This window comes from Lontra canadensis, unplaced genomic scaffold (genome assembly GCF_010015895.1).
Source record: "Lontra canadensis isolate GAN:19392208 unplaced genomic scaffold, GSC_riverotter_1.0 scaffold90, whole genome shotgun sequence".
NCBI lineage: Eukaryota > Metazoa > Chordata > Mammalia > Carnivora > Mustelidae > Lontra > Lontra canadensis.
This window is the reverse complement of record NW_022631084.1, coordinates 530108-602196: the sequence shown is the minus strand read 5'-3', so window position 1 is coordinate 602196 and position 72089 is coordinate 530108. Positions and strand designations below refer to the sequence as shown.

The 72089-nt window shown below is 40.4% G+C and overlaps 1 protein-coding gene and 1 pseudogene across 2 annotated transcripts; both read left to right on the top strand.

Moving 5' to 3' along the window:
- Window positions 1-27492: 27492 nt before the first annotated feature.
- Window positions 27493-28975, top strand: LOC116854298 (annotated as a pseudogene).
- Window positions 28976-34294: 5319 nt separating this feature from the next.
- On the top strand, window positions 34295-66170 carry SPTSSB (serine palmitoyltransferase small subunit B). Of its 2 annotated transcripts, XM_032836074.1 has the most exons (3): window positions 34295-35139; window positions 45377-45473; window positions 64809-66170. In XM_032836074.1, the coding sequence occupies exon 3, from the start codon at window positions 64841-64843 to the stop codon at window positions 65069-65071; it is 231 nt and encodes a 76-aa protein (XP_032691965.1). In that variant the 5' UTR covers window positions 34295-35139; window positions 45377-45473; window positions 64809-64840; the 3' UTR covers window positions 65072-66170. The 2 variants fall into 2 exon arrangements, with proteins under 2 accessions (XP_032691965.1, XP_032691966.1); XM_032836075.1 differs by lacking the exons at window positions 34295-35139; window positions 45377-45473 and adding an exon at window positions 55167-55269.
- Window positions 66171-72089: the final 5919 nt, after the last annotated feature.

Genomic DNA, 72089 nt, shown 5'->3' with positions numbered 1-72089 from the left:
CTCAAAAAAAATTAACTTAATTAAAAATAAAAGACTAAGTCTCTGCTTTGGTGCCACTGTCATTTTAAAGGGGAAAAACAGAAAGAGTTGTGGAAAAGTGATGAGAGGTGTTGAAAAGTGTAGCTATGAAAAAACTCTTGGAAAAACAGTATACATAGGGTGATAAGCTGAGAATGTCAAGTCTACTTAAGCTCCCTAAACTTCCCTGAAATGTAATATAATCGTTAACCAGAATATAAAATGTCACAGAATCACAGCTTTTTAGGAACGGGAGCCTCTTCAGTTCTTTTGCTTTGTTTTTTCCCAATTTCAAAATCCACTTTTCTATAACAACAAAGAAATGAATATTTATTAACTCTGCAGCTCTTTATGGTACACATATTAATATGTGTATTATATGTACACATGTATATATATTAATATACTGATCATCAACAAGCTACTGTTTATGCTTGTCCACTTCTTCACACACACACACACACACACACACCCCAGATTATAAACTAGAGCAAAGATTATGTCCTAATCTTCTTTAATCTTCCACAATTCTTATCCTAGTTCTTGAAGACAGTAGGGACTTAGTAAACGTTTATCAAACTGAACTGGAGTTTGCGTTAATGGTTTAACCAATAAATGGTGAACCTGCCATAGTCAAAAGCTTTAAAAAAAGAGAGAAAATTTCTAAATAAGATATTTTTAAAACTCCATCATTTTACAATACACTGGCATGGTGTGCAGACTAACATATTTTTTCATCAGTTCTATTATACTTGGGTTCAGCAGAAATTTTACAGGCAAGTCAATATGGTAAATTTCCAGGGTTTTAGGTTGTGGGTTCAAAACTGAAAGCTGTGTTGACAAAAGATATGTCGTAGAGACTGAGTGCCCTGGCTTCTGATTAAATTAGTGCTGGATGAACTTTACTGCCTGCCTTGTTACTATCTCACCACTACAGACTCAGTGCAGAAGAGTTGAATTTAATTATATCAGGTTTCAGAAAGTATGGCTGTCCTTCCAGATTCTACCCACTTTTCCCTCTAGGACGATTTCCTTTAATTAAAGAGATAAGTGTCTGCTTTTTCAGCATGTGTATCAAGAGTGGTTCCAGATTAAAGTCCTAGGACAAGCAATGCACACACGTGGATAAAGACAAATACAGCTTTGATGAAACAGAATAACTAGGAGAGAAGGAAGGAGGGGAGGGAGAGAGGGAGGAAGGGAGAGAGGGAAAGGAAGCAAAGAAGTGAAAGATACTTCAGGGAAAATGAAAAACAAATATAGAGCAGTGAGATGTTGTGGATTTAAAGACACTACCTAGGCAGGGCCACGATGCTGTGTCTTCTTGACTTGGTAACCCCAAGTCCTTAAATCACACTGCCATGCCCTCTGTAGTTTTCAGAGAATGTTAGTCCTGCTTTTCAAAATAGATGCAGATTCTAAATTCATGTGTCTGGAGTTGGTTCTGAGAGTCTGTATTTCTTACAAATGTCCAAGTGATGCTGATGTCACCTGGGGACCAGCCCTTGACTAGTAAGCTGTCAGCTGACGTGCTAAGCAAGAAACTGGTTTCCTTGGCTTAAAATTTAGAGTGCAGTTTCTCAGCTTCAGCCTTTTTGCCATTTGGGTCTGGATGACTCCTTGTTGTGGGGTGCCGTCCTGTCAGCTGTCCAATGTCCCCACTGCAGGATGTTTACCAGCATCCCTGTCCCCTACCGACCAGATGCCAGCAGCATATCTCACAAAAATACCACGGAATACCACCAAAAGTCCCCTGCCAGGCAAATCACCCTCACAGAGATCCATGGAAATCAATGACGTGTAGGCAGTCAGAGAGAAAAGGCCACTAGGTAAAATGCATGCATTTTTTGCAAAAGGAGCCTCGTCTTTCAGTTCTTCAGCGCTGACCCTTAGCCAACCTTGGCCTTCCTTTAGAAATGACAGGGGAGGAAACAGCAGTAGAAGCTATCATGCCAACACCTCTGATGAAAACATTACAACTCGGCCAGCTGCAGCCTGGCCTCCCTCCAGGGAGCTCTGCCATCCAAGAACCACCCCCTCCATTTGCTGCAGAGCTGGCAAGATCTGAGAATATTCCTAACATTTAGAAGAAATAAAATCCTTTGGACCTATTTTTAGGGTTTAGATAAATGTTAAACTAGTAGCAATGTTCACTATCTCAGACACATTAAAAAATGTAATTTTAATATCATCTACACAATGTATCTCAGAGAGTCATTCCTTCTTTGCATTTAAGGAAGCAAATGGCAAATATTTTCTAGACTGTTTGAGGAGAAGTTAGCACAGCCTTTCAGGTGAATTTTAGTTTTTCCTCCTGTGAAAACGCCAATAAATTAAATAACCTCTCTCATCATTTCAGTGTGGTCATTTTCTTCTCCACTTAACTCCCAAATCACTCAAATTCTACTTCAAAGTCTTTTCCTTTACCTTCTTTATTTATTCTGTGTTGTTCAACTATATTGAATACATTCAATAGAATATTTATTGGGCTCTACTAAATTATAAAATGTGTGGATGGCAAAAAATAAAATAAGACAGTGTTTCTAAACTCAAAGTTAACTAGCAACTTAGTTAAGGTAGCACTAACACAAAGAAACAGACTACAAATACAAACAATTCTAAGACTCCCTGCCTCCTGAACTATGCCCAGCACACAGGAGACTTCCAACTAATCTTTGTGGAGGGAGTGAATGAACCACTAATGTTTTAGTTTCCAAAAATGCCATCAAAGTTGACAGACGAATTATATTGGTCAGAGAAGGCTTCATGGTGAGAAATGCAGAACTCTACCCACACCTCTGCACTAAGAAGAGACCAAACTCTAGAATGGCTTTTAGCAGTGTAAGGCTGTGTACCTAGGATGACCGCAGTCCTCCCCACCCCGTATAAAAACACCTACCTGAGAGAGCTCACCTACCAGAAAAGTCGGCTGCTTTTCTAACCACCACCTGAGGACAAGCCCAACCTCCCTTTCTTAGAACATCTGCTAAGAAGAACATCAGCTGTGAATCCTCCTTCTGTCCCTTTGAGGAGTATATGTAGCCCCTACAGCTCTGGAGTGTCCTTCTCAAGGTACCGAGGGCCTTGGAAATGTAACCACCTGAAGTACAGAGCCTCTGCCTCCCCACCAGTGCGAGAGGCTAGAACCCTCACTTCGGTCACCACCAGCAAGCACACGCGGCTGCCCTCATGTAGCTCTTCTGACCAGCTCTCTGTCCTCCACGTGAGCCCTGCTCTCTTCCTCCATACTTCCCCCTGCTAAAACGCCCTGTCACCCCCATCCAAATCAGGATGTCGCTCAGCTCTTTGCCCGACAGTCAATAGTGACTGAACACAATCTGTTTTCACTGCTTTAACTCTTGTTCCCCTTTGTTTGTCTTTGAAACTGGTGAAGCTGAGACTAGGACGATGGGCAGAATTCCCCCGCCGTTGGCCTCTTCTGGGACCTTCTTCCAGCCCACTTCACAGACACTCACTGTGCCCCCACAAGCCCACCTCCCTTTACCACTGTTGCTGCCCACCGCCAGCTCCCATTTACCTGTCCAGTCTTACCGCAACTGGTGACAGCATCTGGGGAGTGTGGTCCTGGGGCAGACAGACTGTATACCTCTGGAGGGGTCTAGTAGCTGAAGTAGCCTCCACAGCCTGTAATGCCACAAAGTCCTCCGAAACTGGCCCACACCAGGAGCTCCTCCTGGCACATTAACTGAAACTCCTACTCCTCCTACGTGTGTGGTGGGGGGACTCTCCCAGGTGGGCAGAAATGAAAACTGCTCCTCACACTGCCTCCTTTCCCTTTTATCCTGCATGTCTAGATAGGATCAGAGATGTTAAAATTCTACAGAGCTCCTTTACTACAATCTCCTCATGTAATAATAGAGAACCCAGGCACCACTATTTGACTTTTGCATGCATACTCTGCAGCAGGAATTATGTTGAAATCTTCACAAATTGCACCCTTCTCCCCACTTTGGAAGACGAAGACAGTGACGCTTGAGAAAATGAAGTCTTAACCTGATTTTCTGCAGCTAACAAAAGGGGCAGGGCAAGATTTCAAACCCTCTTTTAAAAAAAAAAAAAAAAAGTTTCACAAATATGAAACTTAAAAGTTAGCCACTCTCTTATCCTCCAGATTTAGTAAAATAGTAAGACCACCACCCCATTTCGTTAGATGCATTTTTAAAGAAGAGATGTGTACAAAACAATCAGCCCTCAGGGTACAGGTGAAGGGGGTTGTGACATATGGTTACAAATTTGTACAAAGTCTTCTGTACTTACCCCAATCACATTTTCCTTAAATTGGGCAAAGTTTCAGTAGCAATTGATTTACATATGAAAATGATAAGATAACATGTTATCCTGTGAGAAGATCATGCTTATCAATGTTTTATTTGTCTCCGTTTAATAAAAGACTAGTCAGTAAAGAATTTTGCAAATATTGAAAGTTCCATTAGGGGGCAACATGGGGCCATCACATAGGTGAAACACTATTTCACACACACACACACACACACACACACACACACACACACAAACTTGATTCCTCTCTTTAACCTCAAACATTTCCAGAGCCCAAGCTTACTCCGAAAATAATATTCTAGGAACTGATTTTAAGAATTACTACCAGGAATTCAAAGCTCTGTGACGCCCTCCCAATGGCAATGAGAGTTAAATATCAGAATTCAGGCGTATAAGAACTGACGTTAGACCTTGGGTGAGTTCCTTGCTCACTCTGGATCTCCAAGTTCACCTTTGTTAAGCAGGGCTAAAATCGCCTCCACTGCCTCCTGCAGAGGGCAGATGCTAATTTGCAGGGAGACGTTATGCCTGCACGGGTAAGATTTGATTAAAAACATGGTTAATTCAAATACAGGGCTTTGTTACCTGCCAGGATCCCGAAGACAACATATGCCTGGAAGCATAAAGCTGGAGAAAACCTCTTGCCACCCGAATCCCTAAAACCCTGATGTAGAAGGAAATCAAGGCCTCGGGTAAAAACCCTTCCTCGACTGCAGCCTTTCACCAGCAACGATTAGGCACCACATGGAGACGTCACTCAAAACCAGTGGGGCCTGGGTGGGCAAGCTCCATCAGGGATGGGAAAGTTTCCAGTGGGTCTCAAGAAACTGGCAGTCTGGTGCCATACCTGCGGCCCATGACTGTAGATACATCAGTTAAGTATCAGCCTTTTTAAATATCTCTGCCATAATTAACTTCTGCAAAAATGATTGTACGGGCTTTTATGAAAATGATGTGCCAATAGGGTTGCCTCATGACTTCTTTGATCTTTCCTTTAAAGAAATTTTAGGTATTTTTAAATCCTTGCCCTCCCTGATGATACCAATTTTAAAGTTAATGATTCAACTATGTGTACCTAGTTCTGCTTTGTTCACATTTAGGAACAACTATATATACTGCCTTACAGTTTAACTATTTACAGCTCAGGATTTTATGTACATGTTTATCTCCAGAACTAATCCTGAACATTTAGAAATTCTATCATTCAAGGTTCTTTGTTTATAAGCAGGTAGATTTTTCACCAGTCTCAAAATGAGAATACTAAAAATCTAATAAATAGAACAACTCTGCAATGCCCATCCAATTCCCTAGTGACCTGATGTCAGTCACAAGCAGGGGTCAGTAAAGAAGTGGCAGGGAAGACCAGGTATTCAGCCTAAACCATAAAATGAATTTTCAGTAGGAGACCCTGGGAGGTAAAAATCCATTTAGCATGTTCCATAGATGTTGTATAGTCTGGGTGGAAAACAATCCTGTTGTAGAAAATTCATCAGTTGGGGAGGAAAAACATAATCCCTAGTCACAGTCATAATAGGCCCAACCCTTGAGAGAAAAAAAAAAATAGAACATGTCCAACCATGGGCTCCTCCATCTATGGAGTCAATATTTGCACATTCAAAACTTGTAGGTATCAAATATACATATTTGTTTGGAAAAGAAATTTTGGAGCCAGAGAATAGTCTACCCTTAGTGACTTCTGTTCTACCATATATGACCATGTCTCAAGAGAAACTTCAGTTCTTACCACCTTAAGGGTTCTTCAATTGTGCTGAAAAACCCATAGCTAGAGACAAAAGTACGGTCTCTGGGTTCCACACTCCTCCACAAAGTTCCAGTGCAGACTGGATTCCGAAGCCTAAGCCTCTTGCAAAGTGCAAAAATGTCTATAAGAAACAATGGAAGAAGGCAAAGCGGAAGAGGGAAAATAAGGGAAGGCAGTGGGAAAATGTTTTATTTGTATTCAAAGAGAATTCCATGACCGTGGCATTGAGATAGAAAAGAGCTGTGTTTGGATACCAGAAATAAAGGCATAGAGTATGATAAATTTGCTGCTCTTTAGGAAGAGTTAACAGAATGTGTGAAATCAGAGCTGTCCCAGACCCAGGTTCTGTTAACGCAGGAGTGAACAGACCTTTCACAAGCTTCTTTGGTACAGAGCTCCAGGAAGACCTAGTGTCGTCATCCACAGTCTTCTTTGCTTTGCCTACACACACACACACACACACACACACACACACACACACGAAAAAAATAGCCAACTTACCCCAAACACTTGAGCATCTGAACTTCATGCATATCAAAATTTTCAGACCAGATTTGACACACAGACAAGGCTTAGCTGTCTGCAATCCCCACTAAGCCTATCTTTGCCCTACAGAGGCATACTTGTCCCCAATCTGGGAAAGCTGGTCACCAGCCTGCTTCATACCTCCCAGCTCCCAACCTAGAGACCTGTGTGCTAGTTTCCACAGGGGTTTCTACCCACCGGATCCCTCTCCCTGACATTAGTGTGAGTCCTTTTCTGTGTATTTCTTTCTCATCCCACGCCAAGAACGCCGCTTCCCCATACCAGTGAACATCAGGATTGCCCACAACGATCCAACACTTCCAGGAAGTTTAAGAAGATAAACCACGCCTCCAGGACCAGCTCTCCCATCTTACCCACCACTTTCAGTCCTTCACTCACTCTTTAATGTGCCCTCACCTGTGCCCCCGCATCAGGGACAGCCCTCCGTGTGCTAGGCCCGCACACTGCACCACTCCTGTCATAGGACTCCATGGAGAAGCGGAAATTGTGGTCTCTTAGGGGCACTGCCATGTTGGACCACTGTGTTAGAAGGTGAAATCAAAGATGTACATAACCCCATCCTCAGACTGATTACCATCAAGGGTCAGAGGTCACCTCACAATTCAACTGAATGTTCTCAGGTCTGAGGAAATGTTGTAAACCTTTGTAAAATAACTGAGTGGTCAAGAATGTAGGTTTTATGTCAGTAGCTTTGTAGATAAGTCCCAGAAGTTAGGTTAGGTGAGAGCAAGAAGGTTTTCAAAGCCCAAGAAAGAAGTTCCACTGGATTTGATGCATTACAGGCCCTTGATAAAGGTTTGGGGGCAGGGATAAACACAGAGGATGCATGAGTTGTAATACTCCCCTATGGACAGCCTACCAGGATATCTGGAGGGCAAGTGTCTAAAAGCAGAAAACCCAGCTGGAAACCTACTAAAATTCTTCAGCAGGGAAAACACCAGGGCCTGAGCCAGGGAAGGGCAGAGGGCATCAAGAAATATGAACGACCTTGAAAAGGAAGAAGCCCCAGGAACCTAGCACAGAGCAGTCAAATGCAGTAAAAACAAGACTTCCACTCCTGGTTCCAGGGAAAGGAGTGGTACCAGGAGCAGAAATCTTTTTTGAGTTAATATAAATCTCTTCCTAAGGCGCTGAGACCCTCTGGTATAAGAAATCACTGTGGCCAGAGATGTGAACCTACTTTCTCCAGTTGTTCATTCAACAAGCCTAGATTTAGTACCTTTGTGCTAGGCATTAAAAAGTCAGAAATCATTAAATGAGGTCCAGAACCCCAAGGAATTCACAGACCAGTTCTTTGACTTACAGGTAATGATTTTGGTTTCCTCATCTCTCAAATAGAGAATGGCCACTGCTTTTTTCCATTCAGGATTTCCCCCATAACCAATTATTAAGACACAGTGATCATCATTTAAATGCACATTCCCTTGGAGGTGCCCTGAGCCACTGCGAAGGTGTGAATAATTTATTATGCTCCCCTTTCCAGTTGCATTATCAAGGAGAACACAGAGCTTAAAGAACAGCAATCCAAATGGAATTTCAAGCATCACAGAGGACCAGAGGCAATGGTCCTTCACAGATTTTAGCAAAAAACCTTCTTCTCTGTTATTTCCCTGACGGAATTTTGTGCTCCACTAGGAATATGGGCAGTACCCTAGGCTGTACTCAGAGACAAGGCTAGCAGGAAACATTACTTTGGAGCATCGACTTTACTAGAAAATTCGGGGTAATTTTATGGATTTGAAGTAGCTTATATCAGAACACACCAAAACATGATGCAGTTCAATATAAGTTTGGTACAGATTTTTCATTTTTTACATTTTTTTAAATGTTTTATTTATTTATTTATTTCAGAGAGAGAGAGAGAGAGAGAGAGAAAGCAGAAGACAGAGAGAGAATCAGGCTCCCTGCTGAGCAAGGTGCAGACCTGGGCCGGGATCCCAGGACCCTGGGATCATGACCTGAGCTGAAGGCAGACGCTTAACCAGTTGAGCCACCCAGGCATCCCCAGATTTTTCATTTTAAATAGGAGATTTAAAATAAGTTCAATTCTGGGCCCTGGGAGGCATGTAAAGGAGACCTAGGGGAAGGGAGAAAAAGGTAAATAAATCGACTTTTGGATGCACTCCAGGGTAAAGTTTGGGGACCCTGGCTCATATGCTGTGGGATGAAAAAAGCAATCCAGGACCACTCAGTGAGACCCAAAACTCAGTACTAAAATATCCTTCCTTTTTTCCTTACTTTCAATGGAAAGTAAATATATATATATTACTTACTAGTAATATATATTACTAGTATATACTTACTAATATACTATCACTTATTAGTATATATATTACTTACATGTTCTTTATAATTCTGAGCCTCCTGGCTGTAAGTTAAAAACTCAGTAACTGAAATGAGAGAGCAAGCTGTGAAGAGAAAGACCTTTGGAGCCAACACTGGCATGTCTGAGGTTAAAGCAATTGTGAAGGTGGACACCATTACCTGCAAAACATACCAGCTCCCTCACAAACCAGTGACCGTTCACTGCATGTCTCAACCAAAATGTCAAATTCAAGGTTTGTACACACACGGCCTGCTTTGGTCTCCCCCACCTCACAAGGCCTTTAAAGAACTCAGGAGCCCAAATTCTTTGCCCATCTAGATTGTCTGTATAAATCTTGACACAAAGACAGCCATCTCCATGGTAACCATAGATAAATCTAGACATGAGAGTGGCTTTGTATCACTTAAACGGAAATGAGAAAATCGGGTTCAAACTGTCTGACTTTTGATGCTAAAGATGTTGGATTCAAAAGAGAAAGTTATTTTAAATCTGTCCTCCATGCCATTTAAATCAAGCGGACATATGATTTTCCCAGAGTTGAGTAGCTCTTGCGACTGATTGCGGGGACTTTCTGCGGCTGGTGGTGCTCGGGTACAGCAGGAGGATTGTGTTCAGCGGGCAACAGCTAAAACACCACACAGCTTAGGAAGGCCTCCTAGTGAGGTCCAGAGCAGAGTAAGCCTCAGTGCCCCATTTAGAAATATTTGCAGGGTAGAGAAGAGAGCAGAGCATTGGCAAAAGTAAGGGTCTAGGCCGACTGGTTTTCCCAGACAGCTGTGCTCCCTCCCACCCCTCTGCTAGAAGGCCAAATTTTCGGAGCTGTTTTAACTGCCTGGAAATCACAAGTTAGAGATGCAAGGAGAACAGCAGGTCAAGCCCAGCCCTTGGCTCCCTGGGGAGCTCAATCTAGGCAGCCCTGGTCTGAGATAGATGATACATGGCCTGCTTTCATACTGCTCAACCTGATCCAGTGTCAATAATCAATTTCTGAGAAACACCAAGTCAGGGAAACAAGTTCACCAAAGTCCAGTGACTTTGAAATTTTTGCAATTTTCGCAAATTTTTGCAATTTTTGCAAGCAGCAAAAATTCAGAATACAGAAACTCTACTGGACAAATAACAAACAAATTGCTGGGGGCGGGGAGGAAGGGGGGAAGGCAGTACAAACAATAGATTAAAAGAGGCTTGAGAACCTCTTCAACCAACCATAGGGTTCAGCCCTTACGTGGAATGGAGCGAGCTAGTGACTAGGACAGTCATTCATGAAACATTCCGGTGATTTTAATACTGATTGGATATTTGGCAGATCTAAGGAATTATTGTTAATTTCTTTAAATATGTGGTAACGATATTAAGGTTACATTTTAAAAATTGTCTTTTAGAAATATATACTGAAATATGAATGTATGACATGATATGATGTGTGGGATTTGCTTCAAATCCTCTGGCAGCAGGGAGAGGAGCGGGGGGATGGAGACGAACTAAAAATGGCCGGAATTGACCCCTGGTGTAGCTGGAACATGAGATATGAGGGCTCCTGATACCACTCTTTCCAGTCTTACATAGATTTCTCTTCTTCCCTCCTTCCTTCCTGCCTGTCCTCCCTCCACACTAGACCAAAAGAAAAACTGGAGTAAGTTCCTGCAAATAAATGCAATGTGTTCAGATATTTGAGGAACTTAATCTTTTGGGTCAGATGCTTTCCCCATGTTAAATAGAGGTATTACCTATTTCAAAACATTTACTATATCAAGACAGTGTCTGAGAGAAAGCAACTCTGAATCCAGAATGTGCTTTAATTTAAATTTCACCTTACCAGCTGGGCGACCTTGAGCTAATCATTAAACCTTGTAGCACCTCCCTGGCAGTTTTCTCACTTGTCAACCTGTAATAAAACCACTTGGTGTGCTTTATTGTGAAGATCAGCAAGAATGTTTGAATGTGATAGGCTCTTAGCACATAGAATTTACAACAATTGGTTAGGCACTGTTATTCCAATTATTTTGGCAAAGATTTAAATTCTTTGCCACAGAAGACCTAATTCTTGATTTTCAAACTTTCACATTTCACCATTTTATTAAAGGTTTTGTTGCATTTATTTTGACAGTTAAATCCTCCTTTTAGTCTGAGGTAGCGGCTACAGAAAATAGTAAACAGTTTAAAGTTCAATGTTAAATGTTGGTCCGATAATGAAATCGCCTTTGACTCTTAAATTTTGCTTTATTCTTATGCCAACCTGTGACTGAATATTTCCTTCATATACATTTGTCCATAAGAGTAAACTTACATCAGTTGCCATAAGAAAAATCAGTCAGCTCCGGGAGTTTAAAGAATGAATGTAAAGGAGGAATATTTATCATCAACACCCCACACCCTGCCTCCCCTGCAGAAAAGTGGGAGAAGTGTCTCTGCTCTGTGGAAGCCCCACCCCTCTATTGGCTCCTGGCTTCCCTCTCCTCTTTACCTCCTCAAGGACACCACTCAACCATTCTCCCAGGCCTCTTCAACACCTTTATTCCCTTGAGTATAAAATACAAATACTATTTTCTACTTGAAAAACCCAGCTCTTCCTTGACCTCATGACTCCGTTCAGGCCCTGCCTCATTGCTCAGCATTCTTTGCACCAAAACTCTAAAGTCCTCCCTTTCTACTCTCTCACCCACCCCTCCAATCATCTTTCATCCCCACCACACCCGAGAATCAAGTCTTGTCAAGGATCTTCAGCCACACCAAACCCCCAAAAGCCTTAATGGTCTCCATCCAACCTGACCTCTCAGTGCATTTTGACCCGGCTATCCACACTCATCTTCCCAATTTTTTCTCTTCTTTCCCACTGTTTTCTCTTAGCATCTGAGGCTCCTCACTCCTTGTTTTCTTATTTCAACTCCCTTTTCCTTCTTCTAAACCCAGTTGCCAACCATGGAAGCCCAGGTCTAGGTCTTCAGCCCTCTTTTCTTCCAGTCCTTCTGTTCCCACCTGTCCCCACACCCACCATAGATCTCTTCTAGGCCCATGAATTTAAATGCTACCATTCACTCATGACAACCTTATTTTTAACTCCAGCCCTGCCTTCTCCTCCAAGCTCTGGTGGCATAAATACATTTTTTTTAAATGCAAGTATAATTGACATAGTGTTGTATTAGTTTCAGGTGTATAATATAATGATTTAACAAGTCTATAAGTTTCTCAGTGCTCCTCACAATCAGTACTCTTAATCCCCTTCACCTGTTTCATGCATTCCACCCCCCCCCCCCACACACACACACACACCACCTCCCCTCAGGCAACCACCACTTGTCTGTATTTAAGAGTTTAGTTTTTTTAAGTCAGGAAACTACAGGTTGGCAAGGATGTGGAGAAAGGGGAACCCTCCTACAATGTTGGTGGGAATGCAAGCTGGTGCGGCTACTCTGGAAAACAGTATGGAGGTTCCTCAAAAAATTGAAAATAGAGCTAACCTATGACCTAGCAGTTGCACTACTGGGTATTTATCCCAAAGATACAAATGTAGTGATCCAAAGGGGCACAAATGTTTATAGCAGCAACGTCCACAATAGCCAAACTATGGAAAGAACCTAGATGTCCATCAACAGATGAATGCATGAAGATGTGGTGTGTGTGTGTGTATATATATATATATCACACATGATGGAATACTATGCAGCCATCAAAAAAAACGAAATTTGTCATTTACAATGACGTGGATGGAACTAGAGGGTATTATGCTAAATGAAATAAGTCAATCAGAGAAAGACAATTATCATATGATTTCACTGACATGAAGAATTTGAGAAACAAGACAGAGGATCATAGGGGAAGGGAGGAAAAAATGAAACAAGACAAAACCAGATAGGGAAACTTAATTTCGGGAAACAAATTGAGGGTTGCTGGAGTGGAGGAGCGAGGGAGGGATGGGGTGGCTGGGTGTTGGACATTGGGGAGGGTATGTGCTATCTATGGTGAGAGCTGTGATTGTGTAAGACTGATGATTCACAGACCTGTACCCCTGAAACAAATAATACATGTTAAAAAAAAAAAGCCTAGGTTTTTTTTCTCTTTTTTCCTTTGTTCGTTCATAAATACAACTATTTCATTAACATCCACATTTGGGTATCCAATTGGCATCTCAAAGCTAACATTTCCAAGAGATTCCACATTTTTCCTCAATAAACCCCACCTCTTGATTATGTGCATGAAGGGGAAAAGGATCTAAGGACACCAATAGTTTTGCAAAAATCACTTTAAAATATTTGGGTTCTGTAAATCATTCAACAAATAGTATGTTACAGATGCTGAGTTAAGTGCGGAAGATCCACGAGAGATGAGACACGATCACCACTGTCAAAAAACTCAGTAATGGTATATAGCCATTACTACTTACAGTTGTCCAAACTTGGCATCTTGTTGCTTTGCGTTTCCTCATTTGAAACATAATAAAAATAATTATACTTTTCTCATACGATCGTTATGTGAATCAAAGTACTATATATAAAACTATTCCAGTGCCTGGCACATAGAACCCACTGAATAACTTTTAATTTTTTTTAAGATTTTATTTATTCATTGGTCAGAGAGAGAGAGCTCACACAACAGGGGGAGTGGCAGACTGAGGGAGAAGCAGGCTCCCTGCCAAGCAAGATGCCTGATGAGGGGCTCAATTCCAGGACCCTGGGATCATGACCTGAGCTGAAGGCAGACGCTTAACCTACTGACCACCCAGGCATCCCAATAAGTGGCTAAAATCGTTATGTCCTGTTGTCTCCTGAAATTCCAAGTGTCATTTTCTTTATACCTCAAAGGGAGACAGGAATATAAATAAATATGGAAATTATGCAAGACACTTGAGAGTCATACATAAATTAGTGTAAGTTCTGAAAGAAAATGTTCTCCAACAAAAAGCCCAAACCAAACAATTGCTACATAAACATCCGCTGCAGAGGACATCTTTTTCGCCAGTCTATGCTTATTGCCTTTATCTTATTCATCTTTGTCTTCTGGTCCTCTCTTCCCTCTCGAGTATCCTTCATGAAAAAAGGCACTCCACGTCGAGAGGCATCCTCATTCTTTCTTCCTCCTACACACGAAGGATCTGCTACCTTAAAAAGCTGAGCCAGGGGGCACCTGGGTGGCTCAGTGGGTTAAAACCCCTGCCTTCGGCTCAGGTCATGATTCCAGGGTCCTGGGATCAAGCCCCACATCAGGCTCTCTGCTCAGCAAGGAGCCTGCTTCCTCCCTCTCTCTCTGCCTGCCTCTCTGCCTACTTGTGATCTCTGTCTGTCAGATGAATAAATAAAATTAAAAAAAAAAAAAAAAGCTGAGCCAGCAGAGTGATGGTGTCTAAATGCCAATTATGGAAAGTCATAAAGGAAGCCTATCATTTTGTTTCCTGTGTAAATACTTGGCAGGCACTCTGATTTCCAGACAGTAGGATTGTCTTGCCTCCCCGGCCACAATCGAGGAGTCCTTAGAAGTCTGTCCTTCCCCTGGGAAGGCTGAGGGACCCGGGAAAGGCAATTGCCTTGAAGCAGGGCTGTTCTGCAGGGTTCCAGGTACCTGTGGAGCTCAGCTGTTTTCAATCGTGGTTCAGAAAAGCTCAGTCATGTCATGAGCTGTTTGAAAATTCCCTTAGAAGCTCTTACTGACCAAGCTAATCGTCCACCTGTAGTTTCTTCTAAGACTCATCCCCCTTTTTGCTAATTTTAATGTATCCTACTATGAAGTCATCCACATAGCAATCTTATAGATTGTTTAAGGGTTTTTGGAACCACACTGAACCTTATATTACAGAGTACTGACATAAGTACTTTTTTTTTTTTTACCAAAATCTTTGCATGCCTGTAAATTATTAGAAAACTGAACTCAAATTTCACATCAAATCCCAAAGTGTGTGACCAAGAGTGCTATTCTTCTTTCACAGGTAGAAAAACTGAAACCCTGAGACATTACTAAATCCGTGACATGGCAGGAATGGGGTGATGGAAGCCTGATATAAAACGCTTTCTCCTTTTGTTTTTCCTGTGGGCCTTCTTTAAGCATGAGGTCTCATCAGCATCCTGAACAAGAGGCAGTCTCTTGAAGAGATTTGCATTTTTCCTGACAAGAGATGACAAGGACACATTTAGCTTCATGCCTTCTCCCAGCCCTCTTAAAGCAAGTGAGTCCCTCTGATTTATTTTTGTGAGGACCTCACTGACAAGTAAACTTTCTTGCCTCTGTTCACAGTCTATAAATAATGAATTACTGTCTCCCAAGATAAAAGGGAGGATTAGCTCTTCCACAGAGTGCAAATCCCACAGAAGGTCAACAGCACATTGTAATGCTCCCTTCAGCCCACCCAGAGCACACAAAGGGCAGGTCTTGTTCCAGGAACTTCTTCATCAGGACCCAAGAGAAAAGCCTTAAACTGACTCCTTACAGACAGAAACAGACTCAGGGAGACAGAGTTGTGTGAGCTCCCAAAGCGAATGCCTGGCAGAGCTGGAAGAAAACAGAAGTCTGTTCCATTCTGTGTCCATCCTACTTCCCTTTTGTACCATGGAAGACAAGGCTGCTCAAGCATCTCCAGGACGTCTGAAGATCTGTAATCTAACCCATCTAGACCCCCTGCTCTGGTTCAACCCTTGGGCCAGCCTCAGAAATCCATTTACCACCCCTGAGAAACTAGGGCTTTGCCAATGGCTACCCCAGACTGGGCTGAATTCCTGAATTAGGATGTGTGAGTCTTTCTCCACCAAATATGAGTCAGGGGCAAATCAAGGCTGACTGGTCTTAGAAAATGGGAGGGAAGTAGAGGCTCTGGGACCAGACCAGGTTGTCTGCCTGGAATCATCATTTGCTGGCAGTGAAAGTGAAAAGACATTGCCCCTACTTCTCTGAGCCCCAGCTTCCTAACCCAGAAAATGGAGACAGTAGAAACTTCTGTTGATCCAACCACATTACGCTGGGAATCAAAACAAGTAATGGAAATAGCCCAGGTGTCCCTCACCAAGAAATCAGATAAACAAACTGTGGGTACCCACACAATAGAGTATTACTCATTAACAAAAGGGAACAAATCACTGATACAGGCAACAACACAGATGACTCTCAAAGGCATTACATGAAGGGAAAAGAGACACAAAAGACTGCAAAGATCCAATTTACATGAAGTTTCCTAGCAAGAAAAGCTAAGCATTGATGATAGATATCAGGATAGTGGTTGCATGGGGTTGGGGTGGGAGGAATTGACTGAGAAGGGTAATGAGGAGACTTCCTGGGGTGATAGAAATGTTCTGTGCCTTGATAGAAGTGCATGCATTTGTTAAGACTGATAGAAACACACATTTAAGACCTATGCCTTTCACCATAAGTACACTGTGCCTCAATAAAAAGGGCGATAAGATTTAAAACCTTTGTAAATAGAAGAGCTGTGTACAAATGTAAAAGGCCACAGTCCTCCTTCCGTCACTTCTTGGTCATACAAGTGTCTTCTGGTGGCTCCCACCAAAAATCCACTTAACCGAAATTGCCTTCTTTTAATAGCCAACATTTATGATTGGATCCGAACATAGGGAGTTCTGAGAAAAGCAAATAGCAGACAAGTAGAGGAACACTAAGTTTAGAGATAATGATTCATATTCTAATAGCAAAGTGGCATATGGGCCATTCCACAGCGTCTGCGCATTTCCTCTAAATCAGACTCCTAGATTTCCATAAGAAAGGGAAGTTGCTGTTTAAGATATAGCCAAGATAGCAAGCAGCAATAAAAAGAATAATAGCCACTTGTATTGAATATACCAGCCTCTTTCAAAATGTTTCTGCTCACAACAGCCCTGCAAAGCAAACAGCATTATCTCCATTTCACAGCTAAGAAAACAGAGGCTCAGGAGTGGCTGAGTTACTTGCCCTATGATATCAAACAAGAAGTCAAACTTAGCATGTCTAACTCCATTGCTTCTTCACTCTACCCTGGTCTCTACGGAGAGATCCAGTCTCACCTTCTAATTAGTTATCTTCACAGTTGTAGGTAATTTTATATCATTACAGAACACCATAACAGTGATAGCTAATATTTACCAAACATTTATTATGTCTCGGGAATTCACCATGTATTAACTCACTAAATGCTTAAAATTCACTAAGAGGTAGATATTATTAGTAGCTTGATTTTACAAATGAAAAAACTGAAAAAAAAAAAAAATGAAAAAACTGGCCATGAGAAATAAAAGAACTTTTCCAAGGTCACATATGTAGCAGGCAGCAGAGCCAGGATTTGTGCCCAGGCTGGCGGGCAGAAGCCACACGAGCATTCCAGTCCTTGCATTATCTCTTATCAATGCTGGGTAAGGGGTGGCTCACCTCTGAGAAACCCAAAGTGCGAGGCATAACAGAGTAAGGTTAAATCTCTCATTTTGGAAAAGAGTAGAAAACTTTTCAAGTTTCCTAGGAACAATCTGCAACCAGAGGTTAGTCCTAGATTGCAAAACAATTGCATATCTCCTCCAATTTCTGTCCAACTCATAAGACTAGGTGGGGCGATCAGTACTTCTGCAGCAGACACAACAACAACAGAATTTAACAAATCTTCAATAACAAGTATCCTAAAAAGCTCATCAAAACTGACCATTTTGTAGAATTTCATTTACCTACCAAATGGATCATCGCAACACCTCCAAAAGATGTGTTCAGACTCTCAGAGGAATGGCTCACTGTGCCATAAGGGAGAAGGAAGCATGTCAGAAAAGGAAGCAAGACAAGAAACCCAGGTGTTTCTGCTACTTTCCTTCTTCTTCCTCCTTCTAGAGAATTACTGAGCTCAGGCTCCAACTCCTTTCACAGGGCTCCCAGATGTTAGCGGGCATCACAACCACCCGGAGGAAGGACAAGTTCTAACAAGTCCCCAGGTGAGGTGAGTGCTGCTGGCCTGAAGACCACACACGGAGAACCACTGCCCTATAATATTTATTTCTAAGAAGCCTCTGTTTAAATATCTCCAACCACAGGGGGCAAGGAGGTGAAATTAACACTACCCACTCACAGCACCTCAGTGGCTCAGTTGGTTGGGCGGCTGCCTAGGCTCAGATCATGATCCTGGAATCGCGGGATAGAGTTCCCCATCCATCTCCTTGCTTGGCAGGGAGTCTGCTTCTCCCTCTGACCCTCCCCCTTCTCCTGCTCTCTCTCTCTCTCTCTCTCTCTCTCTCTCTCTCAAATAAATAAATAAAATCTTAAAAAAAAAAAAAACAAACACTACCCACTCCTTCAAAGCAAGAAGTTACAATTTCACTTACAAGCAATAAGAAGGCACATTTTAATTTTGTTCAAAAAGAGCAAAAAAAGCCCAGCTCCAAACTGTCTATGAACAATGTTTGCACCTAGTCAGAAAAACAAAACAAAACAAAACAAAACAAAACACCCTGAAGACCCAGCAGCTGATGTGCAGGTTCTGCATAAACATGGGCGGCCCGAGTCTCAGCTGAGCTCATTTAGCTTAACAAGTCTCTAGCTCCAGTTCACAGTCAGCAGCAGAGATCAATAAAGCTCCATAATGCTTTTCCGTTTGTCTCTGGACTTTCTTTGCACAAAATAATAAAAGATGAGCAAGGGTCAAGAGTGCAATAGACATAACCCATACCTGCCGGCTCATTAGATCTCACTACAGTTATATAGAGTCAAGCAGCATTTTTTAAGGTTTCTGTGTTTTTCTGTGGTCATTTTGAAGAGACCCCACCCCCCCATGCACACACACCTCAGTTTGTTACAATTCACCAAATCCTAGATATGAAAGGGGCCTTAGAAATCTTTTGGCTTCTCTTCCCATTGTTAGGGTATGGAGTCCACCACCCCTCAATTAGACAGAGAACACTCTTGATAATGCAAGTCACACAGCGAGGTTTATTTGACAAGCTTAAGCTTGGACCCAAGTATACCCGACAAGCAGAGTAGGTACTTGGACCCCGAGGCTAGTTAAGGCAGGGGTTTTTATGGGTCATTACAAGAGGCTTGGGGGTGGGGGAGGAGGAGAAGTTTCAGACTTTTCTGCAGTAGGCTGATTAGCTGTTGCTGGCTACAGGTTAGGTACTTTCTTGGAAGTGTTTATAGGGTTAGGTTTTCCTGTTACTAAAGCAGGGTGGGGGTCTCTGGAACTAAAGCAGGGTGGGGGTCCCTGGAACTAAAGTAAAGTAGGGGAAAGTTCAGCCCTTGAGCCTGAGATGGCTGCCCAAGCTAAGATGGCTGTACTTATGCTAACCCAAGAAACTTTCCTACAATATTTTTAGGAGATGTAAATATGACAGTCTTCAAAAAGAAGAAGGCAGACCTACCAGAGTAATTTGCAGAGTAACTTTACCTGGATCCCTGACCTATTCACATGATATGATTGCTTTTTATAAAATAAATCCTTCAGGGTGCCTGGGTGGCTCAGTCTGTTAAGTATCTGTCTTTGGTTCAGGTCATGATCCTGGGGTCCTGGGATCAAGTTCTGCATTGGGCTCCCTGCTGGCAGGGAGTTTGCTTCTCCTTCTCCCTCTCCCTCTGCCCTTCCCCCTACTCATGCTTTCACTCTCTCTCTCTCAAATAAATAAATAAAATCTTTAAAAAAAAATTTCATAAACTTCACTATTAAGGAAGTAAGACAACTAATAACCACTGAGTATCAGCTCTGTGCAAGGCAATGAGAAACTCCTTTTACAAACATCATCTTACTCATCCCATCAATAGGCAGCTAACTTTCAGCCCAAGTAATCTGCATATCCAAACGCACTGAAACCAGCAGCAAGCCAGTCAGGCAACTTTTGTGTCAAATTTAAATGATCCAACAGCTAAGTTGAAAAGTAAATTTCTAAGACCTTCCATGTGTTAAATGACTAGCCTTGGCGAAAAGAAACATTGCTTTAGTAATTAAGAGTAGGAAAGCTCTTTCCCAGTCAAGTCAGGAATGCTATTTGGTATTATGGAGAGGACAGGCATTTCAAAGGACATTGATTATTTCCTCATGAACAACAACAAAAAGTCAACCAAAAGGGCTGTAAGTGATACCTTTAAAAGGATACAGGGACAGATACAGGGAGGATAGTGATCCTGTCCTTTGCAAGAGGCACAGAAGGTCAAAAACCTCCCATAAGTAAAGGAGGGCTCAAATACAAGGGTATTATTTATTAGGATGGTAAAAAAGCCCTGTCTCCAGAGTGCATCTACCACTACACCCTACCTCCCATCTCTCATTCTCTGTCAATCTCCCTAGCTGAGCCACCCTTCATTCTCTTTTCATTCTAGGGGAGAACTGTCTGTGCGCATCTCCCCCGACCTTTCCAACACCCCATCGTCATTGTCCTCTCTCCCTCTCCCCGCCTACTAGTGGCCATAGTATAGAATTGAAGTCTTCAATTTCATAGTCCTTGATTAGAAATTTTTATAGTTCTCCCTTAAGAATGCCTCAGCTTTTTTTTTTTTTAAATGAGCTCCAGTCTTATTTAAAACTTCAAGGTTTATAATTACTAAAATTGTCTTGAAATCTGCTAAATCCAGAAAACCATGTTCTACGCCTCCGTGAAAGATAATTTTAAGATGAAATCGGGAAAAGCATGATTTCTGCAGATCTGGAGGAGTACACACCACAAGAGGGTATGCGTCTAGGAATGCCTGACCTCTTGCAAAGCCAATCACTGAATTAACAACAAAAAATAAAAGTCTTAATAAAAGAAAAATTCCAGTAGAGAAGACTTGGGGCAAATAATATGTATCATCTCTGAGATACAGTGACTCAAACTATTACATTGTTTCAATGTAAAGAATGAAAACCTGAAACAGAAAAAAAAATGTTTTTTTAAGAGAAAAACAGATTGTCTTAATATAAGATATTTTTCAAAAGTACAGGGAAATTCCTAGTGCTCATTTTGTTTCAAGTATTGATCTACCTCTTAATTGCTTCTTTCTTTGCTATTATTGATTTCAAAATCAGAAGGAGGGCTTTAGCATTTATTCATTTATTTATTCCTCAAATGCCTGGGGGGAGAAAAGGCTTCTGGCAGAAAGGATAGTATCTTCTTGCCCCTGCAGTTTCTAAACTTAAAAGAGACAGGCTCTGAGCCAAATGCCTCAAAAGGGAGGACACAAATGTTGATATATTGCTGACTGAAATAACTTGTCCGGCTTATGAACATCAAGTACCAGAAATCTGTGCTCCAAGATTCCTTGCAGCTTCCGAGCTACTGCCAGGTTCTACCCTGGGTCCAAACTCACAGTTCCTTAAAATCAGGTCTTTGGTTGCTAAGACCAATGAGCCTGAGTCTGGCTCTCTTCTCCTGGGACTGAAATGTCCTTAGTTCTTAGAAGGACTTAAGTTTGAGTTCATAGTTTCCAAAGACCTGTCAAAGAGACTTCTGAGTAAACCCTCCACAAAATTGTGCCCCATCCAAACAGCGACTGCAGTAGAAATAACTTGACCCTTATTACCTGGAATTGATCGTCTATTATTCACACGATAGTTGGAGGAGAATTCCTAGGGACTCGATTACTCAAAACCAATTATTCTATTACTCAAAAATCTATTACTCAGATTTCCTGAGAAACAACACTAATATGATTCGTTTCTTTTTAAGAAACCATAAGCCTCCTTGAAACTAAGATGAAAAAATAAACTCTTTCAGTTTTTCTTTAATATTCCCCTCAATTAAACTTGGATATTAGTGTGGAAGTGCAGCTTCATGACAAAAGCTTTGCCTTCCTACTATTTGCTATATCTAAGAAATGTCTAAATAGAAATGTGGAACTGCTTGATTTCCTCAAAAAAAAACCTCTATTTAGGTAATAAAATATCGGGGTAATGTGAAATAACATTCAAGGAATGCAGGTATTTTACCGTAAATATTCATGTTACCTCCTACTGGGTTTTTACCAGAGCTGATGGCAAGTTAAAAGTGAAAACAAAATAAAACAAAACAACTTTTTAAAGATTACCTCTTATTCGCTAGCTAGGTCACTTCCTCTCTAAGGCACTTGCTCTCTCATTCTAACCTCAAATTCATAGTTCAACCCTGCGGCTCAGCAAAAGCATGAGTTTTATGGACCTCTAAAATAATTTGAATATAGTGGCATTAAAAATGTTACACCCACATAGGCCCAGGGTCTAGTTCATGGTATTCATTAAAATATTTCCCTTTCCTTTATTTCATTGGTTAGATTCTCAAACAACTGATAAGATAATAACAATGTGGCCAAGAGCAGTTCAACTCCCATCTTCATCTGCAAGTTCTTTTGTTTCACTCCCATCTCAGAAGCCCCCTATCCCTCTACCTACATTTTCCTGCAAAGAAGAAATCACAGATTTTAACCTGGCTTCCTTGAGGAATACTTCCTCATTTCTTTTTTAACCATTTACAGTTGAAAATTTCTTCATCTTGGGTCCAGGCTGCCATCGTCATTCCTCAAGCTCAGACCTGAAAGGTATCAGTCAATCATGGTGATTCCTCCTAGGCCACAATGTCTCATACCCTTGTTGACAGGCATTGCTTTTATTTATTTACTTACTTACTCACTTACGTATTTATTTTATGTAGGCTCTACCCCAGCACAGAACCCAACACTGGGCTCAAACTATGACCATGAGATCAAAACTTGAGCCAAGATCAAGAGTTGGACATCTAACTAACTGAGCCACCCAGGTGCCCCTGACAGGCATTTCTCTTAATGCATCTCCTTTTTCCTCCATCAAAACTCTCAGTAGGCCTCCTTTGACCTCTCTTTCTTTCTTTTTTAAATTTATTTGAGAGAGACAGAGACAGAAAGACAGAGAGCACATGAGTGGGGAAAGTGGCAGAGGGAGAGGAAAAGCGGGCTCCCCGATGAGCAGGGAGCCCCCCCCATGGGGCTCCATCCCAGTATCCTGAGATCATGACCCCCACCAAGGCAGATGCTTAAATGACCAAGCCATCCAGGTACACCCCACTTTCTGATGAGAGTTGTGTGATCGATAATATCTAACCAGGTCTAGATCTCTCCTCTTGGTTCATTTGGTTGCCTCACCTTGAAAATGTCTTCCTGGTTTGTAAGTGTTCTCTGTGAATGCTAGATAATCTGCTCTCCTTTCAGTTGCAGTAATTTATTTTTTTATTATTACTTTTAATTTTTTGTTCCAAGTTTTTGTTGGAATCCCAGTTAGTTAACATATAGTTTAAAGTTAGTTTCAAGAGTAGAATTTAGTGATTCAATACTTACATGTAACATTCAGTGCTTATCACAAGTGTCCTCCTTAATATCCATCACCCATTTAGTTGCAGTAACTTAATACCTGTATTATCCCATCATGCCCTTCTCTATCAGCTGCTCAACTGAATGCTTAATGGGATGCACAAGTCTAAAGCATGAGGAGACACAACTTTCTAGGAGGTGTCAACTTGTAAAAGAGAGACCTACCTCTGAAACACAAATAGAAAAGAGAGTCTAGAAGGTTTGCTATATGTTTAACTCCATCTCTGGTAGTCAGACTTTAACTTCTATTAAGTCAAGAGTCTTGTATTTTCACATCAATGAGTCACTGAAATGTGACATGGAGATAACTATAAACCTTTTCTCACTTTTCTAATTTAGAAGCTCAAAAAAAAAAAATCATCTGAGTGAAACCCTGCTTTTAGCCCTAAAGGAGCTGGATGATATGACAATATGCATTTTTAATGTAATTCAATAAAAATCATGTACTGCCACCCTCCTTTTCCCCCCAATCTTCTCCATGTGCTTCTGGGTTTAAAAGCTTTCAGAATTATTACAATACTAGTGGGAAATGTTGAATCGTGGTCTCATTTTATGTTTGACATGGACTGAGTATCTTCAGCCATGCCAATGAACTTTCTTGGCCTCCATATATTACCCATTAGTTAACTTTCTTATAGTAAGTTGGACAGGAGGAGTTACCTCTTATTTAGCATTTTTGTTCTATTTGGGTCTTCAACTGACTAGATGAGGCCCACCAACTTTGGGAAGGAAAATCTGCTTTACTCAGTCTACAGATTCTAATATTAATCTCATGTAGAAACACTCTCAAGGACACATTCAGAATACTGTTGGGACACATTTCTGGGGAACCTCTGGCCCAGTCAAGTTGACACATAACACTTATCAACAGAGTGGCCAAAATTTTTGAATGATCCAACCATTTTACTTTGGATTTTGACATGTAACCAAATCTTTGCCTAGAACAAACTTACTTTGCCTTTCTTTTCTAAGGCATTCACTGATTTTTTTTTTTTTTAGGGCTTTTGATTTAGCAACAGTCTTCTCTGACTTATTTTCTTATCCTTAATTAGTTGGAGTAAGACTCCTCAGCTATAATTAATAGCTGTGTAATGAGAAAAGGAGAACTCCAGCCCCATCATTGCCCATTCTCCACTAAGTGAATTGTCACCCATCTTCAACAAAACATCTTCCTCTCTCTTTTATGTACTATGAAAATTCACAGCTGCTTTAGCATTGTGGCATTTTTCTGTGGAGAATTTGACATTCATTGTAAAGGTATTATTTTAATTATGATCAAATGTAACTTTTGGGTCAGGTTGCCATTAAGGATAAAAAGAACAAACAAACCCAGAGTGAAAATAAGAAATAAGAAAATAAAGCAACAAGAAAAAACAGATGTCAAGAGTAAAAAACAACAGGCAAAGAATCTCATGGAAACACAATGGCAACTGGAAAGTAGCCAGGGTCCTTCTTTGGGCAGTCTGTCTCAGTCTTCAACATTTGATCTAGTGACCTAGTGACCTGTATTTTAAATTTATATGATAGCTTAATGGGAGGCATCAGGGAAATTGGTGAAGCATCTCGCAAACCACAGAGTAATCACCTAAGAAATTCTTCCCAGCAAGACTAGACTTCTTAAAATCAGGCAGGTCACAACATGCCTGTGTAAATGAAAACAGAATCTCACCACAAATAGCAACCAAAACTGATATTGATCTCCAACATTTTATTTTTTCAATGGCTGTGATATGCTTTTACCTATCATTTTTTAAAAGCAGCATTATGGAGATAAAGTTCACATACCATACAGCTTGCTCATTTATAAAATACAGTTCGGTGGTTTTTTAGTATGTTCATAGACTTGTGCAACCATCATCACTATCTAATTCCAGAATATGTTTATGGCCCCAAAAAGAAATTCTATATTCATTAGCAGTTAACTTTCTATTCTCTCACTCCCACCGTTGCCCTAACCTTGGACTCGAATTGAAAAATGAACTTTTTTATTTATGTATTTATTTTAAAATAAATAGGCTCCACACCCAACAGGGGGGCTTTAACTCATGATCCTGAGGTCAAGAATCCCACACTCTACCAACTGAGCCAGCCAGGTGCCCCCAAAATCAACTCTTTTTGAGTCTGGGGTCTTCCATCTTTTGGACTGGAATTTACATCATTGGCTCTCCTGGGTCTCCAGCTTGACAACTACAGATCTTGACAACTACAGATCTTGAGACTTGTCAACCTCCTTACTAAAATGAGCTAATTCTTTACAAATTGTCCCCCTCCCTCCTGCTGCACCTTCTCTTTCTCTTTTGCTCTCACTCTCTCTTCATAATTGGATCTATTTCTCTGGAGAATCCTAATACAGCCACTTTAGATCAATCTGTATTTCAGACATTGAGAATTCTGTCATTATTTTTTTTTAAGATTTTATTTATTTATTTGAGAGAGAGTGAGAGTGAGAGAACACAAGTCAGGGGAGCGGGGCAGTAGCAGAGGGAGAGGGAGAAGCAGGCTCTTCACTGAGCAAGGAACCCAATGCGGGGCTTGATCCCAGGACCCTGGGATCATGACCTGAACCAAAGGGAGATGTTTAACCAACTGAGCCACCCAGGCACCCCGAGAGTTCTGTCATTATTATCCTTAACTGATGAATCAATCAATTTCTCATAAAATTGGAAGCTGTTATGTTTAGGCTAATTTCAACTTTTAAAACCCGAGTTATTTTATTTTTTCTCAACTGTTGTTTCAGTAAAAGTCTTTTAAACAGATGAGGAAGTGAAGAGTTCTATATCTGAATATGTGATATTGAATTAAAGTATAAATGTTTAATGTTGGTCTGAAATATTAGGCTAAACAATGGGTTTCCCTGAAAAGGTGGCTCATAGAAAACACTGTTGAGTAAGTGATAGTTGGCACAAAACGGGAGGAAGGGGAGAAGATAGGGAGGGAAAAGGGGGGCTGGGGGAAGGAAGAGGAAGTTGTCACCAATTATTTTCCTAAAAGACTAGCTTAAAGCTGTATATGATATAAAAGATTTTAATAAGCAAAAGAGATGTATTAGGCATTTTCTAAGGGTCAGATACTTAGCTAACTGCTTTATATGCATTATAATCTCATTGAACTGTCAAAACAATAGTAAAGAACACTTATGAGACATTTCCTCAGGGCCCAGCACACTTCTGAGTGCTTTTTTGTATATTAATTAAGTAACTTAATATGTTAATTATCCTTTGTGGCAGATGAGGAAATTGAGATTTTGGAGAAGTTTAAGTAAGTTATCCTCATTCACAAGTTAAGTGGTCATGGATTTAAATATGGGAAGTCCTGCTCCTATATCTGTTCTCCTAACCAGGACAACACAGCCACCTTCTTTGAGAAAAGTGATATATGAGAAGTCATGGAAAGATTGTTTACAGTGAGCCAACAGAGTATTGGGCAAATGACAGGTTTTGACATCCAGCTCTTAAAGTTGTGTCACTTTAGAAGAGTTACAACCTCTCTGACTCTTGGTTTCCTATCTATAAAAATGAGATAAAAGCTCCCACCCTGCCTACTAGTGACAAGACAAAGAGATAATGTATGGAAACCTTGGTAGTAATACTTTAATAAATTATAGTTATATCAACATTATTATTTTCTTTATCCATGTTACTATTATTATTATTTTGAAGTTTGACATAGTGCTCAAGGACCCAAGCCATACAACTTTCCTAGCTAGACCTTGTTTTCAACCTTACAGTTCTAGTTCATAAAGAAAATAAAATTCTATGTTGATAGAGGTAAACTGAAACACAACAACTTATAGTAATGGAGGGTATCAGGTGCCTCTTTATAACAACATAACTGGGGCGGGGGATGTTTTCCATTTAACAGAAAAACAGAATTACCACTTATTTGGAGAAAACAATGATAAATAAAAAATTACTAATGAGGTTCCTTATACTAACTAGAAGGACACTGAGATGGGTTCTTTTAGTTAATTAATATATTCCAGTAATATATGCAAGTACCTGTACCATAATGTGGTTCTGGAGATGTTAGCTGGCTTAGCCAAAGGTGCAGAGTTGCTGTAAAGCTAGTGGGTGATTCAGTAAAGACTAGCACACATCAGCTTAATAGACCTTTAGAATTCTCAGTGTTACAAAGAGTTCTACTCTGGGGACCAAGAGTATTTTATGTCATCATAAAAATAAGTAGTGCTAATCTAATAATGTTTTTTAAAAATAAGGGTTAAGGTGTGGGCTCGGTTCGTGAGGAGATTTTGCCTTCTGCTGTGCTGTGGAGCAAAGCTTGTTCCTCTCCAGTGCAGGTTGAATTGACCAAAGCCATGGTTATGCAGAAGCCTAGTCCCCGCTGGTCAGGCAGGAATTTGTGAGACAGTATTACACGCTGCTGAACCAGGCCCCAGACATGCCATACAGATTTTATGGGATGAACTCTTCTTATGTCCATGGGGGATTGGATCCAAGTGGAAAGCCAGCAAATGCAGTCTATGGACAGAAAGCGATCCATAGGAAAGTGATGTCACAAACTTTACCAGTTGCTGCACTAAGATTCGCCATGTTGAAGCTCATGCCACCTGAATGATGGTGTAGTGGTCCAGGTGATGCGGTTGCTCTCTAATAACAACTAGACTTTGAGGAGATTCATGCAGATGTTTGTCCTTGCTCCTGAGGGCTCTGTCGCAAATAAGTTCTACGTTCACAATGATCTCTTCAGATACCAAAATGAGGTTCTTTGGTGGCTTTGTCAATGAGCCTCAGGAGGAATCTGAGGAAGAGGTAGAGGAATCTGAAGAAAGGCAGCAGACACCTGAGGTGGTACCTGATGATTCTGGAACTTTCTATGATCAGACTGTCAACAATGATTTAGAAGAACGGTTAGAGAAACCTTTGGCTGAACCAGAGCCAGATCCTGAACCTGAACCAGAACAAGAACCAGAGCAAGAACCTGTGTCTGAAATCCAAGAGGAAAAGTCTGAGCCAGCACTAGAAAAAATTGTTCCTAAGGATGCTCAGAAGAGTTCTTCCCAGCACCTACAGACATACCTCAGATGGTACAGGAAAACTTGAGGACATTTTCTTGGGGATCTATGACCAGGAAGAACATTCCACCCAGTGGAGCTGTTCCAATTACCGGGATATCATCTCATGTTGTTAAAGTACCAGCTTCACAGCCTCATCCAGAGTCTAAGCCTGAATCCCAGATTCCACCACAGAGGCGTCAGAGGGATCAAAGAGTGGGAGAATGATGAATAAAAATTCCTCCCTAGAGGAGATCTATACCAATCCACGAGGCTGGTGAGCAAGGTGATGTTGAACCCCAAAGAATTGTGAGACACCCTGATGGTCACCAACTTTTCATTGGCAATCTGCCAGATGACAGTAGACAAATTGGAGCTTAAAGATTTTTTTCAACGTTATGGGAACATGGTGGAGCTACACATTAACAGTGGCGGGAAATCACCCAGTTTGGGTTTTATTGTGTTTGATGATTCTGAGCCTGTTCAGAAGGTCCTTGGCAACAGGCCCATCACGTTCAGAGGTGAGGTCCACCTGAATGTGGAAGAGAAGAAGACCCAAGCTGCCCGGGAGATAACCGCCTGTGGGGAGCTGGAGGCCCTCGAGGTGTGCTGGGTGGTGGAATGAGCGGCCCTCCCTGAGGAGGCCTGGTGCAGAAGCCAGGATCTGGAGTGGGAAGGAGAATTGCTGCAAGGCAGTGAATTGCTCTTCACTGATCTTCAAGCAGCACTACAAATCTAGCTCCTGCAGAATGGTGAATTTCTTACACCAGCATGTGGTATCCTGGAGTTTGACCCCAGTCTGTGAGAAACTGCTTAAGTTTATACAATTTTACTTTTTGTGTTAATGATGTGTTCTCCCTCTCCCCGCCTTCCCTCTCCTGACCTTTTAGTCCTTCACTTCCAGTTTTGGGGAAGGATATTTTAGGAAAAGATTTGGATTTTTAAAGAAGAGAAAAAGACAATTTCCTTGCTTTACTTTTGCATATACAGACTGAATTCTTTTTTTTTTTTTTTAAGCTGCTTCCCCAAAGGAATGTGTCTTGCTTATTTCTGACATTTGGTATGTTTCATTCATTGGAATAGTTCTTATTTTCTATGTGTTTCAAAAGCCTGTGAGAAACACAAGATTTGATAAACATTTTGAAGGCAGGAAAAATCCAAATCGTTTCTTCTTTGAGAGTCATGACTACCTTCTGGTGTGTAGAAATTGTCATTGGAAAAACTGGCAGTTTTGATTCTTGCTGGTATGGTTAAAAACTGAGTAAAAGGTATTAGAATTTTTTTTCTTTTGATATGTGATCACAGAACAATTATAAGCCTACAGTTTTTACCATTTAAATTGTGGGATAGGTTTTAAATGTCTAGGATGCAACTAATTTAGATGTCTTTTGAAATAGTGTTGTTTCATGTTTAATTTGTATTTGTAAGAAAAAAATGCCCAAAAAACAAAAGAGAAACCCCAAAACCCAAATAACACAAAACCACAGCAAAACTGTTGTGTCTTCTGAGGGTTGCTGGGGGGAGGGGGGTTGGGAGAGGGGGGGTGGGGTTATGGACATTGGGTAGGGTATGTGCTATGGTGAGTGCTGTGAAGTGTGTAAACCTGGAGATTCACAGACCTGTACCCCTGGGGAAAAAATAAATATATGTTTATAAAAAATAAAATTAAAAAAAAAAAACTGTTGTGTCTTCTATTTATCTTTGATTCCAGCCTTGTTTAAAGAAAAAAAAATTCTTTTAAAGGCTAAAAAAATAAATAAATAAAAATTTAAAAATAAATAAAAACAAGGTAAGGGGATACCTGAATGTCTCAGTCAGTTAAACATCTGACTTTGGCTTGGGTCATGATCTCAGGGTCCTAGGATTAAGCCCCGCCTGGAGCCCTGCCTCAGGCTCCAGTCCCCAGTCAAGTTCCACACTCGGCAGGGCGTCTGTTTATCCCTCTCCCTCTGCTCCTCCCCACCCCACGCCCACCCCCACAAACCACCCCGCTCAAGCTGGCTTATTCGGTCTCAAATAAATAAATAAATCTTTGAAAAAAAATTTTTTTAATTTTAAAAATAAGAGTTAATCTGCACATTATGAAAGTAAACCAGGAAGAAGTCAATAAAATTTATCTCAAATTTCTGGTTTTGCTATTAAATACTCCTCTTACTGGGCTTCTTACATTCTCTCCTCCTGAAAATAAAATGTACATAAGAGAATGAGTGTTGATAAAGAGAGAGATTGCTGATATAGTTAGTTGGGGCTTTATTCTTTTCTCTTGATTTCATTGGCTTTCCATTGTCTTCTTTGTCTTGTCCAAATAGCTGTAGATACACACTGGATAGTGTGTGTAAAGACAGTGTTTGAGGTTGCTTTAGAATAATAGATGCTCCTGAGAGTCTTTTGTTAAACTGGTCTTACAGCGGCTCTGGGGGTTTCTGTATTGTTCTTCGTGGGACTCTTTATTGCTAAGAAGTATCCTTTCAAAGGCAAGAATTGTGCGTATTATGATACATCTCATGTTTGTTAACAATTAATGGAATGGTCACATTAGTTCCTTAATGAAATATTACTGCTTTTCCAATTTCTAGAACTACTGACTCTGGTTATTAGTATGATCTTTATCCTAATATTCAAACAGAGACTGTTTAAGGGTTAGGTCCTCTCATGAGAGACTTCAGCCTAAGCATCTGCATATCTGTGAAACTGGAATCAGTGAGTTGGAGCAATGTCATTCATGCTACTAGAGCATAGCCCCATAAGAACTTCAGAAATGTATTAAAAATGAAGGAAAGAAGGGAGGGAGGGAAGGAAAGACAGAAGGGCAGGTGGGCAATCCTGCTTTTGCCACGCACTTTTATAAGAGAGGGGCTGAGTTAATTTTTAATTCAGGAGGGTCTTTCTAAAGTATTCCAAAGGTGCTCAGTCATGATGCTTGGATTTCTGAATGCTAAAGAGTAATGGAGAAGGTGGCTGAGTCACTGAAAGAAAGGGAAGGAACACAGAGCTCTACTAACAAAATAGAAAAAAATGTCAAAATACAGAAGAGAAGTTCCTGAATGATGGGTATTTAGGGAAGGCAGAATGGAGGAAGGAAGGGAAAAGGAGAGGCAAATGGGGAGGGAGATGAAGAACTGTATGAGTACTTTGTAAACGGTGGTTCATTTAATCCTTCAGAAGAACCCAATGAAGTCAATATTATTCCCACTTCACAGACGAGAAAATTAAGGTATAGAGATACAAGAGAATTTGTCTTAGACTATAATTTGTTAGTAGAAAAGCTGGTATTTAAACCCAGGGGTATTTTGTCCCAAAGTCTGTAACTTTTACTATTGTGCCATTCTGGTTAAGTTTGGAAGCTTGAGAAAACTCACATTTCACACTGTTCATTTTGCTCCCGTAGGAGTAAGACGGTTCTCAGCAGACGCATACCAGATCTGGTAACTGACAGCTGGTTATTCCAAGTGGATTCTCACAACTTTTCTCCTTTCTGGTATGCTGAACTCCAGATACATTCCACACAACCTCGTACAGCTTTACAAAGTGATGCCATTCCCTTCCAGTATTTGTCCTCAAACCTTCCAGGTTACCTAAGGAAATATACTCTTCTATTACTTTTAACTTTTACTACTTCTAAAAGATTTCTACTCCGGCAAGCATGTGTTCTTCAGGTATTCAACAGCTGCTTTATGATAATGACAACAAAAGACCTTGTTCAAAATGTTCAGTTGATACAATTATAATTACTTCAAATTCTCATACTATTGTATTCTAAACAATTCTGCCTGGTTCTTTAAAACTTATTCCCCTTTCTACAAGCTGTGGTGTGTCTTAACTATTTCTTATCTCACCATTTGTAGTTAGCATAAAGGGAGAATCCTCTTCATGGAGAAAGAACATCATTTGCGACTTGAAAAAAAAAAATCGTCCTTTTCTGTGGTTACATACCATCTTTCCTTCCCAATGTTACTTGTGTCTTTGTTCCTTGATTTTTTTTTCAGTGAATAAGTTTGTTTGTTTGTTTGTTTGTTTGGTTTTATGGATCAATTCTCCTGGATTTTTACTTTTCTATTTCATTAATTTCTGCTTTAGTCTTTACTAGTTAATGTAATTCTCTTGCAATTTTTTCTAAGTTTCTCGGTTTGTATGTTATTTTGCAACAAATACATTTAAGGTTTATGATTTCTGCTTTTCTATATTCTCATTTTGTTATGTAGGATTTTTTTCTTGTTTCTAAAGATTTTGTAATTTCTCATTTGTTCTTCTCTTTATTTTTTTTAAGACTTTATTTATTTATTTGACAGACAGAGATTATAAGTAGGCAGAGAGGCAGGCAGAGAGAGAGGAGGAAGCAGGCTCCCTGCTAAGCAGTGAGCCCGATGTGGGGCTCCATCCCAGGACTCTGAGATCACGACCTGAGCCAAAGGCAGAGGCTTCAACCCACTGAGCCACCCAGGTGCCCCTTGTTCTTCTCTTTAATCTAGATTTAAAGCATTTTTAAATTTCCAGTTGTAGATCAATGAGAAGGAATTTTTTCTTTTTAATTGTTTTGATTAATTTTATCCTCATTGTGCTTCAATAGATGATGTGGTCCATCTGATCACTATCTTTTAAAAATGTGATTTTTATTTTATGATCTAGTTAAGTTTCTTCTTTGTTTAGATAGAAAAAAAAACAACTATTTTCCATTGGGAATGAAAAAACCCACGTATCTTTTATCTGTGTGTGGTTATATTACACATAAATCATTTAAGATCTTTTTTAATAGTCTGGATGCTTCTGCCAAATGTACCAGTTTCTCCCCACCTCCAGTTGAAGTAATTGCAAGGTCTCTCCTACCCGTTTCACAAAACTTGGGCAGGGAGAAGTGAGGCCTGTTTCTGCACTTCCACAAATGTACAATCACCTGGTGATTGTCAAGATCTATTAAGGAAACTAGATAATGAGGAATGAGACCTAAAAAACGAGTGCAATGGTACTGGCCCTGCCGCACAACGGGCTTGGCGACCCTGGGCGAGTCGCTTTTCAGGTTTTCTATTTCCTTATCTATTTCCACACCTCAATGGTGTGGTCCTACTTGCTCTGCCGAAATTACAAGGTTTGTCAGGAGAAGCAGCGAGATAAGGATGTGAACAACACAAAGTGATAATGAAATAAAAAATACTAGCAGTGGTTGCCAGTATTTAGATACAGTCCCAAGGAAGGAAAACATAAGGATGTAAAATCTGGCCAGTAGCGGCTTCAGTTCCTCGCGGGTCCCTTCCCTGACCCCCAACCACCGACAGCTTCCTTTGGGGACGCAGTCCCTCCTCCGTGCAGAACATCCCTCGCAATAACGGAAGTCTTCCTCTTCGTGGCACCCGCGGCTTGGAACCTGCTGGAAGAGTGTTGCAAAATGAGCCGAAACCTGCCCGCAGCTCAAATTCGCGCTTCAGCACGACCAGCCCTGGCCGAGCATGTGCAGTGCCTCCTCCCTCGGCGGTGGGGGTTGACTGGCAGTTGTGGCCCAAACGCTCGTTAATCGGAAGAGGCTCTGGGCCCCCGACACCCCCGGGTCTGGGGCCGAGGCTCGGTGGTGGAGATTCCGGGCCTCTGCGCTCGCAGCCCGCAGCCACCGGGTTAAACCTAAGCACCCTGCCCTCGGGAGAGAAGGGATCGCTGGGGTTCTGGATGCGGGCTTCCAGGGAAGATGCTCTTCGCGGTCCCGCGCCTCCTCGGGAAGATCGCTGAGAGCGGAGCGCGAGCGCTGGGCACGCCGGCCCCGGAACGGCAGGAGCCCGCGCCGCGCGTGTCTGCGCCGCCGAGCCGCCTCCCAGCTCGCTTTCCCCAGTTTGCGTTCCTGCTGCAGTCCGGGCCCGAATTAACTCTCTTCACTTGTGAGTGAGCACACACAAGTTCCCCGGGCACGATCCTTCCATCTGCTTCCCCGGGGGGAGCCCAGTTTTTCAACGATTAACCTCCCAGCCAAGGGGCGGAGGGAAGGTGGCAGGATGGTGGGAGCGGGGCGGGGAGAGGCGTTCTTGCGCGTTCAAAGGCAGCAAAATTAGCTGCCGGCGCTCAATGGGTTTACTTTCTTCGATCTTTGACCAACAAATGCAGGGGGATGCCTGCTCGGCCGACCCGGAGCCCTGGGCTCACTTCGCAGCCTGCTGCCGAGTTTCGCACCGCAGTCCTGCTCAGCATCCGCCGAGCTTCGCCCCCTTGCCCAAGTCTGCAGATGGATGGATGCGGGGCGCAGGCTTCTCCTGGTCGGGTTAACGCTGGCTCCGGCTAAAGCCCCGAAGCGCCCACCTCGCGCCTCCCGTTTATCTGCTCGCCCCCACCACCACTATCAAAGGACGTGCCCCTCTGGTAGTGTCGGGGCTCCCAGCCCAAGAGAGGAGGAGGACACCTCCCTCTCCCCTCCTCCCCATCCCCGCCGCGGCTCGGGGTTTTACTGCAGCAGCCGGAGGTGACAGCGACGCCTTAGCCTCCTCCGTTGCTCTCAGAGCCCTGGCTTCCCCTGCATCCGGAAAGCGCCCCCTCCTGAAAGGCTGGTCCTTGGAGAAGTGCTAACGAGCTGCAGAAAACCAAATTTAAAAATGTAGAAGTCGCTGGGCTGCATTCCTCCGAGGACGAGCCCGGTCGCCCAGGACAGAGAGTGGCCGCGTGTGGGAAGTTGGGACCGTAGAGCAAGGGGGGGAGGGGAGTGGTGCAGCCGGCATTCTCTTCTGGAAGGAATCGCTGGGAGCAGTGCGGTTGGACACAAGTTTGCGTGGGAGTGTTTTCCTTTTGTCAATAATTAATCACCGGAATCGGTCTGGCAGAATTGGAGTTTTAGCAATAGTGCAGAGGGCGGGGCCGAACACCTAACTCCAGGAGGCTACGAGGCGCCCGGCGCAGTGGGAAGCTCGCAGCGGCTGGGGAGGAGCCAAAGCTTGGGCGCTCACCTAAGCCGCAGGGAGATACACCCAACCCAACCGGGAGGTAAGCATCTTCCAAAATATACGCTTGAACGCTGAAGTAGCTTTAGTAGGAGAGAATTCCTGTCTCTACTGGGGAGAAATTAATTCTAGCTTTAATGCAATTTATCCGTTTATTATTTAACTGCATTAAAATTTTAAGAATTGAATGGGTTTTTCCATTTGCCTTAGTTAACATAGTTGCCTTTCTAACGTAGTTAGAAACTAAGAGGTTTTCACTCAACAGAAGCCAAACTTTATTACCGAAACTTTCCCAGCCAAAGAAGAGAAAATTACTTTGTGAATTACTTTCATATTTATCTTTGTGTAGTTCAGTAACTATTCAGGGAAATATCTTTGGGAGGTGCTCGGTTTCATTCTTAAATATTCTAGTGTTGTGTTCTTATATAATACTTTTTGCCTCTAAAGCTACTTTAGGCAATAGTACACACAAGACAACTACCCAAAAAGTGAAGAACTTCCAATTTTAACATTTTCTCGCGATTATTAAGCAGTGTGTATTTTCTCAAAGATGCTTATGTGATCATTCAGAAGTAACCAGACTTCCAAAACCCAGGAGGAAGGAATAGTTAACTTTGCCATGGGAGTGGGGATGTGAGGAATGGAAAGAAGAGGGTTTTAGATATGAGCAGAAGTTCTATGTCTGTGTCAACTAAAGTGACATTCAACTGGTTGGCAATTAACATAGATGAGTTCAGCCCCTAATTCAATAAAGATTTGAAGAATTGTTAAATGTAAATCTTAGCCCTAAAACTACAAATAAGTTCATCAGGGAAATTGGGAAAGTTGTTTTTCTAAAAGACATAGTAGTGTGATGGTTCTTTTGAATTAATTAAGAAATATATGGTCATTTTTGCCTGTGAACTTTTTAGATCAATGCATAAAACTAATGAGGTTTTAATAATTTAGTATGCATATTTTAATTATTCCTATGCTTTCAAAAACAGGCATCATTTTGATAACTTTCAATGGCTTTGATGGCTTTGTACATAGATTACTAGAGCAATAATAAGCTCTCATATGAAATGCACTGTCAACCTCAATATTCAAATATTTCTATTCAGCCACTTAATAACAACAAATTAAGAATAGTTTGTCAAACTAAATGCATGAGCATTCTAGAATTTGACTGGATATAAAGTGAAAAGTTAACCAGGCCTCAACTACAATCAGTTTTCTTAATCCACTGTTTGTAAATTTACAAAATTTACTTTTGTAAAAACTGTCCTTTGTAATTCTCTATTTACTATGTCAGCATAAGCTATTTTACCACCAAGTATATAAGATGCAACATTTGCATTACAAATTATCCAAATGGAACTCAACTTCCAGAATGGTTGTGTAAGGAGCTCCATGAACCCACTTTCATAGCAAAACAACCACTGGCAAAAATTATAGATAAACTAGTTAGTCTCTGGAAATTGTTCTGAGGAAATACAACAAATGAAGAAAACCTTATTCAAGACAAACTACTGCAATTCAGTAAGAACAATAAGAGTGTGAGATATTTCAACCACAACCCACTTCCCTGCTGCCCTCCAGCTAGCGGATGGTGCTCCATTCCAGGTGGCTGCCATCAAGAACACAGGACTCCCTCTCAACTTAGATGCCAGTCTAGGGCTATGGTAGAACCCTGGGAAAAGCAGGCTACTGGCATCTTATCACCCACTTTGTGTTGTAGAAGCTTTCTTCTAGGCATGAGCAGGCAAGAGGTCTCAGGCTCTTCTTCCAATACTCCCATTCTTAAGGCATATGAAGAAAAATTCAACATCTAAAAGACAAATAAGCCATACAAAAATGGGCAAGGGAATCAAAGAGACATTGATCCAAAGAAGATGTAGAAATGGCCAATCAACACATGAAAAAGTACTTACTATTAGTAGTCATTAAGGAAATGAAGATCAAAAGCATAAGGTACCATTTCACACCAACCAAAATGGCCATAATAAAAAAAAAAGACAGATAATTAACACTTGTTGGAAAGGAGGTAGAGTAATTGGGACCATCATTCATTGGTGGTAGGAATATAAAATGGTGAGTTACTGGGGCACGGGTACCTGGGTGGCTTAGTCAGTTAAGCATCCAACTCGATTTCAGCTCAGGTCATGATCTCAGGAGCCCATCAGTCTTTAAGCTCAGCAAGGAGTCTCCTTGAGACTCTTTCCTTCTACCTCTGCCCCTTCGTCTGCTCACACAAACTCTCTCTTTCTCCCTCTCTCTCTCTCAAATAAATAGATACATCTTTGAGAAACAAAAGTTTAACACAGAGTTAGCACATAACCCAGCCATCCCACTTCTAGCTATATATCCAAGAGAATGAGAATGTACGTCCATGCACACAAATGTATGAATGGTACACAAAGGTTCAGAGCAGCGTTACTCATAATAGCCAAAAAGTGAAAACAATCAAAATGGTCACTTACTGATAAATGGTCACTTACTGATAAAATGTGATACAGAATAGAAAAATGGAATAGTATTTAGCAACAAAAAGGAATGAAGTGCTGATACTTGCTACAGCATGGATGAACCTTGAACAGATTATGCTAAATGGGAGAGGACCATATACTATGTGATTCCATGTATATAACAGATCTATAACAGGCAAACCTATAGAGACAGAAAGAGCAGAGTTGGGGAGGAATGGGGAGTGATTGCTAAAGGATACACGGGTCTTATTGGGGTGATGAAAATGGTCTAAAATTGACTGGTGATGTTTATATCACTGTGAGTGTACTAAAGACCATTGAACTGTGTACTTTAAATGGCTAAATTATATCTCAATAAAGCTGGTTTTTCAAAATAAATTGGCCAAGATACTCAAAACACGGATGGATTTAGAACTTGGGAGTTCATGAATTCCCATATACCACTAAACCAATGGCTTACATGAGGCTTTTTTTTTTTTTTTTTTGCTTTCTAAGATTTTATTTATTGATTTGTCAGAGAGAAAGAGAGAGAGAGAGAGAGAGCACAAGCAGGACAAACGGCAGGCAGAGGGAGAAGCAAGCCCTCTGCCGAGCAAGGAGCCTGACATGGGACTTAATCCCAGAACACTGGGACCATGATCTGACCCAAAGGCAGATGCCTAACTGATTGAACCATCCAGGTGTCCCTACATGAGGCTTTTTCCCAAGGACCACACTGAAATATATGAAATAATCAAGAGTGGCTCAGGTGTTACACAGCTCTGTGATTTGCACATGTTTACACACTCACCCAAGTTTTCCTCTGTTTAGAAATAAGTCAAACGTAGGGGCACCTATGTGGCTCAGTCAGTGAAAGGTCCAACTCTTGATTTTGGCTCAGGTCATGATCTCAGGGTCATGATCTCAGGGTCGTGAGATCAAGCCCTGAGTTGGGCTTGTGCTGGGCATGGAGTCTGCTTAACATTCTCTCTCTCTTCTTCTGCCCCCCTCAGTACCACCTTCCTGCCCCCGGCATAAACTCTCTCTCTCAAAAAAATAAAAAATAAAAAATAAAAAAATTTTATATATATATATATATAAATTATATATATATATATATAAGCTTTGCTATTCCTTCATTAAGGAAAATACTAGTCTTGACACAGGCACAAAAGTAGTCAAATGTCACTAGTGTAGTCTTATAGAGAACTGGCTTGTAAATGCCCAATCTTTTTGGACTCACCAACTTGCTATATTAATTTAAGCCCAATGAGGCCGGTTGTTCTTCCCATTACTGGATAACTCTAGTCCTTTATCAGTTCTTCAGCCCAGTTGTTGAAAGAGGTCACACTGAGGGAGAGAAGGAGGTTACTTAAATCCCAACCAAGAGCGAACTCTGCCACTCAGATAAGCCCAGTTTCATTCCCCCAGATTGGCCGCCGAAGTAGGAGTCTTGGGGGGACAGGAAGAGCTGGAGCAGCCACTCTAGTTTCAGAGTACACTGACATGTCACCGCTGGAAAGCATTTCCTGTGATGTGACGTCTCAAATACAAGAGAAGCTCTCAAATAATTCATATATTCCTCTAGTCACCTTTATGTTTTGAGTTCTCATAAACTGCCTGATCTTAGACCAAGAACCAGGGAACTGGATGATAGTGCTTTGTCCAGAAATAAGGATATAAAATTCGTGAGTCTCTGAGTTCCATGGGGCTGGTAAGCAGCAGCTAAACTTGTTGCTAGAAATAGTTAACGAGTACACTGAGCCAAACCATACCCTTAGCCTTAGGGATTCAGGTACGTCTGCCTGCATCAGGAAAACTCAAGATTTTCTATTCTCGTCAGCACAGCCTTATCCTTCCGTGTATATGTTTAGAAGAGTATGCCATGCTGATGAAAATGGGTTCCATGTGGCTTTTGACCATCAGAGCTTTTGTACAGGTCCTATTGTCATATTTCATCCAATTAGAAGATTTACACAAAAAAAATGTCAAAGATCCAACCAGTTGTCTATAGATTAAATACATGTAAAAAAAACTTGATCACAGTTATTACTTATTAATATTGCTTTGATCGGGATTAATAATTCATTTATCCAACAGATATTTCTTGTGCACCTATCTTGTGCCAGAACAACTCTAGGCCCCGAATGAGTGATAAAATAAGCTCCTTCCAGGAGCTTCAATTCTAGAGGGGACATCAGCCATTTAAAAAAATGATTAAAAAGTAATTATGATTATAATAAGTGAATTACAGTGTATGATAAGAGATAAGGGCTCTGGAGAAAGAATTAAGCAGGGAAGGGAATGAGGTACAGTTTTAAACTGTAGCATCATACAAGGAAGTAAAATTGTGTAATTAGATAATGTAAAGATGATGTAGAAACCTGGCTACGTGTCTCTGAGGTGGACCATGAAGATTACCAGCCCCAAGTGAACTCTTCCCCTCGGGAGTCTTGGTTTCCCCTTCCCATTAGCATTATTTTGCTACCTTGGCTTTGCTATTCCTTCATTAAGGAAAATACTAGTCTTGACACAGGCACAAGGAAGACATAGCTTAATACCTGCTCCAGAGAACTATAGTCCAAATAAAACACCACCTTATGATAACAAAAATTCTTGTTGAGGGAAATCATTAGCCTGGGGTTTCGGTTTTCTTTTCTTTTCTCTCTTTCTTTGCCCTGGTTTCTTGTCACACTTGCCGAGGACAGTGTGGTAAATAATTAAGAACTGTTTTCCTGAAGTTAACGTCTTTTTGAAGAGTTGGGGTTGAGGGGAGGATGAGGGGAAGAAAAATTTCCAGGTCATTTTGGAAAGGTGAAGGGAGAACAGAGCTTTCAGAGAACAGAGCATGGACTCCCACAGATCATTTGAAAAACGTGGGGAGGGAGGAAGCAACCAGAGTCTCCACTTTCCTGGACTGTCCCAGAATCTCTACTCAAGGCTCCCGTTTTAAAAGACACCTGAGGACACATCGTTCTAGGAAAAGACAATGGGTGTGGCAGCTCGCCTGGAATAGAGCTTTTTAGAAAATGGCTTAAAAGGGAGCAGGGACTTGATGTTTTAAAGTCAAAAAAAGAGCATTTATTTCAGGCTTAGAGAAGAAGCATTTAAGCATGGTCAGAGTCCAGTTAGAAATAAGTCAAAAGACCCCCTGTTATAATGGGGGTTATTTTGGCGTATTAGAATTCTAATTTATTTATTCTACAGATGTTAATTGAGCAGTCCCCTGGGTGCTGGGGGAATAACAGAGGGGAAGACCTTGTTTCAAAGATCTTTCTTTGGGATGCCTGAGTGTCTCAGTCAGTTAAGTGTCTGCCTTCAGCTCAGGTCATGATCCCAGGCTCCTGGGAGCAAGTCCCACATCCGGCTCCTTGCTCAGCAGGGAGCCTGCTTCTCTCTCTGCCTCTGCCTGCCACTCTGCCTACTTGCGCTCTCTCTCTCTGACAAAAAAATAAAAATCTTAAAAAACAAAAACAAAAACAAAAACAAAAGACCTTTCTTTGTAGAAGTTACATTATATGCCTTTTGCAACAAAATAGCTGAAGCACAGAGTGATGAGGATAAGAACTTTTTGACCTGCCTGTCCTGACACCTCCTTCCAGACTGGGTTAGCACCTCCTTCCATATGCTTTCCTGTCATAGTACTTATCACACTGTGTGGGGATGCTAGCCTAACTGTCCTTTCTCCTCTCTGGAAAGTGCTAGAGGAGAGTGACCTGTCAGTCTTAGTCATCATTACATCTCTAGAACATTTTTTTAAAAATTAAGGACTTATTTACTTCAGAGAGAGCAAGAGTGATGAGCCTGGGGTGGGGTCAGAGGGAAAGGGAGGGAGAGAATCTCAAGCAGACTCCCAGCCCCCGCCCCACCTGTGTGATGAATATTTGATTGGATGGGTGGGTGGGTACATTAATGATTTGCCAAGTTAAGACCAAAGCTCTTTGCATAGATAGGCAGTCCCCCAGAGTTGTTAAGAGTTGTGTACTCTACATTAGTTGTGAGACTCTAGGTCAGCTTTGAAATTTCCCAATGTCAGGGGCACCTGGGTGGCTCAGTCAGTTGTGTGTCCAGTGATTTTGCCTCAGTTCATGATCTCAGGGTCCTGGGATCAAACCCTGCCTTGGGCTCCACACTCAGCAGGAAGTCTGCTTCTCTCCCTCTCTTTCTGTCCTCCCCCGCCCCCACATGAGTTCTCTCTCTCACTCTCTCAAATAATCTTTAAAAAATAAATAAAATAAAATAAATTCCCCAATGTCTCAGTTTCCTCATTTGTGAAATGGTTACAGAAATAGTGCCTCCACTATAGTGTTATTAAGTGAACTACATAAGGTAAGCTATAATATAAAGCAGTTAGCAAAGTTCTGGGACATAAGTTGTTCAATAAATACTCTCTGCTATTATTACCAATATAGAATGGCAGTTTCCTGGGGGACAGTTTGCTATTCAAATATTGCATTCCTGCCCTTTCAGCTGCATTGTAAGATCAAAGGATGTCAATTAGGAATTCCAAGCCAAAGTAATCATTTTGAATTGAAGCTCTCTGAAAAGATTAAAAAGAGAATTTGGGAATTAATATAAGTAGGATATTGAACAAGAAAATTAGACTAGAAAAAGAAAGGAGGAAAACAAGCTCAAGATGGTAGGTCCAAAGCAAATTTTTTGGAGCGATAATAACCTCTACAGCTCTCACACCCAGACCTCCCCTTTAGACAACCCAAGTACCAGCCCAACCCTGCTCTGGAACACACTCATACCTCATAAAATGTCAGGCCCCTTACACATCAGTAGATGTTCACTGATGCAGAAGAAAGAAAAGTGAAAAAAAAGTTATTTGAAGTGGAGTCTTATCTAACCCTGAAAGTGTTAGAGCATCCTCTTCATTTTTTTTTTGGAAAATTGAATAATCCTCTTTTTGTGTGAGACCTTTGTTCAGAATTATCATAGCGCCTCTTCACAGGCAACTCCTTTTTACCTTCTGAATGAGACCAAACGCCAGCCTGTGACCAACATATGGAATCCCAGCATCCTCACTGCTTCCCTCTGTTCTGGCAAAGAGAATGCACGTGGTCTCTCTCCCAACCATGGTGGAGTCTCATGGCTTTTGTCTTCTCCTAAGAATAGTAAACTGCTGCTCCCTTACTAACTCATCAACTGGGAAGTCAGTTTTAAATAAAAGTAGCTTAGAATCACTCTATTGATGGAAAAACTAGGCCTAGAAAGAAGACATAATTCTTTAGTTACCAACTCTTTTCGTTCCTCAAGGCTGAAGATAGGTTCTCTACTCCACAAGGGAGATCTTGGTCCTTAAATTTTTAATAAGGTGTTTTATTGCCTCAATTTTTCAACAAAGAAAAAAAATCAATCAGGTTGGCCTAGTTCTGGTTTTGATGGGCAGGAAAATCAGGTTATCATTTAGGACAAAGGAGTTGTTCCACAGGTTTCCTCCATTTAGGAGAAAACAAACATTGGCCACAAACACAGGAGAAGTGATATGGGACCCCTATGACCTTCAGAGTGAATTCTTCCTCCTAGACTCACGGAAGTCACCATTTTACCCACTTACATCATATGTCTCTGAAGGGTTCAATGGAGTCACCTGGGAGGAATCTCACAGAGGAAATAAAATGCATATAGAAAATAAGAGGAACAAATTAGTAACTGTAATAAAAGTTACTCTCTCTGAGCCCTTACTAAGACCAGGCACCATTAAGCATCCTTTACCAATGTTATGCTGTATCATCTTCACAGCAACACAGAAATAATCATCTCTGTGTTACTGACAAACTAACCGATGTTCCCAGAGGTTAAACGATATCCTGGATATCACACAGTAGCAAACTCCGGCTTGCCATTTTCAAAATCCACACTTTTATCACAGACCAAAAATATTTAATGAAGTGAATCATTCTCCAGTGGGATATTGAATTCTATTATACAAATAGGATCTCACATTTGATGAAATCTTAGTAATTTCTTCTTAAAATCTTCCTGATGATTGATAATAATCCTCAGAAGATGTGGTCCAGTCTCTGCTTCAACAGTTTCCCTAATGGAAATATCACTACTTCAACTAGGCAATCACTTTCCCTTTAGATAGCTCTTATTATAAGTTTTCCCTGAGATTCACCTCTGAAAACAATAAATTCCAAAACTTCACCTCCAGGATTGCCTGTAACACCATTTAAAACCTTTCAGATCTTTTAAGACCTCCAAGACACGTTTCTCTTCTCAAATCTTCTCTCAACATTGCCCTTGAAAATCTTCCAGACTTTTCTCTATTTAGCTTCCCTCAGATGTGCTCAACTGGCTGCTTTTAGTAACTGCTTTTAGCAGCTGGAAGAAGGATGCGAATCAAAGCCAAGGGCTGTAGCCCCCTTTTGTCATCTGTGGCACCTTACTCCTATAAATATATAAGGATACTGGCACTGTGGTTTGAATCTATTCTCCCAAAATCCACATTGAACCTGAACCTCCGAAGTGATCATAGAAGGAAGTGGGAGGTCATCAGGAGGTGCTTAGATGTTGAGGATGGAGCCCCTCATGAATGGGATTAGTGTTCCTATAAAGGGGCTACAGAGAGATCTCTTGCCCCTCCCACCATGCAAGGACACAGTAGAAGGTTCCAGTTAGGAACCAGGAAGAGGGCCTTCACCGGAATGACTTCTTAGTCTCCAGAACTGCAAGAAATAAATTACTATTGCTTACAAGTTACCGAATTTGTGGTATTCTGTTATAATAGCCCAAATGGACTGAAACAATTAGATCACTTATTTATTGCCCAACATTTTACAACACTAATGGCTCGTAATGAACTTGAAGTCAAATTGTTTAGTCTTTTTTACTTGAACTGATCATCAACCACATTTCCCCCCCATCTGATCCTTGGACAGTTAGCATTTTGAATTGAAGAACGAGGTTTTAGATTTCCCCCAAAAGTTTTACCATACTTGGAACTCTGTAATCTGCTAAGTCTTTTATAACTTCACCCCATAATTTGAGCTTGTCTGCAAATTTGATCATGCATAATTTCTATGATTTAATTCAGATGGAAAAAATGCTACCAAGGTCAAGACAAAATGCAGACCTGGGGGCCTCACCACTAGAGACCAACTCCCTGACTTTATGATGCATTACCAGTTACGGAGCACTTTCACAAACATCTCACTTGATTTTTACAACTACCCTGTAAATCAGAAACTATTATCATTGTATGTGAGGACAAAAATTCAGAAAGATGTTCTGACTTGCCTAATGGAACACAGCTAATAAATGACAAAATAGGAAAAAGCCTTAAGGCTTCTAACCATTTCCAGAGCATTTTCAAAAACAGATTTTTAAATACAGTGGATTAACCTAATCTCTTTTTCCTTTTTCTCCCCACCATGGATATCAAAAGAGACTAATTAAAATCAAAACCATTTTCCAGAAAAAACCCAAAACACAACATTTTCTACAAACAAAAATCTCACTTAAAACCCACCATATAAAGCAGATTAAAAGCTGGCTGTTCTGATAGAAATGATGTACAAGATTCTTAGCCTCTGTGTCTGTCCCACTTGGGGTATCCCCTCAGCCCCCTGTAGATGGTAACATGGTGTCTCGTAGTCTCCCAAGCACATTCCAGAGTCACTAACCAGTGGCATGTTTTCAAACTGTAACCTTCTCTGAAAGCAGCTCTTAAAATATGGCTAGCTTGTCATACTTTGCTTTTATAATACATTCTAGATTTTTGTGGGAGATATCCATTCAAGAGGTTCCATAACCTTTACATGGAACAGAACTATTTTGAAGTTTGAAGGCAACTTTGGATTAATCCAAATCTTTATTTCACAGATGAAGAAACAGCAACCCAGAGAAGAGAAGTAACCCACACAGGATCATTCCACAGAGGCACAAAGGCAAGAACCAGGATCTGAACCCTCCTAGGCTGGTAAATTCTTCTGATTATATCATGGAGTCTCACTTTTAGAAATCTGACCCTTTTGATGACAAGATGACATCTTTAACAACATCTCACTTAAGCAACCAACAAACATTATACTCTTGATATCAGAATGGCATTTAAGATGCTACAAAGGAATAAAATGTGGCAATTAGCTTTAGTAATGAGGTCTTGAAAAAGCGGTTCTTATCTTCAGAAATCACAAGTTCCTTTGAAGTGTGTGCAGAGAAATGTTTATGCAAAATTTGCAAACATCTCAAGGGGTTTCTAGATGCACCCCACCACCAAGTGCTTGGCCTCTAGGTTAAGAACCTCTGGCCAAGCCCAGTACAAGTGCCGGGGCCAAGACTGCATAATGCCAGCTCCTTTCTTATTTATGGGACTTCTGGTTAAAGGCTGCTTCTGTTTCAGAGTCCTTCATCTTTTATTTAAATGAAGTGGCATCTTATCCTGGAAGACCTTTGATATAAGAGAGTAGTAAGTTTTAATAAGTACGTAATTAAACAGGACAAATTGAGAAATACGAGAAAATGAAAACATTTTTCTTTCAAAAATATAAGTAGTGAAAGTGAGGATGACCCGTGCTTGTAATAGGACATTCATTTTCTTTCTGTTTCTTTTATTCTTAAGAAAGTAAGAAAAAGGGGCACCTGGGTGGCTCAGTGGGTTAAAGCCTCTGCCTTCAGCTCAGGTCATGATCCCACAGTCCCGGGATCGAGCCCCACATCGGACTCTCTGCTCAGCGGGGAGCCTGCTTCCTCCTCTCTCTCTGCCTGCCTCTCTGCCTACCTGTGATCTTTGTCTGTCAAATAAGTAAATAAAATCTTTTAATAAAATAAAATAAAAATTAAAAAAGAAAAGAAAGTAAGAAAAGGAAATAAAATGAAAACAACTTAGATTACCACTAATTGCCTGACCACTTTGATGAGATCTATGGGAAAATGGGAAACAGAGTAGGGGTGGGGACAAAAAGAAATAGATTTGCTTTCTGAATTGATTGTTTCTTAATCCTTCCCTTTGCCACAATGTGTTAAGAGATTTGTAGTTCTGAAATGGCTGGCAAAAATGTCATTTTTAAACAGATTGGGAAGCTCCAATATTATTTTAAAGTTATTGATAATGAGGCCTGTTTTACTAAGTCAGAAACACTTATTGGACACTTAGCATTTGTGCAGCACTCTCAAGCATGACGTGATAGGAAGGCTGCTTGGAGTGAGAAGGTCCTGGGACCAAAACTCATTGTTGATTCTGCTTTGGCTTTGGCAATAAGCAAGGTGCAAAAGTTAATGAACTTCAGTTTCTCATCTTTAAAATGAAGTGATATATTTTTTTTACCTCCTTAATGACAGCCACACCAGAACTGAATAAACATACTGAAGAAGAATATCTCTAGGGGCACCTGGGTGGCTCAGTGAGTTAAAACCCCTGCCTTCGGCTCAGGTCATGATCCCGGGGTCCTGGGATTGAGCCCCACATCGGGCTCTCCGCTCGGTGGAAAGCCTGCTTCTCTTCCTCTCTCTCTTTGCCTACTTGTAATCTCTGGCTATCAAATAAATAAATAAAATCTTAAAAAAAAAAAGAATATCTCTAAAAGTGGCCTCTAATTGAATAACTGATAAAGTTCAGATGCCTCGTCTTCAAGATGAGCTTATTTTCTTTTCATCTATACCTGGTATCCATAACTAAGGCAATGATTAGTAATATTAATAGAGTGTGCAGTGTGTAGTAATGTAGTGTATAGAACAGCATGTTAGTGATCATAATAGTTAATATTCACTTAGCTCTTCATACGCATTATTGTAAATACCTTATATTTTTTAATCTTCCCAGAAATCTTAGGAATGAAGTTCTATTATGATTTCTAATTCCCACTTGAGGAAACTAAGTCAGAGTGGTTGCGTAACTTAGCCAGGGTCAAACCCAGATTTGATTCAGGGCCAGAGCTCATCACTACTCAGCACACTGTCTCTCGGCGAGATTCGCACCCAGCTCCACATGTGTTCACTGTGAGACTTTTGCCCTCAGTTTCTTCATCCTTAAAATAGAAGTCCCTTAAGTTAAGCATCTAGCCAGTACATGTCACAGTGTACTTAATAAATGTTATTTCTGTTCCCTTAAAAGCATTTCATATTATAAAATTCCAGTGTTTTTAAAGAAATCTGAATTTGTTTCCTAGGCCTGGTATAACACAGTACTATAACATTGGTGGCTTAAAACAAGAGAAATGTATTCTCTAGGTAGCTCTGGAGGCTAGAAGTCTGAAATCACCGTATTACCTGGGCCACACTCCTTCCAAAGGCTTTACGGAAGTTTTTCCTCTGCACCTCCCATGCTGGGATTCATAACTTAATTATAGCTACAAGGACCCTTTTCCTTTAAATAAGGTCATATTCACAAGTTCCAAGATGTGGGCATATCTCTTTGGGATTCCCCATTCAACCTAATATGATATATATATTTTTTTTTTTAAGTTTTATCTATTTATTTTTTCAGTGTTCCAAAATTCATTGTTTATGCACCACACCCAGTGCTCCATGCAACATGTGGCCTCCTTAATAGCCACCACCAGGCTCACCCAACCCCCCAACCCCCTCCCCTCCAAAACCCTCAGTTTGTTTCTCAGAGTCCACAGTCTCTCATGGCTTGTCTCTTCCTCCGATGTCCTCCAACTCACTTCTCCTCTCCATCTCCCAATGTCCTCCGTGTTATTCCTTACGCTCCACAAGTAAGTGAGACTATATGATAATTGACTCTTCTTGGCTTATTTCACTCAGCATAATCTCTTCCAATCCCGTCCACGTTGATACAAAAGTTGGGTATTCATCCTTTCTGATGGAGGCATAATACTCCATTATATTTATATGGATCATATCTTCTTTATCCATTCATCTGTTGAAGGGCATCTTAGTCTTTCCACAGTTTGGCAACTGTGATCATTGCTGCTATGAAGTTGGGGTACAGATGGCCCTTCTTTTCACTACATCTGTATCTTTGGGGTAAATACCCAGTAGTGCAATTGCAGGATCATAGGGTAGGTCTATTTTTGATTTCTTAAGAAATGTCCACACTTTTCTTAATTCAAATACACTTATGTCTTGGGAGATTCCCTCTGGTATTCTTGACCGGCCAGCTCACATTTATTCAAAGAGAGAAAAGAACATTTTATCTCACCTAATTTAGGCCTATAGTTAAATTGGTTATAAAATCTGCCAGCTGAAAAAAATTTTCTTAATATACCCAGTTGCCATTAGCCTTCCCACATTTACTTGAAAATCAACAAAGTCTTAGGAAACAAACAGTTGTTACCCATTTAAAAGAACAATCCTGGAGCTCAGCACTTGTCCACTTTTCACTAGAATCATGCAAGGTAGCCATGTACTTGGGAACAGGTTGAAAGAAAATGAAGTCAACAATAATATGTCTACGCTGTTCTTGCTAGGAGAATGAGAAATCCATTTGGCTAAATGGCTAGTGAGACTTTTTCTTTTAGTATATCATTTAAGTAACTCAATTTTGAGTACAAGATCATAAGATTTAGAGAATTTAATTGCCTAAAAGCAACAACATGTTTTGACATGACTCTATAAACACCTTTCCTTTCTTCCCTCCTCCTCTTCTCCCTTTATTCCTTACACCAGAAACTAGCTGACCTAGAATGCCAACCAACCCACTAGGGAGGTGCCCCCTGCTCTGGGCCATGGCAGAGAAAACACCTAAACAAAGCTAAGTCTATTTCCATGACCCTTGGGAGTCAGCCTAGATTTCCACTCATTTGCCTAAAAGCAGTAATAACTGAGACACAGAAGCAGCTCAGTTGAGGACAGTGAAAAAGCAACAGACAATATGACCACTGTCACAAAAATCATGCCTATGGGAATTCAGTTACTGGTCACCAAAAGAAGAAAAACAGTGAACTCATCACCAGAAGCACTCCAAACAGTGTAATAAGAAGTGAAAAACCAGAAGAATGAGAAGGAGGAGGAAGGATGGAAAATAAACAAAATCAAAAAAGTTTTATGAGCAAATATCTAATGCTATCAAAAAATTAAAATTGCAAAGAAAACTACTATTAGAACATACTACTGGAAGTGTCTTTGTTGACCAGCTGCCTATCAAACAGATTTCCATTGACAGAACTCTGGGAGCAAGTACTCAGCGGGTATGATGGTGACAAAGCAGTGTTATTACAGTAACTCACATTCTTCAGCCTCGAATTCTTCCTTAAAAATAAGTTTTCTGTTTCTGAAGACACATCAAATATAATGACAATAGATAGGGTGAGATAAAGGCTTAAATTTTCATGGTCAGACTTCTAGCTCCTAAGAAAACAAAGTCCTCAGAAACAAATAGTAAACACGTAATTCCTTTATCAAATTGTGGGTTTGATGGCCAAGAGCTGGGGAAGAAAAGACAAAGGCAAAACTGTTACGGCATGCACAGAATACAATTACCTAGAAAGGGCTTTGTAATGACAGTAGAAAAGTTTCATCCAAACGGTTTAACCACTTTTCCACTCTTACTCCTTTTCAAGTGCTCTAGGCACTGGTGTCTTATAAACCCCATATTTCACATCACTGTCAAAAACGAATAAGCATATCATAGAATTTACAATTCCCACAAGTACTGTATTCTATATACTGAATTTCACTGATGGGAACAACACAGGAAAACATGTCATCCCTCTTCTCAGAAGGTTCTTTGTAGTTTGGCAATTCCCAGTTTTCCTCTTGTATCCTAAGAAAGTCAAGAAGAAGGGAAACCCCCTGGGACTTCAGAATTATTATTTGAAGACATTTGGGGTTATTTGTTTACTCAGCTTTGGATGGTACATCTATGTGATTTTGGTCAGCTAGTCATGCCCCACTACAAATTGAGAATCACAATGTAAAAAAAAAAATTATATATATATATATATATATATATATATATATATATATAAAATATATGTGTGTGTGTGTGAAAATGAAAAAATATATATATATTGTTCAGACTATTTTATTTTTTTAAAGATTTTATTATTTGAGAGAGAGAGAACAAGAGAACAAGCATGAATAGGCGGAGGGGCAGAGGCAGAGGGAAAAGCAGATTCCGTGCTGAGCAGAGAGCCCGATGCGGGACTTGATCCCAGGACCCTGGGATCATGACCTGAGCCGAAGGCAGAGGCTTAACCCATTAAGCCAGCCAGGCACCCCTGTTCATACTGTTAAACTGTATTTTTAAATTTCAGTCCTCCATAATGTTTAGAGTTACTCACTGACATTTAAAATTTTTAATTGCAGTAAGACGCACTGCATGTAACATAAAAATTTGCCATCTTAAACATTTTTAAATATGTTAAATATTAACCATGTTTAAATATAGAGCTCAGTAGTGTTAAGTATATTCACATTGCTGTGCAACCAGTTTTGGGAATGTTTTCATCTTGCAAAACTGAAATTTCATACCCATTGAACAACTCCCACCTTCCCCCTTCCACTAGCTCCTGGTAAGACCACCATTCTACTTAGTTTCTATGAGCCTGACTACTCCTGTAAGTGAAGTCATACAGCATTTGTCTTTTTGTGACTGGCTTATTTCACTTGGCATAATATCTTGGAGTTAACCATGCTGTAGCCTGTGGTAGAACTTCTTTCCTTTTCAGGGATGAATAATATTCCATTATATGTATCTACTACATTATTATTCAGCCATTTATTCATCTACCAGTGGAAATTTTAGTTGCTTCCACCTTATGGTTATTGTGAATAATGCTGCTTTAACATGTGTGTACATTTAATGATTTTTTAAAAATTATTTATAAAGACTTTAAGGCCACTGTTAGTTCTGCAACTCTGTTTACATTTTACCTCTAAAAACAACTGGCAGATCTTGAGAATAGTATCTTCAGAAGGAAAAAACCACCCAGAAGCGATACTCTTTCCTCTTTCCTTCATTACAGGATAACAGGGTTTCTTCTTCTTTAATAAAATAGTAATAATGAGGTTCACCTTAAGAAATGACATTCTAGTTAAAAGCTTGGCTCAGAAGCCCTACTCTCCACTCCAGTTTTGGCAGAAATAAACAGAGGTCCTTGTTCTTTTTCTGTATGAGCAAATGAAAGGACACCAGGAACAACACAAGATATATCATCCTGCTGGTTACAAATTTCTCTTCCGATTCACGACATCTACTCAACACTAATGTACTTACTGCTCTTTTTTAGTTTCAAAATATTCATCTTCTTTTTGAGAGCTACACAACATAGAGACTGATCTAATGTGAACTTCGTATTTCTTAAACTATTATGAAATTTTCTGTTAAAGTCAAATTCCAAATTTTCTTTCCCAAGAAGTCCTTAATCCCTAAATCCCTCTGGAACCTATTAGAGGATGCCAAACAACAAGGATTACTTTGAAATTACAGTTATTTAACACATGCCATGTTGCCTGGCGGTCTCGGTTGATAATTGGGCTAGAAATACATGTTTTCTCTGCTTTTGTTAGTGTCAGTGACAATTGGAGGCAATAAGTTCGGTTCAGATAGCCACAAAAAAAAAAACTCTGCTCTTGCATATAATTCAAACCAACACTGCACCAACAACAACGTGGCTAAAATTGTTGGTGAGACTTTTTCCTTTTAATACATTATTTCAGTAACTCACTTCTAAGTAAACGATTAGACAATTTAGAGTAGCTTAATTGCCCAAAATTGTAACAGGCTTTGGCTTACAATTGTTTCTTTCCTCCTCTCCGAGGAGCCCAGAATTATTCAAATCCATCACTTCTGGTCTGACTTCTAATATTAACCCTGGTATCCGCATGAGGCATTGGTTGGCAAAGGATGGCTAGAGAGTATTCTAAGATGGAAAATAAATTCACAGGAAAATGTTAAGCAAGGATGGAACTTTCTGCGAGGTGCAGAAAACACTGGAGTCATCTGCAGAAAACTTAGAGCAAGATACGTGGAAAGTGGGAAACCAATAAGCTGCTATTATGCCTTATTCTTACATAGATACAATATGAGGTTTTGCCATTAATTGTAGGAACTTTGTATCTTTGTGAATCAAACTGTGTTCACATAAAGCAGCAGCTTGCAATTAGGTCCCCAAGATAAGAACTATTACATAAGATTGTGCAGGCACAGCTCACACAATTGTATGTGGTCGCCCTGCCCAAGACGCATTTGAAAACATGCTTAGAGATTGGAATGCCTCTCAAGTAGTGGTTTGTGGTAATCACTTTATACATGTGTTGTTTTATTTTTTCAAAAACATTACTAGACAATTCAATTAGCGAACATAGTAAGGGTTGAGGTTTTTTCCTTATAAAATATACACAGCACTCCATTATAGGTAACCGTTATTTCACAAAGACTCCTTGACTCTATAACTTTGGAAAAATCTTGCAAGTAGTTTAAAGGTGTACCAATTCACAAGAAACAACAACAAACACTTCTAGGACCGTGACTATGACTTCTAAAGAACTCACAACTTACCCCTACATTCCCTGCCACATCACTGAGACACATAAAGGCAATTATGATTATCTTAATTTTACAGAGAGACTGGGGCCCAGAAGATTTTGGAACTTGTTCAGGAACATGAAGCAAAATGAATGAATGAATGAATAGAAAAGAATAAAGCTACAACACAATTCAGGTCTCCAGATGTTCCCATCCTCGGGTTTTTCTCTATTAGAACAATTTTCTACCTACCAATCTTAAATTACTACCCACCTAGAGTAAGCACTTGTAAAAGCCATTTTAATGAGCTTTAAAACCACTTCACAAGTACTTTTTTTATTCTCCCCAGAGTCCATGAACTTTTAACAGTATGAGAAGGAAAAAAAAAAAGCATTTGTTACATTGAAAAAAAAATTTAGTACCAGCTTCTTTCCTTCCTACAAAAAGACAGATTGTACTGAATTTGCAAAAAAACAATCTGCCTAAAACTCTTTGCCTGAGAACAGACAATGAGAATTCATAAGTACCTTTAATGTAGCCCACACTGTGCTATGGAAATATTAAATAAGTACAAGCGCATTCCCTGCCCTCACCCCACTTACAATTCAGTCAGCCAGCCAACCAGCTCACCAGCCAGCATGCAAGGATCCCCCATTCCAGGCACTGGAGATAAAGAGATGACCGGGGCATGTAGTCCTCATAGTCTAGTAAAGAAACAGACTGTACATGCCTAGTTTTAATATGGTATAAGTGCTGAGACATTGCTCCAATTAAAACACATAAACAAAAGCAATATATTTTCCTCAGGAAGGGTAATTTCCTGAGAATATTTCATAGAAGAGAGACTACAGGAGCTAGGTCCTGAAAGTAAACAGGACTTTATCTAGAAGAAAAAGGGCACAAAATCATTTCTAGAAAAAAAAAAAAAAGATGAACAAAAGCATGGATCTTAACAGTGAATGGAATTTAGCAGGAGAGTTCAGATTTGCTGCTGGAGAGGTAGAAAAATGAAATCGTGAAGGACTTTCAAGGAATATTTCATATCATAGTAAATGGACAGCCATTGAAGGGTTTCAAGCAAATAAATTAATCTGTGATTTTAGAAAGTTAATTCCAAAATCAGGATGGAAGATTGTAAGGGGAAAAGAAGATAGGTTTGTAGGCTATTTCATTAGTCCAAGCAAGATATGGAGAGAATCCATAGCACTGCCCAATAAAATTTGCTGCCGTGATGGAAATGTTCTCTATCCATGCTGTCCAATATGGTAGCCATGAGCTACATGTGGCTACTGAGCACTAAATATTTTAATTGCCCCATGTGACTAGTGGCTGCCATATTGGTCAGTACAGAGGCATCTTAAAGTAGCTGGCACTTGAGTTAAGCCTTAAAGCTGGGTGTTTCCAACTGTAGGTTATATCTGGTGTAGCTCACAATTGGGATATTTTGTAATGACTGAAGAGAATAACATAGAATGCAGTAGAATTAAATCAAGTCAAATAGAGCAGAATAGAAAAGAAAGTAGCATGCACTGTAGAGTCATCCTTTGAGAGATTTGTTTCAGTCATAGAGCTGTGTGCATATGTGTACTCTGGATCACGATGCAAAATGTACTTTCCCTCTATATTCTGTTAAAAAATGTTTGAGAGTCACTCCTTTATGAAAGGGTATTATTTAACTATGTTCAGAGTTATTGGCAAGATGTTCCCAGAAGAACAGAGTTTAGTTCATTGAAGTTTAGAATAGGGAGAACTCTGGACCTTTCAAGACTTTCCTAATTATTATCTTGCCTTCAAAAAATTAATAGACCATATTGTTTAGAACAGCTTTAGACTTAGAGAAATATTGAAAAGATAGTACAGACAGTTTCCACATACCCTGCACCCAGTTTCTCCTATTAAGATCTTACATTAGGGGCGCCTGGGTGGCTCAGTGGGTTAAAGCCTCTGCCTTCGGCTCAGGTCATGATCCCAGGGTCCTGGGATCGAGCATCAGGCTCTCTGCTCAGCAGGGAACCTGCTTCTCCCTCTCTCTCTGCCTGCCTCTCTGCCTACTTGTGATCTCTGTCTGTCAAATAAATAAATCTTTAAAAAAAAAAAAGATCTTACATTAGTATGACATGTGTTACAATTAATGAGTCAATGTTGATACACTATTAAGTAAAGCCAATACTTTATTCATATTTCCTTAGCTTTTACCTAATTTCCTTTTTTTCTATTCCAGGATTCCATCCAGGATAACACATTACATCTAGTTGTCACATTTCCATAGGCTCCTTTGAGCTGTGACAGTTTCTCACACTTTGCTTGCCTGATGACCTTGAGATTTTTAAGGAGTACTGATCAGGTGTTTTGCAGGATGTACTCTATTGGAATTTTGTCTCATGTTTTTTTCTCATGATTACACTGAGGTTGTGGGTTATTTGGGGGAAGACTACAGAGGTAAAGTGCCATTTTTATGCCATGATATCATGGATACATACCATCAACAGCATTTATCACTATCGATCTTGGCCTTGATCCATTGGCTGGGGTAGTGCTAACCAGTCTTCTCCACTCTAAATTTACTTTTTTATCTCTCCCTCTTGTCAAACAGTACCCTTTGGGAGGAAATCACTCTGCTCCTTTTAAAAATGAATTACCTAGGGACCCCTGGGTGGCTCAGTTAGCTAGGCGGCTGCCTTAGGCTCAGGTCATGATCCCAGGGTCCTGGGATTGAGTCCCGCATTGGGCTCCCTGCTCAACAAGGAGCCTGCTTCCCCCTCTGCTTCCTGCTTCCCCTGCTTGTGCGCTCGCTCTCTCTCTTTCTCTCTCTCTGACAAATAAATAAATAAAATCTTTAAGAAAAATAAAAATAAAAATGAATACTTAATTAAAGAAGGCTTGAACCTGAGTAAATCATATTGAGTTCTTTCCAAAGAAATCTACTTCTGAGTACAGACACAGTCTCTTTTTAGATACAGCATCTCCCTCTGCATCAGGCGGGACAATTTTTTCACATCTCAGATTTTCAGTTTCCAAATATGAAGCTCACACACACACACACACACACACACACACGCTGAGTGATTGATGCAAAGTTCCAAAATAAGTCAGAAAGGAATTAACCGAATCAATTACAGAGCCTTCTGACTTTTTTCCTCAGCCCCAGATTCTGGCATTTTAGAAGTAAATTTAACCCAAAATGTGTTAGGGGGTTGTTTTTTGTTTTTTGGGGGTTTGTTTTTGTTTTGTTTTGTTTTTTTGTTTTTTTTTTCTTTGCCCCCAAGGGGGAAGATTCATTTTTAGCTAATGTTTAGAAAGGGAAATCTCACACTGAGAAAATCCGGTAATTTAGAGTAACTTCTTTAGGTGGAGGAGGGTTGCAAGATCAGGCCCCTGCAATTTCCACAAGGTCAGTTCTAGCCTGCCCCACCACCTGTTGCTTCCCCCTCAGTGCAGCTGCTAACCTACTGGCATCATGGACAGAAAACAACACAGAACTTCCTGAGCAAGCCCAGCCTCCTTTCTTTCCTTCCCTCCACATTCCCTTCACAACGCTCTTGTTCCATGACTCATACACGTGGGTTCATGGGAACACGTGGGGTTTTCTTGTTGCTCTATGTATTCTTTCTTGTCCATACAGGCTAGAACAAAGCCCTGCCCCTGAGTAATGTGGGTCATAAGTCCCAGGTCCTCTCCGTTCATTCTGAGAGAAGAGGTGAAATTTTATCTCCTTCCTCACTGTACAGAAATCTAGTGAGGGGGAGAAAAGTTATCATCTGTTGATAAAAGGGCAGTGACATTCTGAAGTAAAAAATAGTCACTAACTCTCCTATCAATTGTAAGATAACTTCTTAGGGGACTTCCAAGCCCTTATTATTTTCCAGGGCCCCAGTGTCCCTGTCCATCACTAGATTCCCTTCAGGATTTAGTCCCTTCCTGTGTCCCCAGGACTCTAATAATCCTTCTCCCTCTTTCTCCCCTCCACTTAGTAACACTCTGCTTTGCCAAGTTGGCTAAAGCCATTGGTAAAGCCAATTATCAGAGCTTCTCCAATAATCACAACAAACCAATTTATTATTTTGCGCATTGTGGCGTGGGTAAAAATCATGCTAAGATGTGTATCGCAAATAAGAACTTTAATTTTTGCCAGTTCCCAGTATCATTTGCAATAAACAGGCATCCATATCCTCATTTGGTCAGAGGAGCATCTGATCTTTGGGAATTCAGAGAAGAGTCTTGAGTAAGGGAAGAGTAGAGTCTGGAGAAACAGAGGGTAGGGCTGAGATCTTCCAGATATCCTACACAGCTGATTGTATTATCCTTGCTCAACTTTGAGTCCTTTAAGACCACAGAAAACCTTCACTGGAATTTTCCTTTCATTCATCCAGTGTCAATTGCCAAGACACAGGGTGTCCCTGACCTGGTCCAGTCACTTCAATTCGGTTTGACAAACCAACTTCAGTGTCAACCAATTTAATATGAATTTGATGTCAGCCCCATAGACTTGGTCCTTTTCTTTAAAATGAGTGATTTTGGTCTAGGGGATCTCTACAGTTCATCCAGTCATTAATTAACATTCTAAATTTTACTTTAGCTACTCAATATTTGTGGTAAATATTATCTCTAATGTATGCTGGTGGAATATACTCAGCTGAATTATAATCCTCAAGGGCAATGACAATGGTTACCATGGAATCTCCAGTTCCTAGTGCAATTACCAGCATGTCAATAATTATTTTCAGCAAATAAAAGGGACAGAGGGAGGGAAGAAGGAAAGGTTTTCTCCACTTAGACTCGATCTCCCGATCTATGTGATTCCTCCATACACAAGCCCATTGAATTGATGCTTTGCTTGCATTTCTGTTAATCCTTCCAATAATTCTAAACAGTAGGGATTATTGTTTCCATTTTACAGGTGAGGAAATTGAGACCCAGCACAATTAAGTAACTGGGCCTGGGTCACACAGGCAGTGTGTAGAAGAGTCAGGACTTGAACCAACGTCTATCTTTATTCCCAAACCCATACTCTGCATTATGCAAATACAATAAAAGCACTTTCCAAACTATAAAGGATCGTTTGAATATATAAGTTGTTTTGTTGTTGTTGTTGTTGTTGTTGTTGTTGTTGTTGTTATTAGAGAAACTCTGATAAATCAAATCCATTAGGCACCTTAGAATGTGGTCCCACACTGGTCCTCAGGTTTTGTTTTGTTTTGTTTTATTTTATTTTTTTTCAGTGTTCTAAAATTCATTGTTTATGCACCACACTCAGTGCTCCATGCAATACCTGCCCTCCTTAATACCCACCACCAGGCTCATCCCACCCCCCATTCTCCTCCCCTCCAAAACCCTCAGTTTGTTTCTCAAAATCCACAGTCTCTTATGGTTTATCTCCCCCTCCGATTCCCCCAATTCACTTCTCCTCTCCATCTCCCAGTGTCCTCCATGTTATTCCTTATGCTCCACAAGTGAGACCATGTGATAATTGACCGGAAGAGATTATGCGGAGTGAAATAAGTCAAGCAGAGGGAGTCAATTATCATATGGTCCTCAGGTTTTTAAAGCAATGGCCCAGGGAAAGCCTTTCCTTAGACTTCACCATCCATTCCTCCAGGTAACACTGCTGCCCTTTGCTTCACCCCCTACTTCTTTCTTGGAATTTCACTTGCTTTGTGTTCCACAGGGTCTCCCAGCCCTCCCAGTTCACTCAAGGCTGTACCCATCTCTCAGCCTCAGCTGTCAGTCATACCCATGCAGGCTCCCGAAGACACATCACTATCTGCTTAAGCAATGCTGCCCCTAAAAGCACAGCCTCCTTAAAGATCTAGGAAGGTTTTAAAAATCGTCAAATTTAGAGAGAAGTTGTTTTTTTTTTTTTTAAGAGGCAACAAACTACACTTTCCCTCATTTCCATGTATAGCAATCATCTTTCAAAGCACACAACTGAAAACAAGGAGATCTGTTATGTGCTTGAGTAAAGTTACCATTTTAAGTCCTTTGTTTAGCTTTGCCAGGATAGGGCATTAGGTCTTCAAGGAAGTGAGCAAATGAATTCCAAATTTCATTGTGAGAAATTAAGACGTTAAGATGTTTGCTCTCATCCAATTCTAAGTTACCTATGGGTAATTCATTTCATGGCATTTCTGCCATCTTGTTTCCCCAAATTCAACCTAGTCTCCTAGTTTCCTTCTTAGCATCTTTCCATGTCCTTTCCCCCATGTATTGCTCATTCCTGACCCCTCATCCACCCCGCATCATCAAATACCCCAAATCCATGTGTTTGTTACATGGTGTACTGTGCTGCCTAGAAAAACATCTCCTGGCTGCAGTGCCATTTTGGGGATGGATTCCTTCTGAAGCCATTGCTGTTCAGAAAAAAATCACACAGTAGTATTCAAAATGTATTTGTTAATGAGTGAATTCTTCTACCCACATTACTCATCTTAAAGACTTTCTCTTTTCTAAATCTTGGATATAGTCCCATAGGAAATTTTAAAATGGGCTCAAAAGGAAGCAGAAATATATTACCTAATCAAATCTAGAACCTAAATATAGTGTTATTCTAACAATAGATTGTAACAGATGGTTTACAATAATAACCAACTCTCTCATCTCACCTTTTCCTTTTTTTAATGTTTTATGAAATGTTATCCCATTTTATTCTGTAAAAATGCACATAGATTCTGGAACCTACTATAATTCTATTTCCTTTTTTTTTCTGACTGCATTAGTAATTTTTTTCTGCTAAAGTGTGGCTGACATACAGTGTTATATTAGTTTCAGGTGCACAACACAGTGATTCAACACACTCACCAGCACTCAGCACTCTAAGTGTAGTCACCATACAAAGTTACTACAGTTAATCATTGACTGTATTTCTTATGCTGTAATTTTCCTCCCCATGACTAATTTATATATTTACCTTCCCACCCAGGAAACAAATAAACCATCTTTAAAATTGCTTTTCATCAATAAGGGAAAAAGAATCAAAGTGAGGGGAGAAATCAATGCCTTTTATTGAGTTTTAGGCTTCAGGAGGCTGAAGTAAGATGTAGTGGTACAAACACTTTATTATTATTGTTGTTATTATTACTATGCTATGTTAATCACCATACAGTACATCATTAGTTTTTGACGTAACGTTCCATGATTCACTGTTTGCGTATAACACCCAATGCTCCATGTAATCCGTGCCCTCCTTAATAGCCATCACTGGGCTCACCCATCCGCCCACCCCCTTCCCCTCTAAAACCCTCAGTTTGATTCCCAGAGTCCATAGTCTCTCATTGTTCTTTTCCCCCTCCGATTCCCCCCACCTCATTTTTCCCTTCCTTCTCCTAATGTCCTCCATGCTATTCCTTATGTTCCATAAATAAGTGAAACCATATGACAATTGACTTTCTCTGCTTGATTTATTTCACTTAGCATGGTCTCCTCCAGTCCTGTCCATGCGGATGCAAAAGTTGGGTATTCATCCTTTCTGATGGCTGAGTAATATTCCATTGTGTATATGGACCACGTCTTTATCTATTCGTCTGTTGAAGGGCATCTCAGCTCTTTCCACAGTTTGGCTATCATGGACATTGTTGCTACGAACATTGGGGTGCATGTGGCCCTTCTCACTACATCTGTATCTTTGGGGTAAATACTCAGTAGTGCAATTGTTGGGTCATAGGGTAGTTCTATTTTTAATTTTTTGAGGAAACTCCATAGTGTTCTCCAAAGTGGCTGCACCAATTTGCATTCCCACAACAGTGTAAGAGGGTTCCCCCTTCTTTAGAACCTCTCCAACATTTGTTGTTTCTTACCTTGTCAATTTTTGCCATTCTCACTGGTATAAGGTGATATCTCAATGTGGTTTTGATTTGAATTTCCCTGATGCCTAATGATGATAAACATTTTTTCATGTGTCTGTTAGCCATTTGTGTGTCTTAAGACATTGGAGAAGTATCTATACATGTCTTCTGCCCATTTTTTGATTTGATTATTTGTTTTTTTGGGTGTTGAGTTTGAGAAGTTCTTTATAGATCTTGGATATCAGCCCTTTATCTGTAGTGTCATTTGCAAATACGTTTTCCCATTCCATGGGTTGCCTCTTTGTTTTGTTGACTATTTCCTTTGCTGGGCAGAAGCTTTTTATCTTGATGAAGTCCTAAAAGTCCATTTTTGCTTTTGTTTCCCTTGCCTTTGGAGATGTGTCTTGAAAGAAGTTGCTATGGTTGATGTTGAAGAGGTTACTGCCTATGTTCTCCTCTAGAATTTTGATGGATTCCTGCCTCACACTGAGGCCTTTAATCTATTTATAGTTTATCTGTGTGCGGTGTAAGAGAATGGTCAGGTTTCATTCTTCTGTATATAGCTGTCCAATTTCCCCAGCAACCATTTATTGAAGAGACTGTCTCTTTTCCACTGGCACAAAAACAGACACATAGATCAATGGAACAGACTAGAGAGCCCAGATATGGATCTTCAACTCTATGGTCAACTAACCTTTAACAAATCAAGAAGAAATATCCAATGGTACAAGCACTTTTGCATGTCCGAACTGGCTCCTGAGAGAGTAGGAAGTGACACAGGAGCCTGGGAAAACTGGCAAGGAAAGAAAAGCTTTTAAAATCTCGATTCTTTAAATTATTAGTAGTGTACAACCGAAGTCTTACCAGGTATCCAGGTGTAATGCGTGTTGGTGTGCTTCAGATTTAATGTTTGCCTGTTTGATTGATGGGTTTTTAACAGTTGAAAACAATGAACAGTGACTATCTCAGAGTTTCTGTGGCTTAGGAATCTGGGCGCAACTTAGCTGTGTGCCTCTGGCTCAAGGTCTCTCATAGGATTGCAGTCAAGGTGGCCATCAGGGCTGCTCAAGCAAGAAATTTAATTTTAAAAGAGAAAGCTATACCCAACACTGGGTGTAGAGACTACTTGAAAAAAAAAAAAAATAGAAGAGAAAGCTATGACCAGGCAATTAATTATGTATATTTTTAAAAGCTAAAATGTAGAGAGAAAAAGTCAATGGCATTTCTAAATGAGTAGCTTATCTCATTTATAAAAGTGAAAGAGTATTCAGAATATTTTAAGCAGATTTTTGGTAGAAGGTTGATTCTGAATGAGTAACGCCCTTGGGACAGCAGGAGTATAGATTTTTTGAAATGTCTGGTCTTTAAAATCATTTCAACTTGGCTTTAGAATGCAGAGAAAGCCATGTGTCCATGTGAACTTAATGCCTTATTCTCCTAAACCCACCACAGCCCCCTTCACTCATAGGATAAAGCCAAAGTACTTAGCTCATCCAAATAGGCCCTGCAGTGCTTGGCCTAACTCTGGCCATTCCCTTCTCTTAAGTTTTCTCCTACTCCCACTCTCCATCCCCATATATCTATGGCTCCATTCCCTGAGCCCCACAAACATCTGTCAAACCTCTTCCCACCTCTAACTTTTGCACAAACATCGGTTGATCCCTCTCTTGGCCATTCTCCCCGCCCCCACACTACCCATTTTATCTGTATGACTTACAGTCATCCCTCAGATCTTATCTAAAGCATCTCTTCCTCCAAGACTTGCTGAGACTGGATCAGGTTTCCCACAGCATCTCATACAATACTCTTTTCCTTAAAGGTATAATGTAGTTGATAATTACATATTTGTGTATACCACTTGATTGCTACCTGTCTCCTCAACTGGACCCAGCTTCCTAAGGGGAGGGTCTGGGCCTGTCTGAGCCATCAGTCTCCCACCTTTCCTACAGCCTGGACATGAAACCTGATGAATGTTTTCTCACACTCTGGAATGGTTACCCAGTGCCACCCTGAACCCTATCTAGGTAATGAAGAGGAAGCAAATATGGGTAGCCATGAGTGAGATATTTAACGATTAAGGTTAGTTTGAAATATACAGTTGTCTAGTAGGACAGTCTAAAATCTCAAATAGTGATACCTCCTAATTTTCTCCATTTTGGTCTATCAGTAGAAAATGTTGGTTACTTAGATAATATTGCTCACTGAAATGACCACTTCTGTCATTCATTCCCTCTGAGACCTAACTCTATTGGCCTTGCTCTTTCTCTGCAACCAGAGCTAGGACTTAAAAAGAATGTTGAAAGTGACTTCTTAATCAAGGTCCACCTACCAGGACAAGGCATTTCAATCCAATTACGTAGTTCCCACTCTGGCTTCTAGGACAGTTGGGAGGCTGACTTTTCTTTTCATAAGAAAGTACAACAACTTCAGTTTGTATTGTCTACTTATTTGGATTATCCTGGCCATTATTATAGATAATCATAACCTGGTAACACAAAGACTTTCCATTTTAAGTTTTTGTGGAAATTACCCTTATCAGAAAGAGTTACTTATCAAAGCCAAGCTGTCGAAAGTCAACAATAGCTAACCATATCCTACTTAGGTTGGAACTGTCAGTGAGCTATAATTTTTTTTTAAGTTGGTTACTCATCATTCATTTACTCATTCATTCAGTACATATTTACTTATGACCATCTTTGTGGCCAGGGTTTAGGATGATGAAAGTTTTCCCCATATCCTGAGGAGTACATAGTCTAATGGAGCAAAACATCTTATCTTTACTCAAAGAGAATCAAAGAAAAGAAAGATATTTTTAGGTCAGAAGATAGAAATGATCTTCAAAAACTTTAACTGTGATTTGAATAGTAAACATAGTCAAAGTGGACTTAGATGATGTGGCACCATGATATTCTTAGGAGTAAGTAGAAGGGGCACAAAGGTCAGCTTATATTCCCATAGTGTCTGTGAAAGTTTATGGAATCTTCCCAAGAATCTTTTTAAGAAATAACAGATGCCCTTCTTTCTAGGAAGTTTTACATGCATGTGATTTTAAGTGTAATTCTATCTGGGGACCAACAAACATTTTTATAAGGTTTTCATAAATTCTCTACCCATAACCCAAATTATCACCCAACTTTGGGCTTCCCATTTGTTTCAGAGGTCCCCAAGACCTCCCACATACTCAGTGACTCACTAGAAAGACTCACAGAGCTGAATATATATTTACACTTACAGCAGACTAATAAGGACTGTTCCAGTGAAAGGTTGTACAACAGGATCGGCAAAGAAGAAAGATACAGGTAGAATTGGAAAAAATCCATTTATAGGCTTCCGATGCTCTCTGCCTCCCATTAGTGGACAGACCAAGTGTGCTGCTTTCTCCACTAGCAAAAAGTACAGTGATACATACTCAATATTTCTGCCCAGAGCAGCTCATTAGAGACTCAGCCTCAAGATTCTTACTCAGGCTGGTTCTGTGGATACCCTCTGCCTAACGATCACCAAAATTTCAGACTTCCAAAATAAATCATGTATTCCCAAAAACTATGGTGTTTGCACAGTTTAGGCATAGTGAATTATCCTTATCCATTAGGGAGTAGAGAGAACATTCCAAAAGCCAAGTTCCCGGATGCCAGCTGAGGGCCAAAAACTTGCAAGCAGACCCTTATAAAGATAGCATCCTCAGGCTTGCTGTATTAACTCTTTTCTGCACACCGTTCTTTAAATCTTCTTCCAGAATACATGTTGTAGGAAACAGAATATTCACACTTCTCTTTACATACATAGCTAAAGAAAATGTGGTTAGCCTTGATTTTTAGGTATTTTCACTAGACTATCCACCGGCAATTATCATTTTTAGATAAATAATACTATTATTAATAATATTGCTCCCATTAATCCTAATATGAATTATTATTCATAGTGGCAATATTATGAGTTCCTATGATTAATATACTGTGAATTATTTCTATATAATATTCATATAGACAATCCATCCAGTGGTCATTGACGTTCTTTCAAAGGTTTTAACATGCTGAGATCATGAAACTCTAAGGAGAGTCTGTATTTGGTTCCTCATTTTATTTTTCTTCGGATCTGTTAACAGGACAGACTTTCCGCAGCTTGAAGGAGCCAACCATGGATTTCAAGCGTGTGAAGGACTACTTCTCCTGGCTCTACTATCAATACCAAATCATTAGCTGCTGTGCTGTCCTGGAGCCCTGGGAGCAATCTATGTTCAATACCATCTTACTAACCATTGTTGCTATGGTGGTGTACACCGCCTATGTTTTTATCCCAATCCACATTCGTCTGGCTTGGGAATTTTTCTCCAAAATGTGTGGCTATCACAGTACAATTTCGAATTGATCTTGTTTGCATTCTGTGACTTGGCATTGCCTATGTATATGTTGCTTACAACTTACCGATTTATGTGAATACTATGTCTTCTTTCACTGTCTGCTCTGAAAAGCTCTCTTCTCTATGCACTCTTATATCTTGCCTGAAATGTGGGATAGATGCCTTTTAGGTTCTTTCATACACTCTACATTGTGCATCAACCATATAACAGAAACATCTTACCTCACATGCCAACCATATTCTCTCAACTGAAACCTACAACTTTAGATTTTTTTTTTAATCAGGAAATTTCATAGAAAATTTTTCTGAAAAGTCGGCTCATAAGAAACCTACCAGAATCATTTAAAATGCTCCCTTGATACTTATTCTGTACTAAAGGGTATATTTTTAAAAAAAATTTTGTTCAAAAGCTCCTGTCAAAAGTATCCTATCCTTGTTTACAACATATAAAAAGACATGAATAAATTATATGGGCCTCCTAAAGTCTTATTTTCTAATAAATTGCTGATACCTAAAATTCTTTTACTTCAAGTGCAAAAGAATAGGCTGGAGGCAATTATCTCTTTTCAGACATGGTTCATGAATTATTTCAAATGCCTCTAAAAGTCTGGCTTTATAAGAGTTTAAAATCAACAATGTTGATTTTAGATAACCCAGTAAGTATTATAATACAAAAAATATTAAGTGTAAGGAACAAAATATAATCAAAGTAAATTCAGATATTGTGACTTGTGGGGCTGAACCTTGCCTTGCATGACGCTGGGGAGGGAGGGGGGAAGAGAAAAGAAACTGCTTTCTTTCTGTGATTTCACTCAGTGGAGGTGGTGGGGGGAGTATGTATTGGGCTACAGGAAGAAAAGCTAATAAATAGGCTGGAAGTAATATTCTACCAGCAGGAACTCGACAGCTCCAGTTAAATGCTTTGATATAGTGGCTCCTTTGCACAGTGAAAACAAGATTTATTAAATTTCCTTCAAAGTGTTTATCTTAAAAACAAATACAAGTTTTTAATTGTACTGCTGAATCAAATGTGAATGCCAAAGACCAGACATTACAGTCTGTCTTTCCTTTCAATAAATATTAAAGTTCGTAATTCTGAGGGTAAAAATGTAAATAGTTTTTGGACAATATTTGCACCCATGTTTGTGTCATGGAAAAAACATTTCCAAGGAAGGCTAGAGAGAAAGATTTTTGGCATGCCTGATTAATGTGCATGTTTGTTAAAAACAAAATGAAGCAAAACCAAAAACACATGTTCTAAAGATAAACCAGAGCTGAACCTGGACTTGTTGATTTTTGAAAAATAAAATTAGGTTTAATTTTGTAAATAAAATACTCACCTCCAGATTTGCTTTTTCCTCATATTGCACTATCTAGGTGCTTTCATCCACATTTGTCCCCAAATTTATCTTTTCTTACTAATCCATCGGGACAACTGATCTTAAAACAGCAGGATAAAACAAACATTTATCAAGGTTCTTCTCCATAGTGAACCCATTTTCCATGTTGAAGTAGATATTAAGGTCTCCCAGTTACAGGTATGTGGAACTTAGAAAGAGGCATTTCTTGTTCAAGGTTTTTCAGCTCCTAGAGGCAAAGCAAGGAAGCAAATCCAGGGCGGGGCCGCTTGGGTCCCAGAAGTATGTGCCACATGCAAGCTCATGGGAGGACAACGTGAGCAAATCAAAGATGATGGGATGGGGTCACTGCCAGTTAGAAAGCAGAACCACATCGATTAAAAGAGGCAAGGGCTCAAGGAGACAGCTGAGGTCAGAGGAACAGAAGCCCAGGTCCCAGTTTCCACATTTGCTGCTTATCCAGGTACTGTGTTCACCCATTTCTACGCTGTCCAGGCCTATATGCCTATTTTGAAAGATTGCTTTCACTTTTAAATATTTAAAGAGGATTCGCAGTTAAGCATGAACTTGGACACATTCCCAGTTCACAATGATTCAACACCCTTATATACATGGACCCCTGCTAAGTACTCTTGGAATCCAATTACAAAGATACTTCCTTGACCTTCTTAAAATCCTCCTTCTAAAAATAAGAGTTAAAATAAACGTGAAGAGACACAGTAAACCTTCATAAAGGATATTGCACAGCACTGTCTTAGGATGTCACTTTGAAGGTAAGCATTTTCTCTGAGGGTTCAACAAATGTAATCAAACATAGTATGGGAGGAAAAAACCTATTTGCACGCAGAAGGGAAGAAAAGCCCACCTGTTGTGCCTGCTCTGTCAATTTGCTATTAGGCAGAGATGCTCTTTATGGTGACCATCGTTAGCCTAGATAACAAACACTTTTTATATGCTTTTTCTTTCCTTCTGTCATTTGTATATTTCAATGGTGATCATGGAACTTAAAAAAAAAAAAAAAGATAGTCAAAAGTTTCATGGTTAAAATGGGCTTGCAGGGCACCTGGGTGGCTCAGTCAGTTAAGCATCTGCCTTCCACTCAGGTCATGATCCCAGGGTCCTGGGTTCCAGCCCCACATCAGGCTCCCTGCTCAGCTAGAAGCCTGCTTCTCCCTCTCCCTTTGCCCACTTTGCAAGTGCTCACTCTCTCTCTCTCTCTCCATCAAATAAATAAAATCTTTAATAAAATAAAATGGACTTGCCTTTGTCACTCACTAAATTTGGAATCATAAAATATTCCTGCCCTGATATTGGTCAAGTCAACAACTGCTTTTACCTATTTGTGCAACAAAAGAATACAAAATACTGAGAAATCAGGCAGTTATAACACCAAGATAACACTGGTCAGTCTTTGTTAATAAGTTGCGTGTACAAAAAAGAAAAAAAAGAAATCACTAGTTTTCATCTTCTACTTCTTTCCTCTTCCATTATTACCATATTTAGATTCTCTCTCTAGCAAAGCATGTGCCCCTGGAAGGCAGGAAATTTGTTCTTATTTCTCAGTCCCCAGTATCTAGCCCAGTGCATAATACAGAGCTTAGCAGGTACACATTCTAGAGCACATCACATAGTTGCCCATACCCTGTATCCACACAGAAATAAGGAAGCTCAGTATTTGTATTGGGCCAATCTCAGAATGAACAGCTTCCATCTACCAACCAAAAGAGTAGCACTCATTCATTCATTCATTCATTCAGCAAACATATTAAAAGCCAACCATGTACTGATAAAGGAATGGAGAGATGGATAGATATCTGATGAAGAAAGCCTAGTAGAAACTATGTGGCAGGTATTCACATGTCTGTTGTAAAATTCTCTTAACTTTACTGCATGTTTGAAAGTTGTTTGTTTTTTTTTAAGATTTTTGTTTATTTAAAATAGAGAGAGAGGGAGCCAGAGAGAGAAAGAGAGCATGAGCATGGGAGAGCAACAGAGGGAAAAGGAGAAGCAGGCTCTCCACTGAGCAGGGAGTCCAATGCAGGACTCAATCCCAGGAACCTGAGATCACAACCTGAGCTGAAGGCAAATGCTTAACCAACTGAGTCATCCAGCACCCCTGTTTGAAAGTGTTTATTTAAAAAAAAAAAATGCTGGAGAAAAAGTCTACTATGTTCTAGTCATTGAGCTTGCCACTGGGAAACAAAGATAAATGAGACAGAAACAAGAACATTCCCAAATTCATGAGTCATACAATCTGGTATACAAGATGAGACAAGAAAAAAAATAAGCAAACAAAATATTTATGAGTTGTGGTAAGGTCTTATGAAAGGAACAGCAGGGTGCTGGAGAGGAAGCAACAGAAAATCAGGGAAGGTTGCCCACTTTGGGGACCCAGTGAGACGTAAATCCAAACTTCTCTCATTGTAGGATGGCAGGCAGGGAGATGAGGTGGGAAGGAGGTTATCTCACCCAATAAGAGAGGGACACTGGCTGTTGTGTGAGGGTGGGAGGGAGAGGCAGGGGTCAGAGCGGGGAGACCCCATGCAGAAGAGGGCTGAACTAAGGGGGCAACAAGAGAAGCAGAGACACAGATGGCCTGATTTGACATATATTGTGGATCCAGAAAGTCAACACATCTTACTTATAGATCAGAGCAAAGGAGTAATTCCATTAAATACCCAAAACCTTTTTCTTTAAACTCCAAAAGAAACTTCTTCTCATTTTGGTAAAGTTATTTCCGGAGCTGATTAACTATCCTAGGAGAGGCTGAAGGAAGCCAGCTTCATATATTTTTTTCAATTTTTCCCACTGTATCTCATCAAGAGTCCTTATACTTCTGACTGGAAAAAAGGACTCCAATTTTCCACCACGAAACAGAATGTTATTCTCTAGGTACTTTGCATCATCATAACGGACTAACCAAATCTCAGTAGCCTGGTTGTTCCTAGGGATTAAATTATCCCAAGACCAATTCTAGAGCTTGAAAACACTCTGAAAGCAAACTTCAGGGCTCGAGTTCTCTTTGATTCATTCCTGAATTATTCTGCTGACAACAGTGAAAGTAATAGTATTGAGAAGATTTAATAGTAGTGTTATCAGAGCACGGCTGACCAATTTTTAATTTCAGTTATTTGGCTAGAAATTATGAGGAAATAGGAGGCAGAAGCAGTTCCAAAATAAAATTACAGTTGCCTTTACTATAATGGCAAAGCCTATTTCTGTAGCTTTTTTGTGAACAATGATGACGTATTCCATTAACAAAATTCACACTTCTAATCATTTCCAGATGGAATTCAAAACTCAAATTCCTGCTTTTTATTATTGTATTTTTTGTTCCTAACAGAGGCAGCACTTAACCCAGATGTCTGATTGTGGGGGAGGGGAGACTACAAAATGGAGGAAAGAGTGCCCCAGGTCCCAGCCTCCCAGCCTCTGCCTGGCACAGACACACACACACACACACACACACACACACACAAACACACAGTAGTGGGTAAATTCCCTGGATGGCAAGCAGCAATAAAGGAGAGCCCCATGTCACCCAGCTTGGATTCCCACTCAGCAATGAGACTGGAGAAAGGGACAAGGAGGAAGCAGAGTCAGAGATTGGAGGAGGGGAGGGAAGAAGGAAAATGGAAGGAGGCTTATCCCATGTTTTCTGAGTTCACAGTGGGAAAGTCACACCTCCAAGTAAAGTGTAATGCCTCTCTTCCACCTTCATCCCTCAAAGAATTTCCCTAATCTCATATATTTTTTCCTAACATGAGCCATATCCAAATGTTTTACATCTTGTTCATATTAATATTTCAGTTTCTTTTGTTAAAATAGTTCACCTTTGCCCATAGTTTAAAAAAAAAAAATCCTATGAATAATCAGGCAACTGATCCTCTCTCCGTCCTCCAGTCTTCCCTCCCCTTTGGCCTGGCTTCTAAGTTTCACTCCGTCTCACCCCATCCCAACCCCACTATGTCACTATTTTTCAAAGTTCGATAACCTTCTTAGAAATTAGGGAATGGACTTGAGTCTCTCCAGAGAATCTTCAAATTAAAAAGTCTACAGTCTCTGAAATTCTAGTGACTTTCAGCCTCTCAGCTTCCTGAAGCTTTCCCAGGTTACTGATAAGAACCTGACCTTTCTCTGAAATTCCATGGCCTCTGTAACCCTCGCAGTAATCATCATTGTTATGGGAGAAAGTTAGGACAGTCTATAAATAAAAACAAACAAGCAAACAAACACACAAAATCCCAAAGAGCGATCAGTCCTTTACCTCAGATTCAGTTGAGAAAATCTAGCTGGTTGAAGGTGTGGTGGGTTTACAGGAAAGGCCTCCCTGGGGGATTCAGCTTGTAGGTTGCTTCAGTAGCCACGCCTACTCTGCAGCCCCTCCCCTACCCCCCCACCCCGCCCCCCCATGCCTTTTCCGGGCTCTCCCCCAGCCTACTCTTACTTGCAGCCCCCGGAAGGGTTCACTGTCATTCTCAGCAACCTCGGTTTTCATCACTGGATGAACACAAAGGACTGAGGACAGGAGGACAGGCTCTAAGTAGAATCTACAAAGAGGGAAGCGGTTGGGTTCTTTTCCTCCTCTAGCTAACAACTAGTATCCATGTAACCTCTAGTAGCTTATCTTTCACACCTTGTTATGCAAAGGCATTACCATCCTCCCAGCCAGGAATTGTACTTCCTGAGCCAGAAGGAGTAACTGGATCCAAAGGAGAGGAAAAAAGGAAAAGTCTATTACCCAGATAGGCATGTTCTGTGTCTCTCTTACGTGGGTTCCTCCGGAGTCCTGCGCTATTTGCTTCCAGAGAGCACAGACCGTGTGTTTTGTGTATGTATGTGTTTTATTTTTTGAGTGTGTTTTTGGCCCCATGTAATTTTGTAGAAGATCATTCAATGAGCTGATTGATGAATAAATTAAGGCCTTTTGACAATTCCGGGTCGGGAAGCATAGAGTCCTATATCCACACATCACCTGTCCCTAGAATTTGTGTTGAGTAATTCACCTCTAAGGAGAGCTTTTAAACTCTGAATGAGTAGGTGAAGGTTTTGAGAAATTACTGACCCTCCCTTAGATTCTCCTACCTGTAACTACTCTTCTGCCCCTACATTTTTCCTTCACAGCAATCCCGGCATGCTCACTGCAGAAAGAAGGGGGATTTTTAAAGGCTAATCGATGAATTTGCTCCTCAAGACCACACGGTTGGTTCTCATCTGCGGTTATACATTAGAATTGTGTGGGAGCTTTAAAAACCACCAGGGCCTGGGCCCACCCAAAATATTAAACCAAAATCCCTGAAGGGGATCCCAGCCTCGTAGTTTCAAAAGCTCCCCAGGTGATTCTAATATTCAGCCTAGACTAAGAACCACTGTACCGGGGGCTTCACTAAGTGCTAATTAAGTCACTAAAATCCAGTTTAAAGCTGGACACTCCACTGAACTCTCGCCTGCTAGTTTCCCCAAACATGTCTATGACAGGGTCAAGCCTCCATGCTTCTCTAGACACAGTCTTAATCGTAACAAATATCACTTCCCTACAGGCTTTCTGTCAAAGTACTTAAACACTCCCTTAAGAGCTTAAAGTGCTAAAGAGTTAAGAACATCACACTCCCCGCCGGATTCCTCTCCACCTAATGATGTCTTCAATCATTTCAGCATGCATCTTTTAA

Bases quoted from the DNA above. Each gene is read 5' to 3' on its own strand.
- SPTSSB (XM_032836074.1), top strand. From the start codon at position 64,841: ATGGATTTCAAGCGTGTGAAGGACTACTTCTCCTGGCTCTACTATCAA.